Consider the following 72,089-nt stretch of genomic DNA (forward strand, 5'->3'; position numbering starts at 1 on the left):
GAGAAAATGAGCACCACCAGAGGGGCTGACACGTGGCATACACAGGCTTTTCATTTGATTTTCCTAAATTCAGTTTTTGAACCCTACGCAGTGTACTCTGGCCTGATTGTGCCCATTCAGTCACTCCTTACCTGCGTTGGCACTGTGGGGGTGGGGGAATGAGCTGGGAGGATGTTCTGGGGAGCAATCACTGCACAACAGACCAGCCCAAAGCTTAGTGGTTTGAAACAGCATCATTTATTTTTCTCATGAATCTACAAACTGCATGGGACAAGGTGGGGATGGCCCATATTTGCTGTCTGCAGCTTCCCCTGAGGTGCCTCTGCTGGCAGCTGGAGAGCCCACTGCCCTGTGGCCACACCTGCATGGCTGGCAGCTGGTTGTGCTGGCAGATGGAAGAGCAGGCAGGGGACGGGGCCAGGATTCCAGTCCTCTTCCTGGGGCCTCTCGATGGGCAATGTGGACTTCCTCACAGCATGGGGGCCACCTTCTGAGGGTGTGTACCCCTGAGAGCAAGGTGGCACTGTCCCTGTCTAACTTCAGAAGTCAGACCACCCACTACCCATCAAAGCAGTCACAGAGTCCATGGAATTTCAAGGGGAGGACACAGTTCCCATAACTCAACAGAAGGAGCAACGGTGCAGAGTACAAGAAGCAGAGCTGGGGTAGTGGATATCATTACAGCCTTCTTTGGAATATACAATCTATCACATTAACAAATCACAGTAATTAAGAAGAAAAAATAAAATTTGCATCAGTCACAGAACCTATTTCATATATCTGAAAGCATACCCAAAATCCATTTGAAAATATCTTTAGGTATATTTTCTTCACCTTCTTCCCTTAGTTTTCATTCTTAATATATTTTATTGATTATGCTATTACAGTTGTCCCATTACCTCCCTTCATTCCCCTCCACCCTGCACACCCCCTCCCACCCACATTCCCCTCTTTAGTTCATGTCCATGTGTCATAGTTCTTTGGCTTCTACATTTCCCATGCTATTTTTGCCCTCCCCCTGTCTATTTTCTAACTACCTATGCTACTTATTCTCTGTACCTTTCCCCCCTCTCTCCTTCTCCCACTCCCCTGTTGTTAACCCTCCATGTGATCTCCATTTCTGTGGTTCTATTCCTGTTCTAGTTGTTTGCTTAGTTTCTTTTTGTTTTTGTTTTAGGTGTGGTTGTTAATAATTGTGAGTTTGCTGTCATTTTACTGTGCATGTTTTTTTAATCTTCTTTTCTTAGATAAGTCCCTTTAATATTTCATAAAATAAGGGCTTAGTGATGAGGAACTCCTTTAACTTGACCTTATCTGAGAAGCAGTTTATCTGCCCTCCCATTCTAAATGAAATCTTGGCAGGATAGAGCAATCTGGGATGCAAGTCCTTGCATTTCATGACTTGGAATACTTCTTCTTTCCCGGCTTTTCTTGTCTGTAAGGTCTCTTTTGAGAAATCAGCTGATAGTCTGATGGGAACTCCTTTGTAGGTTACTGTCTCCTTATCTCTTGCTGCTTCTAGGATTCTCTCCTTCATTATTACCTTGGCTAATATAATTATGATGTGCCTTGGTGTGTTTCTTCTTGGGTCCAACTTCTTTGGGACTCTCTGAGCTTCCTGGACTTCCTGGAAGTCTATTTCCTTTGCCAGAATGGGGAAATTCTCCTTTATTATTTGTTCAAATAAGTTTTCCACTTGTTGTTCTTCCTCCTATCCTTCTGGTACCCCTATAATTAGGATGTTGGAATGTTTAAAGATGTCCTGGAGGTTCCTAAGCCTCTCCTCATTTTTTTTGAATCCTTATTTCTCCATTCTTTTTTGTTTGGTGTTTCTTCCTTCTGATCCACTGTATCGTTTTGAGTCCCAGCTTTTTCCCATCTCTATTGGTTCCCTGTGCATTTTTTTTCATTTCTCTTATTGTAGCCTGCATTTGTTCATCTAATTTGCAACTAAAATCAACCAATTTTGTGAGCATCTTGATCACCAGTGCTTTGAACTGTGTATCTGATAGGTTGGTTATCTCTCAGTCGCTTAAAAGTACTACATGTGGGGTTTTACTTCTGTGTCAGACATCTTTTCTTTTTTTCCCGTTGGTCAGGTCGCACCTGTTGACTTGACCAAAAGGTCAGGGTGGAGCCTTAGGTGTTTACCAGGGCGGGGCACCCCAGTCACTGGGTTGTGACATTGTATGTGTGGTGGGGTCCGAGAGGGAACAATGGCACTTGCTGCACTCTCCCTCAGACCTCAGTCCCTTCTGCTGCTTTCCCTGAGCAAACTGGGCCCCCCTGGTGCTGATTCCCATGTGGGTGGGCTTGTGTACCCCATGAGTCTTTCCAAGGGCCTCTCCTGTGAGGCTAGGAGTCTCTTGCTGTGCCTCAACCCCCACAGGTGTTTTCAATCAATGTCCCGAGGCTCTATTTCCTAGCACTGGAACCCTGGGTTACACGCAGTGCCTTGCTTCACAATTCCCACCTCACTGGGTCTGCTGTTTGCCACCCCTCAGCCACAACCTGCCAGCCATCGCCTGTGTGCCCAGGGTCCTCCCACTGTGGTCTTGTGCACTCCTGGATGCCTTATGCACCCCACCCCAATGGTCTCTGTTCTCCAAGCTGCAACCAGCACCCGACTGCTGAAGTCCTCCCCTCCTACCAGTCTGGATGAACAGATTTATTTTAACTTCTTGGTTGTCCAACTTCCATATAGTTGAATTTTCTATCAGTTCTGGTTCTTACTCTGTTTCTAAATTATTGTTGTCCCTATCTTGGTTGTGTGAGGAGGCACAGTGTGTCTACCTATGCCTCCATCTTGGCTGGAAGTCCTCATTTTGTTTTCATATTTCTCCTCTATGAATACCATTTGTTCCTCCATTTCTTGCTTTGATATTTCTTTTCCATCACATTTCTCCTTTACCTCTTCTTCCATAGCTGCTTGTTCAGCAGCAATTTTGTTCAGTGCCTCTTCCACACATTTCCGTTTCTTCACCAAGTACTTGTAGATGGAATCAGAAAAGTGAGCCCCTCCATTCTCCTGCACCACTGCCTGGATCAGCCCCACCAGCTCCTGCACTGAGCTTCCCTCTCAGCCTCGTCTGCACTTCTGTTGTTGAAGGCACAGCAGCGATTCCCACTCTCCCTCATAATGGTCTTTAGGCATTTGTCTGCATTTTCTAAAAAGCTACTGAGCTCCTGACCTTCCAATTCTTCTTTCCGAGTGAACAAGACGATCATGTGCTTCATGGCCGGCTTCCCAAAGATGGCCTTGACCAATTCTACCCTTCTTTGCTCCTCCTTTGTGAAGCAGCCCAGAGGTACAACCAGGATGATGGTGTGAGGCCCGGGGCTGAAGAAGCAGACACACTGGCTGACTTCCTCACAGGTGGTCTTCAGTTTCTCCTCAGTGTCAAAGAGCCCTGGGATGTCCAACATGAGAAGGTTCCTCCCCTCCCAGGCCCTCTCTTCTTTCTGACAGCTCTCTGTAACAAACCTGGAAGCAATTCTAGAATCAAATGCTCTTTTCCCAAGGATGGTGTTTGCTGTCACACTTTTCCCATTTCCAGTTTTTCCCACCAGAACAATCACAGAGTATTGTCCTGAAGGCCAGCCATGCTGGTTCAAGAGAATCTGGGTGCAGGTTCCTGCAAGAAACCTGAGGAAGGAAGGAGAAGGGGAGGGGTCAACTTAGGCAAGTGGAGACCACTCCAACTCTCTGCCCCTCATTGAAAATTTGTACTAGTTTATTATTCATATTGATCCCAGGGACAACAGAGAGATGGCAGGGGTCAATTTCTACAGAGGAGAAAAGAGTTTCCCCACAAAGGAGTGCCAGATCCAGGTCCAGGTCTCTCCCAGGGGAGCACACCTACACCTTATAGCTCTGCTCTCTCAGTGCTCCCTGAGCTGTCCCTGATCACACACAAAAGAAGGAAAAGTTTCAGTCCTTTCTGTGAATGAAGTATAATATTGATCCCAAGGGATAACCAAGATTTCACCAATAAATAAAGCTACAAATGTCTCTCATTTGGAAATAGTAATACAAAGTCTTAAATATCTTATTACATACTTAAAAAAGTACACACCATAGTTAAGAGGGATTTACTTCAGGAATACTAGGATGGTTCAACATGAGAAAATTCTTACAACACATCCCATTAATAGATGAAGAAAACTACCCGGATGCTGAAAAAACATTTGATCAGATTCAACACTGACTCATGGTTAAAATATTTCATAAAAATGCAATTAATAAATATTTCTCTAAAGTTAAAATAATGGATTATAAAGGTGATTTGGACAAAGAAAGAAGGAAATTATTCAGTGCTGCCAAGAAGAGGAATAAGGAGAGAGGACCAGCTCTACCAGGAGTCAAACACGAAGTTTCTGTAATTACAGCCGAACAGGGCTGGTGCACGAACAGAGAGAACGGGGAAACACAAACAAAAAATTCAGAAATAGACCAAATTATTCATATTGTATCCATTTACATTCCATTTAATTGCAGTGCTACCATAGATTAAATGAGGCTGCATCTCACATCGACAGGGAGAGAGGTGGACAATACAGTGAATCTGGGCTCATGGTGACCACACAGGAGCCAGGGACTGCCTCCACTGCCTCACGCCACTCAGGTTCAGTTATGTTCCAGGTTCACACAGAAAAGCAAACCTGTGAAAATAATAGAAACAACATGGACAGATTCTTTGTATCCTAGGGATATGGAAAATATTTCTAAGGTTTGACACAGAGTAAGGAAAAGGACTAAGTTTGATAACAAAAACTCACACAGATAATGTGAGACAAGAAACACCAGAGAAAAATTAAAGCAAAAAATGTCAAACTAAGGAAAGAACAGTTTCCAACTTACATCAAAGGGGTGAATTTCCCTATTACACAAAGAACATCGAAAAACACAGAAAGTAAATTTCAACAACTTGACAGAAAATGGAGTAAGAAATGGGAATAAACATTCAGAGAAAATTTAAATGTGCCTTGGCTCTATCAAAGGACAGTAGCAGGGGATCTAAGATGGCGTCAGAGTAGGAAGGAGCAGATTTGGCTTTCCTCTGCTCAGGGGAGAGAGTCCTGACCGATCTTTGGAGTGGAAAGGCAAGCAACCAACATATTTCAGCATTTTTGAGAACGGAGGACCAAGGATTGTGGCAGAACCCAAAGAACAAAGAACAGATCGCTGCATCAAGGTAGGTTCCCGGGACAGGCGTGTGGTACCGGGGCTGCAGCCCCAGGCCCGGGGGCCGTGGCTGGGTTTGCCGTAGGGTTAGTGGGAGAGAGCCAGGTCGTCTGCTCCCTCCCCAGCCGAGCAAGGTCTGGGCGGCTCTGGGAGGAGTCCAGGTGCTGGCGGGCACACCGGGTGGCGAGCAGCTTTGGAGGCGGTGAACGCCAGAGCCGAGTCACGCTGCGGACCCGGACTCCCAGGGTCACCGTTCTGGCTGGAGCTTTGGCGGTGAGAGAAACCGGGCCATTGGAGAGCGGCGGGCTCGATCGGGAGGAATTTCCCAAGAGGAAGGAGTGAATGGACACAGACACTGTTTGGGGAATTCTCCTGAAGTGATCAGTGGCTCTGGCCTGTTTGCTCCCCAGCTGTGAGCGTGCAGGCTGCGGACAGGCCGCGCCCGCCCGCCCGCAGGGGCACCGGTGTGCGGCAGACGGCCGTGCAGGCGCAGACGGGCCGCGCCCGCTCACCGGAGCGCGGGGAGCGAGGGTCGCGCCGGGCGGCGGACGGGCCGCGGAGCCAGTGCGAACCCCACGGGCCTAGGAAGAAAAGCCAAACAAGTCATCCTTCAGACTGCCTCAGCCAGCAAGAGCAGAAAAAACCGGTTTGGCCACTTTGAAATCAACAGACTTTTTAATTTGATTCTATTTTTTAACAATTTTTAATTTTTTAAGTTTTATTGTTTTTATTCTCTTTTGATTTCTTTTTCCTCTCTTACCTGATTTCTTGTTTTATTCCTTCCTCCTTCCTGTCCTCCAATTTTATCTCTTCTTCCTGCCTTCATCTGCCTTTTCTATTTTTCTTTCTTTTTTAAATTTTTTCCTAAATACCTACAAGTGAGACAAAATCCTGGATCGGTGACAAGACCAAAGTTGAACCCAAAGAAGGGGCATCACAAAAGCTGGGACAGTGAGATAAATGTCACTCTGCTATTACAAAGAACCTGCAAGTTATTGCAAATTTGTATTATTATTATTTTTCCAGTGTTCCTACATCCTTTTTTTTTTAAACAATATTTTTATATCCCTCTTATTTTTGTATAGCCTGCTTTGCTAGGCTGGTTTTATTGTATGACCTGACAGCTTTCCCCTGATATCTCTTTCTATACCGTATTACTAATCTACTGTCCATTAACTCACCTGTGTCCTATAAGCATACTACTCAATGTTCGGTACTTCATATCCTTATTACCTAGATTTCATAGACTCTGCCATATGAATGTAGCCATAATATTATTGTAAATAACTGCTGTTCCATGCAAGTGTAATTACTTCACAACACCCCCCCACCCCAGATCGTAGCCCATTTCAAAGTTTCCTGAACTCTATTACTGTAGTGGTTAACTCTATTCTCTCACACACTACACCTATTTACAACCCTTTACTCTCACCTTACCGCAGAATCTGACCGCCCACAACCTCTCTGCTTTATAGATCCAACTCACAATCCTTCCTCCCCCAACAAGAGTCTTATCTTCTTTCCATCCTTTCTAAAAATCAGCTAGCTGGGTGGAAGACCACGGTTAACACTATACATAGTGAAAGGATCTCCTATATCTTCCCTACTTGCTACTACTGTAAATAGCATAGAATTCTCGGTTGCTGTCTTAAACCATTTTGCCCTCCCCTCCATCTGATGACAAAAAAGAATAGGTGGAGGAGGTGAACACCAGGATACCCACTGGAAGAGGAAACCCAACAACAAAGGAACCACTAACAGATAACAGCAGAAGAAGGTGAAGGAGGGAGTAGTAACCACACAAACCTCAATCCAGGGCTTATCTGGAAATACAACTAAACAGTAGAGACAGTACCCAATACAAACAACTGAACAAGATTTCTTTAAACCTTGTACACACAGAAGAACCAGCCTCAACACAACCTGCCCTCACCAGCACAACAAAATATAGAAGGTGGTGGACAGAGTGACCCACATTTAACCAGCTGGCGGGAAGGAACCATCAAAGAAAGACTCAACAACAATCAGAACCCAAAGGCAAACACAAAGCCAACTTAAACAACAGCCCAAGACCAGCAAGCTTGGGGGTCAAGGAAACAGTACCACTGAAACTCACTGCTACTCTACTAAAGAAGTTCACATCATAAACCGAGGGAGCCAGAACAGATCAATATAAGAAGCTGAGGTGAACAAGAAGAGTCTCACAAACAATGGGAAGACAAAGAAATACTCCCCAAATGAGAGGAAAGGAGGAAGCCTCAAAAAGAATGCTAAATGAAACAGAGGCAATTCAACTATCAGATATTGAATTCAAAGCAGTGATTGTCAGGAAGCTCAATGAGCTCACAATGAGCTACGAGAAACTACAGGGAAGCTACAATGAACTCAATGAAAACTACATCAGCATAAAAAAGGAAATAGAAACTCTCAACAAGGGTCAAGAGGAAATGAAGAATACAATCTCTGAAATGAAGAACACAGTAGAAGGAATGAAAAGCAGGATCGATGAAGCAGAAGATCGGACCAGCGAGCTAGAGGACAAAATAGAAGAAAACACCCAGAAAGAGCAAGAAAGGGAAAAGAGGCTCAGAAAGAATGAAGAGGGATTAAGAGAAATGCAAGACAATATGAAACGTAATAGTATCCGTATAATAGGGATACCAGAAGGAGAAGAAGAAGAACAAGGGATAGAAAACCTAGTTGAACAAGTGATGATGGAAAACTTCCCTAATTTGATGAGACAAAAAGTCACACAAATCCAGGAAACACAGAGAGTCCCAATCAAGAGGAACCCAAGAAGGCCCACCTCAAGACACATCATAATTAAAATGGCAAAATTTCAAGACAAAGAGAGAATCTTAAAGGCAGAAAGGGAGAAACAGTAAATAACATAAAAGAGAGCCCCAATAAGGCTAACAGCTGACTTCTCAATGGAAACACTCCAAGCCAGAAGAGAATGGCAAGAAATAATCCAAGTAATGAGAACCAGAGGCCTGCAACCACGACTACTTTACCCAGCAAGGCTCTCAATTAAGATAGAAGGCCAAATAAGAAGCTTCTCAGACAAAAGAAGTCTAAAAGAATACACCTCCACTAAACCAACTCTGCAAGAGATGCTGAAGGGACTGCTTTAAGGAAAGAAAGGAAAAGAGAGAGTGAGAGAGGATCACACGTACATAAAAGGCAATGAATAAGTACCTATCAATAATAACCTTAAACGTAAATGGACTAAATGCTCCAATCAAAAGACATAGAATAGCTGATTGGATAAGAAAACATGACCCACACATATGCTGTCTACAAGAGACCCACCTCAGGATAAAAGATCTGCACAGGTTGAAAGTGAAGGGCTGGAAACAAATTTTCCAAGCAAATGGACAGGAGAAAAAAGCCGGGGTAGCAATACTCATATCTGACAAAATAGACTTCCAAAGAAGATCCATAAAGAGAGACCCAGAAGGTCATTTCATAATACTCAAGGGAAGAATTCACCAAGAAGACATAAACATAGTAAATATATATGCACCCAACATAGGAGCACCTAAATACATAAAGAAAATCTTAGAGGACTTCAAGAAAGATATGGACAGCAACACAATTATTGTGGGGGATTTTAACACCCCTCTATCAAAAATGGACAGATCTTCCAAACAAAACATCAACAAAGATATTGTGGCATTGAACAATACCCTAGACGAGCTGGGCTTTACTGATATTTACAGAACCCTCCATCCCAAAGAAGCTAAATACACATTTTTTTCAAATGTACATGGAACATTTTCAAAGATTGACCACATGATAGGACACAAAACAAGCCTCAACAATTTCAAAAAAATTGAAATCATACCAAGCAATTTCTCGGATCACAAGGGACTGAAACTAGAAACCAACCACAAGGAAAAAAACCCAAAACACTCAAATTCGTGGAGATTAAACAGCATGCTATTAAACAATGAATGGGTCAAGAATGATATTAGGGAAGAAATCAAACGGGTTTTGGAAACAAATGAAAACGAACTCACAACAACCCAAAACTTATGGGACACAGCCAAGGCAGTCCTGAGAGGGAAGATCATAGCGATACAGGCCCACCTAAAAAAGTTAGAAACATTTCAAACAAACAACCTAACCCTACGTCTACAAGAACTCGAGGAACAACAACAAAGACAGCCCAGAGCAAGCAGAAGGAAGGAAATAACCAAGATCAGAGCAGAATTAAATGACATAGAGGCTAAAAGCACAATTCTAAAGATCAATGAATCCAAGAGTTGGTTCTTTGAAAAGATAAACAAAATCGACAAGCCTTTAAGCAGACTCATCAAGAAAAAAAGAGAGAAAACCCAAATAAACACAATCAGAAATGAAAGAGGAGAGATTACAACAGATACCACAGAAATACAAAGGATTGTAACAAATTACTACAAAGAGCTGTATGCCAAGAAATTTGAAAACCTAGATGAAATGGACAAATTTCTAGAAAAATATAACCTTCCAAAACTCAATAAAATGGAAGCAGAAAGCCTGAACAAACCAATAACAGCAAAAGAAATTGAAGCAGTAATCCAAAAACTCCCAACACACAAAAGCCCTGGACCAGATGGTTTCACAGGAGAATTCTACAAAGCATTTAAAGAAGAACTAACACCTATCCTTCACAGACTATTTCAAAAAATCCAAAAAGATGGAAGACTACCAAACTCTTTTTATGAGGCCAACATCATCTTAATCCCAAAACCAGATAAAGACACAACAAAGAAAGAAAACTACAGGCCAATATCGCTGATGAACATTGACGCTAAAATCCTCAACAAGATACTGGCAAACCGCATCCAACAGTACATTAAGAAGATCATACACCATGACCAAGTTGGATTCATTCCAGGTATGCAAGGATGGTACAATATACGCAAATCAGTAAATGTAATACATCACATAAACAAAAGCAAAGACAAAAACCACATGATCATATCAATAGATGCAGAAAAAGCATTTGATAAGGTACAGCACCCATTTATGATAAAAACACTCAGTAAAGTGGGAATAGAGGGAGCATTCCTCAACATAATAAAGGCCATATATGAGAAACCTACAGCCAACATTATACTCAATGGGCAAAAATTAAAATCTTTTCCACTAAGAACAGGAACAAGACAAGGATGTCCACTTTCACCACTTCTATTCAATATAGTACTGGAGGTTCTAGCCACAGCAATCAGACAAGAAAAAGAAATAAAAGGAATCCAAATCGGAAAGGAGGAAACAAAACTGTCACTGTTTGCAGATGACATGAGAGTGTACATAGAAAATCCTATAGACTCCACCAAAAAACTGCTTGACCTAATAAATGAATTTGGTAAAACAGCGGGATACAAAGTCAATATCCAGAAATCAAAGGCATTTCTGTACACCAACAATGAAACAGCAGAAGCAGAAATCAAGAAAAAAATCCCATTTGAAATAGCAAAAAGGAAAATAAAATACCTAGGAATAAACCTAACCAAAGAGGTAAAAGACCTGTATTCAGAAAACTACATAACACTGAGGAGAGAAATCAAGGAGGACACAAACAAATGGAAACATATACCGTGTTCATGGATTGGAAGAATTAATATCATTAAAATGTCCATACTACCAAAAGCAATCTACACATTCAATGCAATACCGATTAAAGTACCAATGGCATATTTCACAGACATAGAACAAACACTTCAACAATTTATATGGAACCATAAACGACCCCGAATAGCAGCTGCAATTTTGAGAAAGAAGAGTAAAGTAGGAGGAATCACAATACCTGACATTAAACTATACTACAAGGCCACTGTAATCAAAACAGCCTGATACTGGCATAAAAACAGGCACATGGACCAATGGAACAGAACAGAGAGCCCAGAAATAAACCCAAGCCTCTACGGTCAATTAATATTTGACAAAGGAAGCAGCAACATAAAATGGAATAAAAATAGCCTCTTCAACAAATGGTGTTGGGAGAACTGGACAGCTACGTGCAAAAAAATGAAACTCGAGCACCAACTTACACCTTATACAAAAATAGATTCAAGGTGGATAAAAGACTTAAATATAAAGCGTGACACCATTAAAGTCCTAGAAGGGAACGTAGGTAGGAAAATCTCAGATATTTCACGCAGAAACTTTTTACTGACTTGTCTCCTAGAGCAAGGGACATAAAGGAAAGAATAAACAAATGGGACCTCATCAAAATTAAAGCTTTTGCACAGCTAAGGAAAACAGTATCAAAATAAAAAGAGAACCAACTGTATGGGAAAACATATTTGCTAATGATACCTCAGACAAGGGTTTAATCTCCAAAATATATAAAGAACTTACGCGACTCCACTCTAAGAAGACAAGTAACCCAATTAAAAGATGGGCAAAGGACTTGAACAGACAATTCTCCAAGGAGGACCTACAGAAAATCCAAAGACACATGAAGCGATGTTCAATATCGCTAGCCATCAGAGAGATGCAGATTAAAACCACAATGAGATACCACTTCACACCAGTCAGAATGGCCATCATAGACAAAGCAACAAACAACAAGTGTTGGAGAGGATGTGGAGAAACGGGATCCCTAGTGCACTGTTGGTGGGACTGCAGACTGGCACAACCACTATGGAAAGCAGTTTGGAACTTCCTCAGAAAACTAAAAATGGATCTGCCTTTTGACCCAGCAATTCCATTGCTGGGATTATATCCTAAGAACACTAAAACACCAATACAAAAGAACCTTTGCACCCCGATGTTCATAGCAGCACAATTTACAATAGCTAGATGCTGGAAGCAACCTAGATGCCCATCAGTAAATGAATGGATCAAAAAACTATGGTACATTTACACATTGGAATTCTATACAGCAGAAAGAAAGGAGCTCATACCCTTTGCAACAGCATGGATGGAGCTGGAAAGCATTATGCTAAGTGAAACAAGCCAAGCAGTGAAAGACAAATACCACATGATATCACCTTTAACAGGAATCTAAACAACAAAACAAAACAAAACAAAACAAAAAACTAGCAAAATATAACCAAAGACACTGAAATAGGGGATAGTCTGACAGTGGCCAGAGGGGAGAGAAGAGGGAATTTCAGGGGGGAATGGGTAGGGATTACAGGAACAAATTTGGAGGACACATGGACAAAAACTAAGGGTGGGGGGCAATGGGGGAAGGGGGGAGGGTTGGGTGGAGGGGCTGGAACGGGAGTAGGGGGCAGAAAACTGTACTTGAACAATGATTGAAAAAAAAAAGACAGTAGCATACACTCAGAGAAAAATAAATCAAAACTAAAAATAATATAACTTAATAAAATAATTTTGACTCACACCTCTATTTCCAAGGTGAGATGCTATTTGTCCCCTCGAGGTCTGGCAGAACTGCAGACTGTGCTGAGAGTCAGCTGGAGGGGGTGGGGGCAGCAGGTCCTCCCCTGCACGGCTGGGGAGGAGGGAAACACAGTCCAACCCCCGAAGAGCAGAAGCTAGCAATACCTTGTAGAGTCCACGGGCACCTTCCCTTCTGCTACCAATCCCCCATTTCAGCTTTTATCCCTGAACTACACTGACCAAAATTATGGCAAAAATCATGCATAAAGCTATTTATTGCATCATTATTTGTAACTGCAAAAACCAAAAACCTATCCAATGGTTCACCAGTAGACGACAGGTTGAATGAACTAAGGTGTGTTCAGTCCGGAAAGGCCTGGCCAGCTGTGAAAAGGACTGAGAAGTGTCTCCCTGCACCAGAGCGGGGAGACCGCCAGGGTGTCTACCACCAGGGGAGGGAAGTAATGTGGAGTTCACCTACCATCTCTCCAGTAAGGGGGGTGTGAACATCATCTATAAACTATAACAGGTACACTATTCACATACATGAAAAGGCAACAGCAGGATAATCTGAAAACTAAACCGACACAGAAGTTCCCTGTGTGGGGATGGGAGAGACAGGGTGGCGGGGACAGGAGGGGCTCAAAGTTGGGTATCCTGGGTGCACGTAGATTTCATAGGTTTGATCTTGAAACCAGGTAGGGAGTTTACCTACTTACACACCAAAAATTATACTTTAAAATACTAATATCAAAAGCAAATGAAACAAACAAATCTAATGGTATTTTGTGAGGCGGATGAACTGCGCCGTAAGGAACTGGTCTGAGAAACTTTGAAATGCAGTCATTTCATTGTTCATCTCCAGTAAGTTCTATGTACAAAAAAAAACCAAACAAACAAACAAAAAAACCCCAAATCACCAAAAATGCAAAACCTGAAAAAAAGATCTCCAATTGTTCTAAAAAATCATCTTAATTGGTTGTGTGTGTGTAGTGTGAAGCCCATTGGAAAGGCACAGGGACAGGAATGACCCTGGTGACAATGAGCCCCCTCAGCACCCAGTTCTGGCCTTCAGAGGCCACTTCCCACCAAAGGTCAGGGCTCTGAGGAGAAAGCACCAATTCCAGGGCCAGGCCGGACACGTATGCGTGGGGCCCACATACCCTTGTCAGCCAGAGAGCCCGGGTGTGCTCATCACTCACTCACTAGCATCTCGTCACGTGGACTGAGGGCCACTGCAGCAGAATCCAAAAGAACTCAGATGGGACAATCTGAGCATCGATAATAATTCCAGTGAATGGAAATGTATCAGGAGTGTTGAAACCCATGGGGTCATAGCAATGCCTTCTTCAAAGTGGCCCATCGCTCCCTCGGGCATCTGCTAGAAAGCATCTCCCTGCTCTACACGTTGACACACAAAGGGGAAGAGTCAGGCGTTCATCTGTGTCTCTCACACACCTGCTCCTTGTGGAGATGAGAGAGAGCTTGAGGGGAGCATTCTTTTCACAGAATTATTCCACCCAATGCAAGAGGAAGGAGTGACAGCATTTGAGTGTCATCACTTGTGACCCTTAATGAGACTAAGGCAGCCATTAGTGTCAGTTAATGTCACAGACAGGCTGACAACCAGATGTCATGGGCCTTCTGACGGGAGTTCACTGCTGCACCTGTGAAGTGTTCCCCCCAAAATCAGTCCACCCTGAACCTGACCAAGCCTCTCCTTAGACAGAAATTCACACGGACGCTGGAACGGGAGGAGCCGGTGAGCTGACACCTTTGATGGAACACACAGAACACACACTGTCCGATTCTTCTGAACAAGAGATCCTTGTTTCTTACCCAGAGAAATCTCTCAGAAAGCAATAAGGAAGGTGGAAACTGACATATTAAATTACATTTAAGATATATGGAACAATTGTGATTTATGGACCTTATTTGGATCCTACTTCAAACAACTTTTCAAATTATTGGAAAGTCAGCAAAATCTGGATGCAGGTGGTAACTGTTTTTTAAAAATTCTAGTTTCTGCCCTGGCTGATGTGGCTCAGTGGATTTAGCACCAGCCTGTGAACCAAAGGGTCACTGGTTCAATTCCCAGTCAAGGTACATGCCTAAGTGGTAGGCCAGGTCCCCAGTAGGGTGTGTGAGAGGCAACCACACATTGATGATCCTCTCCTTTTCTCTCCCTCCCTTCCCCTCTTTAAAAATAAATACAATATTTTAAAAATGTACTTTCTTTTAAAAAATTGTAGTTGCTTTCTGAAGTCTGAGGATGGCAATATTTTTCAATGGTTTCAAATATTTACTGGCAAACAGAAGCAACGTCTGACACCTGCTTCCAAACACTGTGGGGCAGGGAGTGACTGGCGAGTCTACAGGTGAAACCAGACGGGCATCAGAGGGTGACTGTTGAAGCTTGGTCCAGGTCGAAGTTCCCTTTACTCTTCCCTTTATCAGGAAACAGTCAAAATTTCCACAACTAAAAATTTCATCCAGGTGTAGGATCACCACTACTGAACACTCTGTAGCAAGCACCCAGATAAATATTTTTGCATTATCTCATTTACTCCCCAAAAAGAGCTGGCAAGGAAACTCGTTTTATTATTCTGACTTTTTATCTTCACCCAAGGATATGGTCATTGATTTTAGAGAGAAAACAGAGGAGAGAGAAATGTCCATATGAGAGAGAAACTGATTGGTTGCATCCTGCCCACGCCCCACTTGGGGACTGAATCCACAACCTATGTATATGCCCTGACGGGGATCGAACCCATAACCTTCTGGAGTACAGGAAGACACTTCAAACAACTGAGCAACCTGGCTGGGGCTGTTATGCTCACTTTTAAAATAAGGACATGATGTGGCTCAAAAATGCTGAGACACTTGCTCAAGGTCACGGTGCTCACGGGCACTGGGCAGTGCACGGATTCCATTGAAAGTCCCCCTGACTCCCGCCTTTCCCCTGACCAGGGCCCACAATGCGGAGTGAGCCCTGACTCCCTCTTGGCCCCAGCTCTAAAATCTCACCAGTCAAGCTGGACAGGGAGCGGGCAGGGACAGGCATCCCCTCTCTCCCAGAACCCAGAACTGAATGAATGCCGGCCTGTGGGGGGAGTCGGTTCTCTGCACTGCTCGCTCACAAGAGCCCTGTGCTCCCCCGGGATTCTCCTCACTGCCCATGACACTCGGTGGGGCCCCAGCTTCTCTCTGCTGAGTGATAGACCCTGCATCTTAGATTCCTCTGCCACCAGGGATGAGGGCCACCCCTGGAGGGCCACCACATGGCCTGGGATCTTGATCTTGGCAGTGAATAGAGGCATTGGGACAGCCTGGTCTCTAAATGGCCGTCAGCCCTGACCACCTGCCCTGGGGACACTCAAGTTTCCCATTAAGGGACGAGGAAGGCTCAGCAGCAGCACCAGTGTCCTGTAACAGGGAGCAACCAAAATTGGAGCCCCAAAGAGGGATTTATAATAAGGTCCAGAAGAGCTTGGAGATAATTGGCTCCACACCATAGGGCACACCTGCCCAGAATGCGGGCAGCTGTGGCCAATTGTGAGAGGAGCCAGAAATGGATCTGCAGAGGAAGATTAGTGCTGGGATTTAAACGGAGGCACAGCAACCATTGGGCGTCTCTCTTTTGGGGACCACGTGTCTGTTTAGGACCACGTGGCTTTGGTGTCTTGGTTGGGACCATCAGGCTTGGGTGAGAGTCAGGACCACGAGGCTTTGGAAGTGCTCCCTTTTGCCATGTGGAGGGTGCTGGGAGGACAGTGTGCATTTGTGGGGAACTTTAGTTTGTGTTATTTCAAATGAATAATAAATTCCTTTCCTTTTCACAAATCTCAGGCATTGAGATATGTCTTTCCTCTGGCAGCGGACATAACGAACCTGGGGGGTTCCTTTCAGGTAATAGTATATTGCCTTGGCTGCCTTTGGGCCCCTCTTTTCTACTGTAACAGTCCGTCACACCAGTAAACACATGAAGGCACCCCTGTCAAAACACACATGGTCTGTCCATATGACACTCAGGACATTATGCCAATAACACAGCCCCTTACTCTCCTCCCTGCCCCCCACCACTACCCTCTGAAAACACACTTGTCCCACTGTGCAGCTGGCACAGTGCCTGGTGCCTCCTCAGACCAGAACCACCCCCTGCACCTGCCCTGGCCCCACTGCCCTCCCAGCCCTATGGCTCAGCTGGGTCTCAGCCAGGCTCACCTTCCCTTCAACCCACTGAGGAGTTCCCGGGTCTCCTCCAACGAAGCTCTTTCAGCTGCTGCTTGTGCTTTAACTGTGAGGAGAGAGTTCGCACCCCTTGAAAGTCCTGAGCTAGGAAGCTGAGGTTGGGTGGGGCCAGCAGAGGACCTGTTTTTCTTTAAAGAGACAGAAACAGTGTCCTGTAATTTGGTGGTGCTGCAGTTTTGCCAAATTCCAAACTTGGGTTGATGTGCCCACTCCCACACCAGAATTTCCAAAGCTATGCTCAGGATTTTGGATGATGGCAGTAGGTCCCAAAAGCCCTTATTAAATGACCCAAGTCTTGCCCAGAGAGCCCAGTCCAGCATCTGGTCATCTTCGCTGCACAGTGGGCAACGGCAAGGTGATTCTGGAAGGAGGAAGTCGGGCAGGTGACTTGGGGTGTCCTTGGGTGCTGGTGCTGACTGTGTGACGTGGGCCTTGAGTCCAGTCTTTCAGGAGGGCCTCAGTTCCTCATCCAGAGATTACAGGACTCAGGTGCAGAGCCAAAGGGGTCTACACCACTGGGAGCCATGGGGAAGAGAGGAAGGGGGGTTTGGGAAAAAGTCTCTGTGACCACACAGCCCCTCTGGCTTTTCATATGGTCCTTGCCAGCTTGAATGTGCCCAGGGTCTGACAGGTACAGATGTTCCCAGGGAGCAGACACAATTCCCCTCCCACCCTTTCTGCCCTCCCCCACCCCAGGCCAGAAGGAGGCACCTGTGTGAGATTCAGCCAGTGGACAGATGCCACAGGCTCTAGGACTGCTATCCAGTGAGAGGCGGACTGTCAAAGCTCTCATGATGGACATGATGTTCCAGTTATCTGCCGCATCACCATTAAATATTGATTTGTATTATATATTTTGGTTCAACAGATAGAGAAATTTGATCAGTCAATTCTTAAGCTTTTGGGTAGGTACTAAGAGGACCATTTGTGGCAGGAAGTAAGGGACAATAGGGAGGCTGCTGATGCAGGGAAGCAGCAAGATTTGGAAAGAGGGTGTTCAGGACCTGTCCTTGGTCTGGAGCATTGGACCAATTATTGGTGCTAATGACTCGGTCACCATGAAGGGCCAGGTAAGTTTCCTGATTCCAAGAATGACACAGAACAGGACCAGCTATGAAATTGACAGGGTCTGACTCACACACAGCAAATGCCACACCCACTGTTTAAACATCAGAAGATTTCAGGATGCCATTGACAGAGCCCTGACCCACCTGAGGGGCCCCTCTCAGCACAGGGCCATGTGCAGCCCCACAGGTCACTCCCCAGGGGGCTGACCCTGACCCTGCTGCACGGGTGTGACTCAGCAGCACAGCCAGGACCTCCTCTCCTGCTCAAACTGTCCCCCCATGGCCCAGTCTCAGGTCACTCTGCACAGTCCTTGAGTGGACCCTGTCCTACCAGAAGCTGCCTTGTGTGTTTTCCTGGTGAACTCCTTGTTCTGCAGGTACGACACTCAGGTGCACTGTTCAGTTCCCCAAAGGGAAGAGGGAAGAGGCTGAGAGAATCCACAGATGCTGCAGGGATGGGACATGGGTCTCGGATGAGAACAGCCTTGAGACCATTGGTCACAGAGGAGCCCCTGGAACTCGGCAGCCCCACCTTGACCCCAACACAGGGGGGTCCCCTTCTAGGAGACTGACAGATGGAGGGTCCTTGCACCTCTCTCCTGACTGTTCATGTAGCCATACTCCTCATCGTGAGGGGCTCCTGTCCACTTCCAGCTCTGCCCTGAGCCACCTGTCCCCCCACTGCTGGTCCCCACCTGTGACTCCTGAAGCTGCTCCTCCCACTCCCCAGATGCTGCTCCTTACACACTGTCAGAAGCAAGGACATGAATGTGGGGAAAGCCACAGCTTCCTTCTGCACAGTCACCTTTATTCTTTTTCTGTTTATTCTTTACATCATGTGCACACACAAGTGGAAATATATGCATTTTTCAAAGTTTGGGGTTATTAAGAACCATTTCTTCACATTTTATCAGGGTCCACCTTGTGGAGCTCAGGACATTTTCTGCTGCTGTGATCTAGATGAATTCAAAGATCAAACCTACTACAGCATTACAGAAATAACAACAGGAGGTGAAAGGAATGGCTGCTCACACTGTCCTGACTCCCCCACGAATGAACAGTCAGCCTTGGTGTGTGGGTGCCCTGTTGCTGCATCACAAAGTACTGACAACCCAGTCGCCCAGGAGAAAATGAATTTATTCTCTTGGATCCCTGGAGTCCAGGAGCCTCAAATTAGTCTCACAGAGACAAAATGAAGGTATCATCGGGGCTGGTCTCTCTGGAGGCTCCAGGGGACAATCCCTCTCACCTCTCCCCCTTCTAGAAGCTGCCAGAGTTCCTTGGCTTCTGACCACGTCACTGCAGTCTGGGCTGTCGTCACCACATGGCTTCTTCCTCCTTAGATCGTCCTGCCTCCTCCTCTCAGGGCCTTTGTGGTTCCATGTGGGACCCACTCAGAGAGCCTGGGACAATCTCCCCATTGCCCCATCATGAATGAACTTCATCTGCAAAGACCCTTTAGCAATGAGGTGACATTCACAGGCTCTGGGGATCAGGCAGGGTTTTCACAGGGGTGGGTAAGTGAACCTCTCTGCAGCTCCCACTGCTGATGGGAAAATGAGGTACTTACTAGAGAGCACACTGACAGAGGTGGGAGGTCATGGGAGAGCTGGGTGGGGGTTTGGGTGGAGGGATTGAAGGAAAAAGAAAACAAAAACTCATGAACACAGATAACAGCATGGTGATTGCCCAGGGGAGGTCGGGGGTGGTGGAGAAGAGCACAGGGGGTTAAATGGTGATGGGCGGACACCTCACGTGGGTGGTGAATACTCAATACAAGGTACAGATTGTGAGTTGTAGAATTATACATCTGATGATACCTGCATTGTTGTGGTTCCCAAAATCACCTCCAGTAAATTCAATAAAGGGGGCAGGGATAGAAATAAAATAAATAAAATGTAATATTTCCTTCATTGTTTTGGGGTCAGAACCAGGAAGTGGGCACTGGTGTAAAAACCTACTTTCCCTGTGGCTGTAGCTGTGAACCTGGGGATGGATAGGTGTGGGAAGAACACAGAAGCACAAGGGAGCAAAAGTGGAGGTGGCCTTGGAGGGACTGTGCTAGGCATTTGAATGTTAAACACCAGATCTCAGATCAAAATGAGGACCCTGTCATTGGACCCCAGGAGGAAAGGGGGTGGTGTTCCAGAGCAGGGAGAGTCGGGGAGTCAAATCTGCTGCTGGGTGGAAGGAAAAGCTTGTAAGCAATGAACTGGAGTGTTCAGTTGAGGGGTGTCCAATCTCAGTGTGGGGGTACTGCCTGGTTTCTCCTTATCATGTGCAGAAGGCAAGAGGTCCAATTCTTGCAGCCTCCAGCCAAGGACCTCTAAGGACTTTCAGCTGCCCTGAGAAGCTGGGCACAAGCCAGGAAGGACCCTCTGAGGAGCCTTCAGAGCGAGCAGGATTTGGCCGACCTTTACCTGCAAACACTCCTAGGCCTGTGGTACCAGAAGTTTCTGCAGCTTTCAGGGACACAGGGTTTGGGACAGTGTTTCAGCTGCCCTCAGAATCTCATATAACACCTTCCTCCTTTCCTCCCCATTTCTCCTGCCTCCTCCTGTTTCATCCTCGGCACAACCAGGGGCCCCCTCTCTGTGTGAGTGCACAGTGACTGGAGAGTGTCCCTCCCAGTGGCACCCACACACCTGGACCAGGAGGACCTGGGGGCCTGCCAACCAAGAACTGCTGGCTTTCTCAGAAAGACCTTGAACTCTGCCTGACCCTGTGCTCACTGCCCAAGCTTCTCCCACCACATCCTCTTTGCTGTTTCCCTCTTTGACCTCAGGCCCCTTACACAAGAAGTTCATGGTTGTCCTCACTTTACACAATATGAAAACAAAACCAAAACTTTTTGTTTTGAGAGACATAGAAGAAGTGAGTTGTTCCTGAACTCTTACCAGTACGGGCCACCAGCCAGGCTGCTGTGGGCTCAGCAGGTCCTGAGACCTACTCTGAGTGACAGCAGCTCCAGGCCCACCAGCTGGAAGGAGGAGTCGGACAAAATCCCACAGACATGGACCACAGTGGGGTGCTCACCAGGGGGAAGAAAAAGGGGAATGGTAAAGGGTACAGGGGTCAAATGTGTGGTGACAGAAGGAGAGCTGACTGTGGGTGGTGGGCACACAGTGCAATACACAGATGATGTGTCAGAATCCTACACTTGAAATCTGTACAATGTTATTAACCAATGTCACCCCAATGAATTTAATTTTATAAAAAGAATAAAGAGTTTTATCTAAAACATAGAGGAAGCACTATCCCTTACAAAACAAGACAACACGAGCTTTCATGCATTGAAACACTCAGGAGACACCAGCCCTGGCTGACAGCACAGGATGACCAAAGTGTCTGACAATGTGTCCCCTTCCCTTAGCCCAGTGACACTGCTTTGTTCCCTGGGCTTCAGAGTCACCTGTCCTATGAGCACATCGGTGCAGGTGTCTGCCATTAACCCGTGAACTGCAGTCAGGAGAGGTGAGTGGCTCTGACCAGCCACTCTCAGGATCTGAGGCTTTGGGCACAGCCACTCCCCTCTGAGCCCAGGTGTCTTTACAGAAGGAAGACAGGGGGTGTCAGATCACTAAGTCCCATGCCTCCCAGGGAGTGACATCACATGACAATGTGTGGGCCCTGCCTCATGAGACAAGGTCCCAGACCCTCCCAGGGGTAGGAATCCTGAGCCCTGGCCCCCAACCCTCACTTCTTCTCAGATGTCAGTTGGTTGTAGTGATAAACCTGAGACAACAAACAGGGTCCTCCAAGGATCCCACATGGAGGGACCCATCCTGGGACTCTTGGTCTCAGGGGTCTGGTGTGAGGGAGCAATATCACAAGGGGCCCTGTTCTTCCATGCTTTGAGTCCTCAGGGTCATCAGAGGGAGGGAGAGTTACAGTGACAGGTGTCAGTCACTGTCCATTCACTTCTTGGCACAAGCTGCCAACAAAGCAAGAAGGAGGGATGCAGGTGACTTTCCCCTGGTTCCTGCCACTTTCACCCCAGCCTCAGGCCCCTTCCACTCTCATGAGCCAAGGCTGGTCCAACCCCTCCCACCAGAACCCACACGTCTGTGAGCACCCGCCCTGAATCTTCACCATCCCAACATACCAGAGCAGAGGGAGAGGCTGCTTAGAACAGGCAGGGGGCGGGGGGGAGAATTCAGAGGCGGCCCGATCCAGCTGGTAGCATCAGATGCTTGCTCTCTTTTGGAGATTTTCGGTTTGGTTTGCACAATTTCTGATGTTATCTACATTTCTTTCCATTTATTTTGACACCTTTTTTGCTTCAATCCCAGCCTACCATAAACAGATGTTATTTTCCTGTATTTTTATGTATTGATTTGAGAGGGGGAGAAACATCGTCCTGTTGTTCCACTTCCTGGTGCATCACTGGTTGAGTCCTGCATGTGCTCTGACCTGGGATCTCACCCCCAACCTCGGTGTATCTTGGTGATGCTCTGAACAGCTGAGCTACCCAGCCAGGCCCAAAGAGAATTTCTTAAGTGCTTTATTACTAATGATAAATGCTATAAATACAGGTGTATCAAGGAACAAAGGGACAATTTTAATGTATATTTCAGCACATAGCACAAAAAGTTCTTTTTCCTTTCTCATAACCCCCTCTATTTCAGAGAAACAAGCTACAGGGTGGTTTCTTGTGAATTCACTTGTGCACAGGAAAGCGTCTGTCCTGCCTCAGCCGCAGCCCTTTCCTGCCTCACCTCCTCCTGATGCTGTTTGACTTGTCACTTAGAACTGTGGTCACAGCACAGGCTAGAGAGCTAGGTGACAGAGCCCATATCCCTTATTTGTACCTGTGCTGTGTGTTCAGACAAGTGAGAGGAGACAGAGTGGGACAAAAAGAGCCCTCCCTGTGGACACCACACTGACCTGTACTCAGAACCCACCTGGAGCCTCCCAGACTGCAGTTGCCTGAAGATGGTCCATGGAAGTTTTCCCCAGAGTCTCCCACCCACACCAGGTCCTCATTCAAAGTGGGCATGACCTCAGGCATGACCCTGAGCACTTGGACTCTGATGGGAGCCCAACAGTATACCCTCTCCCCACATTGGAGTAGGTGCTCCCAGATGTGGCTGACCTTCAACCTCCAACAATGAAGCTCTCAGAGCTAAGTGGTGAATGAGCACCTGAGCAGCCTCACAGTTTTCTAATGTTGACAGTCATGAAGCAGCATCACTTGAAAATTAGAACAGAGGACTCATGACTGAGCTGTGCACGACCACAAAAGACTCTGTGGAAACACAAGGAGACACCAGCATGTCTCCGATCCTCTGCAGGTCCAACATCTGCATCGGGTGGAAAACCAAGGGCTCCAGATGAGGATGGCAACCTGGAGGACAATGGCAGCTGTCCCCAAGGTCCCCACTTCCCAATATTTCATTCAATGCCAAGACAGCACAACTAGAAAGGGAAGCCGTGCAACACCAAATCCCTGCAGTCAGCGGGAAGGACAAGCAGGGAGCCTGCTCGCTGCCACATTTAGTCTGAAACCACTGACCGGGCTTCCTCTGCCAGACAGCACATGAGGCACCCTGCAGACTGCCTACCGGTGGGACAACCACAGATGGTGAAGTTTTTCAGCTAAAGTCTCTAAAAGTTACCCCAAATTTACACAGTTAATGAAAAATTGTTATTTTTTAAAATCTACTGAACCTTAGTGAGAGGAGTGGGAGTCCGTGTGGTACCTGAGCCATGACTTCCTTCCCCTTCCCCAGAGCACCTTCAGCTCCACAGGAGGGAAACCCCATTCTGGGCAGATGTGGCCGAGAGCACAGGGCCCTCTTCCCTGAGTTCCTATAGAGCACGTCCCTCACCAACGGGGACAGAGACGGCATGTCTCACCCCTCCCGATCTGAGCTGCAGGACGAGTCCAGTGAGTGCAGCCAGCAGCTCTCTGCTGCTCTACTCATAGCTCACAGGCTCCAGCCCAGGCCTAGCAGGCTAAGAATGAGGGGGACCCTGGCTGCTCACACTCCATGTAGGATGCAAGGTCCATGCTGGGATGGGGCGAGGTGAGAGACCAGAGGCTTCTGTCCTCTGCACCGGGCCCTGAGCTGTGCCTCAGAGAGCAACATAGCAAACCCTATGAGGGGAAGCTAAAACAACACTCAGAGGAAAATTTGTAGATGGAAATTCACATGGAGCTACACTGAATAGAGAACAATGACCTCAAACCAATAACCTACTATTCCACATTAAAGAGTGATTGAGGCAGCAGTCTATACCTAAAACAGTCACAAGAACAATATAGTAAAGAGTAGCATGGAAATTAATGAACTAGAGAATAGAAAAACACTACAGAAAACCAGCAGAACCAAAGCTAGGTCCTTTGGAAATATCAACAAATTGACAGATCTTCAGCTACTATGACTAAAAACAGATAGAGAATTACTAAATCAGGAATAAAAAGGGGGATATCATTACTGAGTTTATCAAAATATAACAATTATAAAGAAATATCATAAACAGTTTTATGCCCCTCGAATTAGGTATCACAGATGAAATGGAAAGATTCATAAACTACCAAAATTGACTCAAGGAAAAAATAGAACATTTAAATAGACCTATAATACATATAAAAAGATTAAATTACTAATAAAAATATTACCTACCAAGAAAAGCCCAGATGGTTTCCCTGATGATATATAAGTACAGAGAATATATCTCCTATGATTGTGGATGGAAAAATCGTTCACAAAATACCAAAAAAGAATCCAGCAATATGTAAAAGGGCATATACATCGTGACCAAGTAGATTCTATCCCAAGAATGCAATACGGGGTTCACATTCAGAAATCAATCAGGGTAGTAAACCATACCAACAGAATAGAGAAGAAAAATGCATAATGATCTTTCTAGATTTAGAAAAGCACTTGACAAAACTGAACACCCTTTCAAAATAAAAACACGCAATAATCTAGGAAGAGAGAGAAACATCCACAACCTGCTAAAAGGCATCTGTAAGAATCCCACAGCTGGTAGCTACTCAGTGATGACGGAGGGAAAGCTCTCCCGGAAGGTCAGATATAAGACAGAGAGGCCTGCTCCTGCCACTTCATTCCCACTCTGCACAGGAGGGTCTGACCAGGGCCATCAGGCAGAAAAGACACTGTTCCAGACGAGAAGGGGTCGGCATCGCTCAGTCAGTCCACGGAATGTATCACATTCACAATGTGAAAGATCAAAGTTATTTCATCACCTCAATAAATAAAGAAAAAGCATTGCACAAAATCCAACATCCTTTCATAATAGAAACACTTAACACACTGGGCACAAAGGAAATGTACCTCCACATAACAAAGCCCACATGTGAGAAGCCCACAGCTAAGATCATTGAAAGTAAAAAGCTGAAAGCTTTTCCTCCAAGTTCAGGAACAACACAAGGATGCCCACTCTCACCACTTTTCTTCCACATCCTGCTGGAAGTCCTGGTCAGAGCAATTAGGCATGAGGAAAATAAAGGGCATCCAAACCAAAGACAGAAAAGTAAAATGGTCTCTATTTGCAAATGACATAATGTTGTATAGAGAAAATCCTAATGAATCCACCAAAAAGTCCCCTGTGAGAAATAATAAGCACATTCAGTAAATTTGCAGGACACAAAATCAATATACAAATACAAAAATTCAGTTGCATTTTCATACACTAATGATTTATCAGAGAGAGAAATTAAGAAAATAATCCCACATACAATAACATTGTAAAGAATAAAATACCAAGAAGTAAATTTTGCTAAAATTTACACAATAAATTTAAGACACAATAAAAAGACACAATAAGACACAATAAGACATAATAAAATTTAAGACACAATAAATGGAAAGCAATTTTGTGCTTATGGATTGGGAGAATTAATATTTTTCAATGTCCACACGACTCAGAGCAATCTACAGATTCAACACAATTTCTGTCAAAATTCCAATGGCATTTTCCACAGAAATAGAAAAAAAATCCTAAAATTTTTCTAAAAACTCAGAAGATGCTGAATAGCCCAAGCAGTCTTAAGACAGAATAAGAAAGCTGGAGGTATCACGTATCCTGGTTTCAAACTATATTACAAACTTATACTAATGAAAAAGTATGGTATTGTCACAAAAACAGACACCTAGAAATCAATGGTCAATTAATTTACAACAAATGAGTCGAGAACATACAATGGGAAAAGGAGAGTCTGTTCGATGAACGATGCTGTGAAACGGGACAACCACGTGAAAAAGAAGGAAGCTGGACTCCAGTATGACACCATACACAAAAATCACCTCCAAGGGACGAAGATCTGAACATATCACCTGAAACTATAAACCTCCTAAGAGAAAACAAAGGGTGTAAGCTCCTTGACATCAGTCTTGGTCATCATTGTTCAAATCTGACCCGAAAAGCAAGGAAACAGAAGCAAAAATAAGTAAGTGGGACAACATCAAATTAATAAGCTTCTGCAGAGCAAAGGAAGCCACCCACACAATGAAAAGGCAATCTACAGAACGGCAGAAAACATTGGCCAGTCATGTATCTGATCCGGGATTAACATGCAAAATATATGGGGAACCCCTATACCTCAGTAGCAGAAACCAAACAATCCCTTTTTTAAAAATGGGCAGACAGACTGAATAGACATCTTTTCAAAAAAGACATGTAAATGGCCAACAGAAAGGGCTGCCCGACATCACTGATTATCAGGGAAATGCAAATCAAAACCACAAGGAGACAGCACCTCACTCCTGTTAGAATGCCTATTGTGAAAAACACAAGAAACAACAAGTGCTGGTGAGGACGTGGGGGGAAGGGAACCCTTGTGCACTGTTGGTGGGAATGGAAAGTGGGGCAGCCACTCTCGAAAACAGCACGGAGAGTCACCAAACAACTAAGAAAATCACCACCACCTGCTCCACAAGGATGCCATCCACAGGGAACGAGCACAGGACCCCACAGAGGCCTCGGCACCTCCCTGCTCACTGCAGCGTTACTCACAGCAGCCGAGTGTGGGAGCCACCTAAGGTCCTGTGTAGGGTCCCATGGACAAAGGTCATGTGAGAGGTACGAGGGACAGAGTGTGCAGGAGGGGGCAGAAGTGGGTTTAGGGTGATGAGTAAAAAACAGTATTTAATGAATAATGACACAGGATTAACCTGTACTTTGTGTACTCACAAAAAAGTAAACCTACTTTTTCCCACCCGTGTACGCCTGTGTGTTCAGCTATGAGAATCAGAAGGACATCCTTCCACTTGCAGATGGACCTGGAGGGCATTTGCTAAGTGAAGTTACTCAGACACGGTAATAAACACTGTTTGGTGTCACTATCAATGTGGGATTTAAAAACCCAAACTCTCAGAGACGAGAGCAGTCTGGCCATTAGCAGGGACGTGCAGGTGGGGAATGGGGGACGGTGGTCAGACTGCACAACGGTCACTTAGCGATGAGTTAGTTCTGGGGATGAAATGCACCGCACGGTGGCTGGAGTTAATGACACTGTGTTCTGTCCCTGGAAGTTGCTAAGAGAGCAGATCTTCAGTGTTGTCGCCACAGAACAGACACAGGAGTCATGGGGAGTGGTGCAGATGGTAGCACCCCAATGAATGCTACGGTGGTGATTGTCTTTGCCAACAGGTAAATGCTCAACCAGCACACTCTGTACTTTAAACTTCCACAACGTTACATGTCAATCACATCTCAGTAGAGCTGGGGGGAGTGAGGGGGACAGTAGGAGGGTTCAGTGGGTGTTGGGTTCTTCATTATCAATGATGAGCTGGCAATAATGGGCCGAAATCAGACCCCAGTGCATGAGCTTCAGGTGAAGTTAAACCCCTCACCATCTATGGGCAATGTCACCTCCAGGGAGTCTCAGTGAGTCGGGCCCTGTCACGTGTTGTCCCTGAGCTGCCCAGACCCAGGCCCCAAACCCCCATAACCCCGGGGCAGCCTCCTCCCTCTACACCAAACCTGTCTGCTTCCTCACCTTCCTCAGGTCTCCTGGCCCCCAGGTGGGACACACCAGCAGAGGGGCTGGGGCGGCTCTGGGTGGGAGTGCTCCTCCCCTCCCTGCGGCCCTGTGCTGGACGTTCGGAAAAGCCTTTCTTTCTACTGAGAATCCAGAGACCCTGCCCAGGGCGTTCCTGGCAGACAGGGTCGCCTTTGTGGCACTGGCCCAAGGAAGGAGGCTCTGGAGAGGGCATTTTATAGGAAAATGCCTAGCGAGCAGAAGCAGTTAAGACTCGTGGTCAAGGCTAGAAGTGAATACAGGTCTCAGAACCTTACATGCTCTTGTCCCCTGAGGTTACTGCCCCTGGGGGGACAAGCTGTTGGTGTCACAGGGACCTTCAGAGAACACCACCATGGACCACAGCGTAATTTCCCAGTGGAAACTCAGCATCCCCACTCTCTCAGTTAGGAGTGTTCCTGTCTCTTTAAGTTGTCACCCCGGGCCCCACCCCCACCCCACCCCTGGGCTTCCTGCTCTCTGAGATCTGAGAGGCAGGACACTTCCCCTGGTACCAGGAGGAACAGCCTGCTGCGCTCAAACCAGAGGACAGCTATTGGTCTGGGGCTTCTTGGACTGTTGCCTCCCTGCAGGAAAGGTGAGCCCCCAGGGGGATGGTGCCCCAGGGGAGGAGGGCTATGAGGATGGGGAGGAATGCAGTGTGGGCAGGAGGCTCCCTGAGTGAGTGGCTCTGGGCCAGAGGGCAGTGGGAAGGAGCTCGGGACCTAGAAGGAGACATTCAGGACACCCTGAGTCCCACACAGAGCAGGTTATGACCCAGATCCCCCAGCCCAGATGCCCACAGGACCAACCCTCTCCCAAGGGCTCCCTCCTCCAAAGGAGGGAGGAGTAGGCTCGCTCTCCTGCGGGGACCAAACCTCCCTTTAGATGGCAGCACACTCTCCCCACAGGCGTATTCGCACAGGCAAGAGATTTCTGAGGACAAGGCAGCAAGTCTGTCCTGAGAACAGGAGACAAAGGGACAGTGGTGTGGGCCCCAGGCTGAACCACCCAAAACACTGCACTCTGCTCCCAGTTGTCCACACAGGGTCTTGCTGGAGGAGGTGGCCAAGGTCGTGAACTTGGTCTTCACACCTTTGCCCTAACTCTGCCCTTAGACACTGCTCCCAACCCCAGCTGCCAGGGTGTGTGGGCAGCTGAGCCCCTGACCTCCCCCCGCTCCCAGCAGGATGAGGGGCTGGACTGGGGAGACCAACCCAGAGACCCCGGTCCAGACTGAGAGCCTCAGAATCACTGGCGGGCGGGGGCGCGGGGCTGCTTATGTTCTGACAGTACAGACACGTGAACCAAACCCGCTGAGAAATGCACCTTTCCCAGAGTCCCCTGGATAATGCCCAAACACGGGGGGGTCAGAAGCCCTGGACAAGGTGAGCACACCTGCCCAAGGAGGTCTGACACACAGGGCCCTGCGTGCTTTCCGTTCTCCAGGGACCCCGTGTGTCCTGCAGCCCAGAGGCCGGGTGTCTGGAACTGCAGAGAACTTTCCAAATCCCACCCCAGACTCTGGGAAGTTCTGAAGGGCCCACCCTCGGGTCCTGGGCCCCTGTACCTTCTCTTCTCCTTCTTGGACCAGGACCCTTTGCTTTCACTAAATTCCTGGTCTTTGCTCTGAATCTGTGGCTCTTTCTCCAGTTCTGCTCTGCTGCCATCCATGGGAGTGTGTTGATTCATAAGGTGAGGCTGGGGGTGGGGGGTGTGAACAGTAGTGTCGGCTTGGAGGGGGTGGGGGAGCCATGTACCGGCAGAAATGCCAGCGCCTTTGGACTCAGGACCAGGCTATTGGTCATCAAAGTCCTTTCCCCAGAGACAAGCCTGCCTTCTCTTGGCTTTTCCTGATGTGATGCCACCAGGAGTGAACACAGTCACCTGCAGTCACCAGGTGGAATTAGACATGGACCATGCAGCGAGGACAGGGCTCAGATAGGGTGTGGGGGCAGCTGAAAGACAGCTGGGAAAGGCCTGACATCTGCTCTCTTGGGGAGCAGCCCACTGAGGGGGTCACCGTCCTGAGGCTGGACAGGACATTGAGGACAGAGGGGGTGCTGTGCTCGGGGACTCGGTGATCCCAGAAGGTTCCGTCGAGTTAATGATGCCTGAGTGGCTGGAACCACCTGACTTGGAGAAGCCACGTCTGTGGGGGCAGGATGTCAGGAGTCAGAGGCCAGTGGCCCAGGCTCTCAGGGACACCGATCCCATCAGACACACTGAGGCAGGACAAAGATTTGACTCCCCAGAGTCACAGGCTCTCCAGGTCACCTGGGACATACAATTCTTTTCCAGTTTCCAAAACCCCAATTCCAACTCCCATCCTGTGTGTCTTCCAGCCAACCCCACTAAGTGGTTCCTGCAGTCACTGAGCCTCTTGTCTGGTCTCCCGGTTTCCCAAAGACTCCTGGGAGAATGTAGCATCCACAACTTTGGTCCCCAACACAGAGCTACCTGGGAGAAATTAGCATCTGAAGCCTGGTCACTGACCTGAGTCACTGTCACAACCTCCCCTCAGCCTTTCGCCCTTGTTGGCCCTGAACAGACAGACCGAGTCAGCAAACCCCTCCCAGCGTCAGCCCCGCTGCCCAGCCCTTCCAGTGTTGCTCCCTCAGGTCCCATGTTCGGGGGGGGGGGGGGGGGGGCGGGGACCACAACTGTGTCACTGTGCTGTCAGCAGCTCTCGGAGGTAGTTGTACCACTTCAATGAACCAATTGTGTTTGGGACTCTTCCAGCTAAGCATGGGAGGACGGAGGATGGCAAGAGATGAGGAAAACGCCTGGGGTAAGAGCACGTCTTGCACTGGGAACTTGCCCCCAGGTGTGAGCTCTGGGTCATGGTGGAACCAGGCGACCTCAGGACTGAACAGACAGGCCCTGAAGGGCACCCTGAGGTGTCAGGGGTGACACAGCAAGAGTCCTGAGACGTTCATTGTAGCTGCTTCCCTGCCCCTGCCCCTGCCCAGCTGGCAGATATCAACGTCTTTCACTGGCCTGCGCCTCCCCCCCCAGTGCCAAAGTGTAAACTGCGGACACTAACCCCACCTGACCCCACAGAGGAGGGTGAAAGGTCATCAGCTCCTGCACTGGACGGGGTCATGCACCAGGTAGAGGGTTAGAGAGCCAGGGTGGAGGGGCAGACAGGTGTCTTATTAGTAGGCAGCAGGGTTAAGAGAGAGGGATGGGGAGAGGGGGAGAGGAGGGAGAGAGGGAGAGGAGGAGGAAGGAAAGAAGTGATGTCATCTAACCCCCAACACCACCAGGAGGAAACAACACCACACTATTATTCCCAATTTTGCACAAAGGTTTAACACTTAGATGAAGCAACTTCCAAGGTGGCACAGCCGGCCATGGCGGGGCTGTGAGGCAAGCCCGGGGTGTCTGGGACTCCACACAGCCCTTCATGTCCAGGCCCACTGCCCGCTGCTGCCCTCTTCCCTGGGCTGGACCCTGGGGGTTGTGGCAGAGGCCACTGATGCTGCCCGCAGGGACAGCTCTGCACCATGGGGATGACCAGGGATGATGCAGGGGAGGCTGCGCCTGGGACTAGAGAGGGACGCCCTCTAGAGGAATACCCACCAGGTGGTGAGCATCTACAGGTGCTCGTGGTGAAGCTGAGTGGACAGGGGTGGATGGTGAAGGTCCCCTGGGGCAGGGACAGCTCTGACCAATGACCACAGTAAGGGTTTGTTTGGAAAGCAGAGCTGAAACCCTGTTGTTCTCCTTTGTTACAATGGCTCTGGGGGTTGGGGGTGGGGGAACCAGGTAACCAGGATACCTAGTTGCTTTAGGGTTTGGAAGCTCACAGACCACCTGTCCTCCAGGTTACAAAGACAGCACGCGGGACTGGCAGGAGCGCAAGCTGAGGCTCATCCTGGCAGGGAGGACAGGGGCGGGGAAGAGTGCCACTGGGAACAGCATCCTGGGCCAGAGGTACTTCCATTCAAGGCTCGGGGCCACCTCGGTGACCAGAACCTGCAAGGTGGGGAGCTGCAGGTGGCGTCAGTGGCAGGTGGAAGTCATGGACACCCCAGACCTTTTCAGCTCCCAAGTCCCCAAGACAGATCCGGGATTCCAGGAGCGGACTCGCTGCTACCTGCTGTCGGCACCAGGACCCCACGCTGTGATCCTGGTGACTCAGCTGGGCCACTTCACGAAGCAGGACCAGCAGGCCCTGAGCGCACTCAAGCACCTGTTCGGGGACCACGTGACAACCTGCACCATTGTGCTGTTCACCCACAAGGAGGACCTGGCTGGGGGCTCAGTGCAGGAGTTCGTGCGTGACACGGACAACTGCGCACTTCGGAGGATGGTCACCGAGTGCGGGGGCCGAGTGTGCGCCTTCAACAATCGGGCAGTGGGCCCGGAGCAGGAAGCCCAGGTGCAGGAGCTGCTGGGGCTGGTGAAGCGCCTGGTGGGGAACCACTCCAGTGCCCCCTTCACCAACAACGTGTACCACCTTGCACAGGCACTGGCCAATGCGGACCCAGAGGAGCAGAGGCACAGGGTGGCGGAGAAACTTGCCAGCCTCACTCATGGCTGGCAGGGAAGCCAGCTACTGGGCCAGCTGAGGGCTTGGGTGCCGCCTGGGAAGATGTGCGCGGCCCTGGTGCTAGGTGCTGTGTTCTTCTTGCTCTGCCGGCTGCTCACCTGACAAGGGCCTGAGCCCCTAGTTGGTCTGGAGTGACAGGCTGTAAACAGGACTGTGACTGGTCAGCTGACCATCACACTCACCCCTGGTGTCTGTGCCTCCAGGGTCTACAGGCTTTGCTTGTGTCCCTCACTTGGCAGTAATCTACCAACGACAAAGTCCTACCAGGGCCCATTGCCAGCCTCCCCGCAAACCCTGCCCCTGTGACCTGGCCTCTCTGGGCTCCTTTCCTACTTAAGCCAAATAACTGTTGTTGCTTTTCCTGGTTTCCACTGACCTCAGGCTGCCATTATGTGTTATTGAATCAGCCCCCATCTCCTCACAGGACCAAGGTTTAGAACCCACACAAACCCTCAGTCCATTCCCATTTGTTTCAGTTGACCATGAATTGAGTGAATAAATGCACTGGACGTTCACCTCATGTTGTCCGACATTAGTATTTGTAGGTGTCAGTTCATCTGCCTGACACTCACATTGAACAAAGGCACTGCTCTGTCATCCCGACCCCTCCTGCAAAACCACACTCACTCCCAAGTGCAGAAAGACACAAACACGCACTAGGGTGTGTGCCCACAGGAAGAGAAGACCCTGAAGAACTGCCTCTCTGTCACTGCAGGGGACATTTCCCTGGGGAGTCTGTGTCACTATCAGACCCCTTAGCAGCTGGAATGCAGAGGCTGCTGAAGCCCAAGGAAACTTGAACTAGACACTCAAGTCCCTGGGAGCCACAGAGACCCTGAGGAGAGTCTGCTTCCCCAGAGGACTTTTATCACTGCCTGGCACACTCATAGGGTGGGGGTGTGCTTTTCCACTCCAGGGTGAAGCTGAAAGTATTAAGAGGGTTGGAGATTTTTATTTCAACCTCCTAATAAAGGGCAGACAGGCCTAGGTGGGCTGAGCATTGGTGACACCATGGTGGGCAAAGTGTCAGCCCCCTGTGCCATGCAGATCCGGGAGGGTCAGCTCCAGGCCCAGGTAAAATGACGCAGGTTAGCCAGCTCATCTATGCACCCACGCTTGCTCTGTCCCTGGGGTCTCCACCCTCACACACAAACTGAAGCTCACCCTGGATCCCGCTGGGTCCTATGGCGTCCTCTGCTCAGTGCTTCACAGGCAGGGAGTCCCAGGTCACTGATGCCCTCACGTCACTGAAGAGATAGGCCAAAGGGGAAAAAAAATCTGCAACCGTTGAGCATGCAGTGGAGTGAGAGCCCCACCAGCCCTGCCAGGAACCACTGGAAACACGAACTCGAACCCAACGCCAAGGCCAAGACTCAGCACTTCCTCTGCTGCCAAAGTCATGCACAGATCCCAGCAAGAATCCTGATGGGGAATCTGGATTCTGGTCTTGTTCACTCTTCAATATCCTTTTGCAAGGAACAAACAGGAAAAGGCTACCGTTGTCCCTTTGCTGAGGTGGGAGATGGTCAGTGGTAAACAAATGAGAAAGAAAGAAAAGCAAAGAGTCCAGTGTGAGCAATGAAACATGAGATTCTTGTCCTTTGGTTGGGGAGGGATGGAGCCCAGTGGTCCCCCAGGGACAGTGATGGAGCTGCTGGGCCAGGGGTTTCCTTACACACCGTACAGTTGGGTCTTGCCTTAAACCAAAACTGACTGTCTTATAACTGGAGCATTTCATGATTTCCACCTAACACAACTACTGATATGGTTGGGTTTCAATTCTTCATTTTGCTACTTGTTTCTATTTTCCCATCTGTCCTTTTCCCCCCTTTTTTCAGTCTTTTTAGTGAATTTTAAAATTTTGCTTTATTTCATCTACTGCTTTATTAGCCGCGCCTCATGTCATTTTCCCAGTGGTTGCTCCGTGATTGACAATATGCACCTTTAACCTACATTCTACCTCCAGTGAACAGTCCATCACAGCACAAGTCCTGTGAGATCTCTGCAACATTCTACCATTGCTTCCTCCCTCCCCATTTATGCACTATTGTTGTCGTACCTTTACACATAAAATATAACCTCAACCAGCCCTTGAGTGTTGAATAGGGAAGCAAAGGGTCGCTGGCTTAGTTCTCAGTCAGGGCACATGCCTGGGTTTCTGGTCAGGTCCCCAGTTGGAGCATGTGGGAGGCAGCCACACATTCATGTTTCTCTCCCGCTCCTAACTGTCCCTTCCCTCTCTCTAAAAATAAATAAATAAAATCTTTTTAAAAACACTTTTAAGCCCTGGCTGGCATAGCTCAGTGGATTGAGCACAGACTGTGAACCAAAATGTCGCAGGTTCAATTCCCAGTCAGGGTACATGCCTGGGTTGCAGGCCATGGCCCCCAGCAACCACACACTGACATTTCTCTCTCTCTCTATCTCCCTCCCTTCCCTCTCTAAAAATAAATAAATAAAATCTTTAGAAAAACAACAACATGGAAGTTTATTAAAAAACACTTTTAAATGGAGAGATGGTAAAAGAAATGATTACTTTGGTCATGGAAGGTTTTGTTGGAAATTTTTAATAAAAGAACAAAACACTTTTACAGCACACTGAACATGAAAGATCTCACATGAAGGCATCAAACAGTTGCCCACGGAAGAAAGACAGTTTTAATAATATGAAACAATAACTGATGTAAAATTTGCAAATTGCAAGTTTTTTTAATTGACAATATGTGTTTGAATGCTACATATAAAGTTTCAACCATAAACACTGAAAGGCCCAACAAAGAGGGAGGACCCACTGACCAGCGTCCACTGGCAATGTCCAGCGGAACATCGGCTTCCCAACGACACTGACCCCAGAGCACCGGGTTCTCTCCAATGACAGAGGAAAAATAAACAAAATCTCTGGATCTGCCTGGTGGCTTCATGGGTTGGAGCATTGTCCTGTACACCAGAAGGTTTTGGATTTGGTCCTCAGTGGGCACATAGGGGAGGCAACAGATGGATGCTTTCTCTCTTTCTCTCTCTCTCTCTCTCTTCCCCATAACCTCCACTCTCTCTAAAATCAATAAACACATCATCAGATGAGGAGTTTTTTAAAAAATGCTCTGAATCCTAAGTCACAGAGAGGTAATGGCTGAAACATGCATATAGATTTCCCCTCCCTGCTGAGAACCCAACATTGCCGCCTTGGGTCAGGAGGGAAAAAACCCAGAAGGAAGAAGTAAACAATGTCCCTTCATTCACTGAAATGAGGGACACAGTCAAAGCAAACAACAGCACTGAGGAAATTACATTTTCCCTCTCAGTGCTCTAAGGAGCCAAAATGCCCCAGGATGCAGCTGGACAGGGTGCGTGTCCTGGGGACCCTATGGGGGTCGCATCTTGATTGACCTTCTCTTCCTTTGCCCTCCCAAACAGATTCCAGCAGCGATGTGTTTAATTTCAGCTTCCTCTATCTCCCAATGTTGTCACTTTTCACCTCTTCCCTCTGATGCTGTCCCCTCCGGACTCCCACAAGCAGTGACACCACTCCCAGGGAGGACTTGGAGTGAATCTGGTGGTCCAGCCCTGCCCCAGCAAGTCTCCATCACATTCCTCCTCTTCCTCCTCTTTCCTCAGGGCAACCCTCTCCCTCCCCGCCTGCCACCTGCCAGCCCTTCCCAAGTGTTCTTCTTTAGAGCTGTAGAGGAACTTAGATATCACATCTGCCCTATAAATATTATTTATATTGTAGGTCTTAAAGAATTCTCAAATCCATGAAAAATGTGGTAACTCAAGGAGGAAAATTCAATTGGTTCTATAGGTTTGTTCAAATATTTTGAACCTGTTAGATGAGAAATTGAATCACCCTTTGGCACCAGCCCCTCATGGTGGGAGCATCTGCTTCAGACTGCAGGGGCAGACCCTGATTGGGGCCGGTCACCATTGGGCCGATGAAGAACATTCCCTGGCCCCTTCCCTGTGATGCAAAGAACACAGAAGGACCAACTGTGGTGCCACGTGTAGGACAGAGGAGTCAGCACAGCTGGATAGTCCACGTGAGAATTCACTTTCTAGCTGACCTTCCTATGGAAACGTCTCCATCTCATCCAAGACACCAACAGGACTCGCCTGTCAGATGCTGGTGTGCTTGGAACAAAGTATTAATTTTCTTTACTCCATGCTTTGTACCAACTCCCTGGTGTCCACAAGACCCTCACAAAATATTTCTCCCCTCACCCTTTGGAGAGTTGGTGAACCAATTTGGCTCAAGGAATACTTCCCCAGCACCAAGTCCTTGCTGCTCTTAGAAGAACTTTCTGAGCTCCTCCCCCTGGTGCTTCCCTCTGGGTTCTCAGTCATGTGCCACTGTCCTCTGTCCGTCATGTCCAGGTCACCCAGAACTGCAATTCAGTTCTGTGTCTGATCCCACAGTAACAGCATGTATGGAACTTTCTGTAGCCTTTAGCCTCTTCGTCACTGAGATTTTGGAAGTCACAGGGAGGGGTCCCCCAGGCAGCAGCAGGCATTACTGTACCAAGCTGATGGCTTTCCATCTGGAAGGAGGAAGGGCTTATCCCACCACCCAACAGGGAGAGACACTTCATAAATTATCCCCTTCTGCCAAAGCCAAAGAAGTTGGTGTCTTTCAGGATATGAAATCATTTCTTTCTATTATGTTTACTTTTCATAAAAAAGAATGAGACCATCCTCTCTCCATTTTGGCCAGTGGTGACTGGACCTGGCCTGCACTGTGGTCCCTTGGTTCATTCTCTGGGCAGACCACCAAAGTTCCCTTTGGGCGTGTGACCACCAGGACATGAAAGTTGAACATGGAAATGCGCCTTGTGGAATCCCAGAAATTATTCAGATAAGAGTTGCCAGAAGAAAGGGGATAGGTTTCAACTAATGTTATCCATATATTAAGGGGACCTCATTTGTAACCAGGAATTCCGCACAGGTCTCAGAAACCTTGGTTACACGTAATTTCTCTGGGCACCTTATGAGCAAATCCAAGAAGAATGTGGTTGTTGATGGGCAGGGGGGTTAAGAACAAGGAGAGATCTCTTAGGGGGTACACAAGTCAAACTCCAAAGTCATCCTGAGCTTTTAGCAAAAAGTGAAACTCATCCCTGTGCTCTTAGAAGTTTTGGTGGTGTTTCCTAAGGTAAAAGATTTCCCATTTGCACAAATATGAGAGAAGAGAAAAGTCTTATTATAGTAACAGCAAGCAAACAATTCAGGGGGTGGGGCAGCAGTGTGCAGACCACCCTCCCAGCAGGGAGCCATCGGGGTGCAGGGAGATGGAGGTGCAGTGGCAACAGTTGGCTTCCCAAGAAAAGGAGAGGACTAGTCATTCAGCAACATGCTCTCGTTGAGGCTGGTCACAGAGTTTCTACATGAACATCTGAGTACTCCAAATGATGCTCTCTAGCCTGTTGAATTTGTGTCATTTGTCCTTTCTGGCATTTCACTTCACTGAGTTCTCAGGGATCTGTCTTCAGACAGGTCTTGGTTCTTCAGTGGGCCATGCATAAGGAAGAATTTGAGTCCCTTTGTAAAACTGTAATTCAACAAATTTATGTTTATCAAGAAAGGATTCTGTAAGCTTCTCTATCTATAGATTACTTAACAGAAAGAGTTGATTTCACTAACCACATAAGTAAAACAGCTTTTGAAGTCATAGAGGCAAAAATAAGGAATAGATGCCACAGGTGGAAATTATCTGCCAATCTAGAATCTGGTGGAGAAAGTTGCTCTACTGAGCAAGCTTGATGTCACCAACGTTTGGTCTCCTGCATTCCTTTCTGTGTGACTGAGAAAGAGTTCAGGTCACAGCAGGCATCCGTACACTCTGCTGTGGAGTTTTACAGAGTGGGCACGTGTCCCTCCCCTGTGAAGTCAATCAAATGTCCACCAATGGCCAACAGTGAACTTTCCTGCCCTCCCTAGTCCTGAGAGCCTTAAGAGACACAAACAGGGAGGTCTGACTTTGGGGAATGAGTTCTGTGGGGAAGGGGCCCCTGAAAATATGCAGGAAATATAGACAGATTTTACTTTTTTTTTCCAAGGAGCTTGAACACATATTCAAGAATCAAGCCAGCAACCCTCAATGCTCCCATGATGATGTCAATGATCTCATGCTAATGCTCCACTTCACCCCTGGCATTTTCCTGCCTGGAAACATAGTACTTTTCCTTTTCTGCCAACTCTCTCTCCATTTCTGCCTTCCTCTTTTCCCGCTCCAGGCTATCCTCCAGGTTTCCGATTTTCTCCTCACACTCCTTTCTTACCTGCCTATTCTCTTGCTCCAGCTCAGCTCTGCATTGCTCTTGTATCACTCGGATCTGTTTCAGCATCTTCTGCTCAGCCCTTTGGTACATTTTGTTAGTGTAGAATCCTCACTTGTTCTCCATTACCATGTGCTGGACCAGGCCCAGCAGCTGTGCCCTCTGGGCCTCCTACTCAGCCCCTTTGGCCTTTTTGTTAAATATACAGTGATGATCCCTGAACTCCTTCATCAGATCCTAATTGAATTTTGGAGCTTCTTCTAATTAATCACAGAACTCCACATCATCCAAGTCATCCTTCTGGGTAAATATGAGAATCATGTAACTCCTAGCTCTGGGACCTAACATCATCAGCACCTCTCCACAGCCTGTTGCTCCTCTCTTGTGTACTGGCCCAGTAGGACCACCTGGAGCCATGTATGAGGCCCTGGGAATGTCAGGAGGATGCAAGGAGCAATCTCCTGTGTCAGTGTCTAGCACCTTAGTGTGGAAAAGTCCAGGTGTGTCCACGACCACAATTTTTCTCCCAGTCCAGGTGTTACTCCCTTTCTCACAGACCTTGGTGACAGATTTTGCTGCAACGCTGGAATAAAACTCTTTCTTCCCAAGGATGTTGTTCCCTGTGGCACTTTTTCTGGCTCCAGTCTTACCCACTAAGACTAGTCTCAGTTGTGACTCTCTGGGGTATTGGTTTCCAAGCCCTGGGACATCAGGAAATAAAGTCACAGTGTTAGGATTGACTTCTAGCATTTCTCCTGCAGGACCCACACCCACCTGTGCCTGCCTCTGTTGCCTGATCAGGTTCTATTCCATGAGTGACCCCTGCACTCACAGGAGCTCTGAGGAAGCTCTTCTGCGGGAGTAGGAGAACTCCAGGCCCATCTTAGGAGTCCCTTGGGCTGCTCACTCTGAGCTTTGGCAGCTGAGAGCCCATAGAGGAAGGTGCCCAAGGGTGTAAGTGAGAACTCTGAGCCACTCTAGATCCTGTCCCTCCTAAGCCAAGGCAGGAAATGACACAAAAGCTGACTGTGGGACATCACAGCAGAAGATCCTCTCACCCCCACATCATATTCAAGAGGAAACTTTTCTTCTACCCATGAATAAGCCAGGGAGGGGTGCCATTCAGGCTTTCCCTCCTTGCAGGGTGAGCAGGGCACCTGGGCAGAAAGGAATGTCCCCTTATATGTCACACATGCAGCCCTCCTGTCAGAGACTGTGACCCATAGAAGCACAAAACACCTTACTTAAAATTACAGCTTTGTGTAGAAATCTAATGAAGTTTTCTTATTTTAAATCAATACGTTGAAGACTTACAACTAGAAAGTATTGACAATTCCCTGGAGTTACTATAAATAAAATCCCTTGATAGCTAAATAATAATAATAATAATAATAATAATAACAACAACAACTCATACAGATTAGCATCAGTAGAATTACACTTTCTTAGTCTCACTAGGTTAGGTGCACCTACCTCCTAGGAAACTTAGAGGTTAACAACAGAACACCATAGCCTACCAACTGAACAATGTTTTCAAAATAACTCTGTCAGGTTAAACACCAGACCATCTGTCTAGCACTTTCCCTACTTCTCTTTAGTAGATCTCTGCTTCTCTCGTTAATGGGTCTCACAGTGGAAGCTTCCAGATTTGATGGGCACAGCCCGGGACCAGGCAAGACCAGTGACCACCACAGCTGAGGGCCTGTTTTCCCGAGAAAGAACACCCTCCAGTGCAGCCCTTGTGTGAGACAGAGGCTGTGGAGGGACCCTGTACCACAGCCACTATCTCTGCTCAGAGTGCAAGCCCACGTGGTCACACCAATGACATTAGAGACATGAGTGATAACTGCATTTCCCTTTCACAGAAATCATCACCATCACCCAGGCCCTCATACCAAAAGTCCAGGAATCTCCCTTGATTCCTCTCTTCCGTTTGCTTTCCAGATCCAACCCACAGGCATGTTCTCTTGCCTCCATCCACAATCTGACCGCTTCTCTCCATGTAGAAGACCATCATACCAGCCCAACCTACATCACCATCTATGCCACAGCTGTCCCCTGGGTGGCCTCTTTATTTCTAGTATGCCCCCTTCTGTCTATTCTGTAATGAGAATGATTTTTTTAAATATCCATCAAACAGAGGAGAGATTTGGGAGAACCCCCATCTCTGGCTTCCATGAGATCAGTAGTGATTCCCCATTTTCCACACACTCTGTGGGGAAGCTGTAGCTAATCCAGGGAGTAGCCAAACCACCCCTGGGAGCGAGTTTCCCACATTTGATAACCATAATCCTGGGATGAGAGGGTAAGTTTCCAGAGGCTGAAAACACAGGACACAGGATGGCTACCAACAAGGGGAATGTGGGTGGGGGTTCAGATCACTGTGCCATTAGCATCACAGTGGAAGACTCCACCTGGGGACACCCTGAGGGCATCAGCTGTCACCACACAGGGAGTGGGAAAATCCTGGGGGGTGAGACAAAAGGCCAGCGCAGGCCAGCTCCACCCTGGAGCAGTTTGCCAATGCTGAGGGCACATGGCGATCTACGTGAGAGTGCTGCTGTGGCCATACGTGTTCTCTTCTGGGATATGTGCCTCTTTGGGATGTGCATCTGTAGCTCCATCCATGAATGCTGAGTCCATTTCCAAGCCCTTGAATCTGGGTGGGCTGCATGACTGGTTCTGGACAAGAGGGCAGCAGAAGCATGATGCCAGTGTAGGTCCTAAAAGTGTGGATGTGCAGGGCTGGCTGTCTCCTTCTGCCCTGCAGATCCCTGCAGCTGCCTTGGGAAGAGGTTAGACGTGCCTGCTCGGTGATAAGGGACACAGGCCCACTCATGCCAGTCACCCTGGACTACCCAAGAGCTTGCTGACTACCAGACACATCCATGGAGCTAACTAATCCCAAATTATCCAGTTACTGGATCTTAAGAGCATCATGCTAGATTAAATAAGTCACATGAAAAAAGGACAAGAACCATATGATTTCATTCCTGTGTGGGATATAAAATAGGAAGCCTCAAGTGAAGAAACAAAACAAACTCATGGACACAGACAACAATGTGGTGTTTACCAGGAGGAAAGGGAGGAGGAGCAAAATGGAACAGGGTAAACAGGGTGAAATGTGTGGTGATAGGAGGAGACAAGGTTTTGGGTTGTGAATACATGATGTAATACACGGATGATGAATGATAGGATTGTACACCTGAACCTTATATAGTGTTATTAACTTTCTCACCCCAACACATTTCATCTAAAAAAAAAGATTATCAAGTTATACACTGAACTACCACTTACCACCAGGTACATGAGGGAGTCCAGGTGTGATGAGTTCAGCTGGCCCAGAACCAAGAACTGCCAACAAAATTACTGATATTTCCAGGCCACTACATTGTGGTGTGGTTTGCAAACCACCGTGAAATCAACTGATGCAGTTACTTTCTGTACACAAGGGAGTAAAAGGGGGTTTATGTGAGAAATGGAGTGAGCCAGCCTATGGAATTTGTTGGTTACAGTGAGGCCACCTGGAGCTGGGACAATAGGGACTTTAAAAACTCATTTACTCTCACATTTCTCCTTCCCAACTTTCTCTAAGACTGAAGAGAGGGGCAGAGAAACACACAGAAAGGCTATGGCTGACCCTCCTGATGTGTGCACATGTTTGGAAGTAGGAGACAAGCACCCTCATCAAGCCTGGATCACTCAGGACACTGTAACCTCTCTTGCTCTGAGCAGTGATGCCACATCAGGAGGGGCCAGGGTGGAGGGTTGAGGGGAAAGAAAGAGCAGAGTTGATGAAGACAAAATGAGAAATGGGGTTGGGGGTATTTGGGTCTTGCTCAGTTGGGGACTAGGAGACAGGACAGGAGAGCTCCTGCCAGGTCCCCTCCTTCAGCCTGGCCTGGGGAGCCCGAGTCCTCTCCCACCATGGCTGGTCCCGGGTTCTCTGATGCTGAAACTCGAGCTGTGCAATGGAGCTGCCATTGTCGTGTGAGTTCCTGTGGGTAAGAAACACAACTCATTTCAGGGAAATGGAGAGTAACTGCAAACCGAACCTCCTGTAGCCAGCAGCCCTTTCCTCCCCTAGACTGGCTACTTGATTTCTCCCCTTCCCAGCACTTCTGCTCCACTCCCCTGGTCAGTCTCCTTTCTGCTTCCTGCTCTTCCTCTGCACAAACATACAGGCTTCAGGTGCTTCCTCAGCTCGGCTTCTGGGCACTGGACACCCTTCCCCTGTCCCTTCAGTAACTTCTTCCTCTGAACTACACTGGACCGTACTCTGTAGTCTGGACCTCCCCCCAGCTCTGAACTTTTATATCCCTCTCAGCCTCTCCACTGGACAAGTTCATGGGCATCTCACATAGAACTGTCGACAGGAAACCTTTGACCTCCCTGTTCTGCAGCAGATCTTGCCGTCAGGTCATGGGGATGATCCCATTCCCCCCCACTCCCCTTTAGTGAATGGCCTCAGCCCTCAGCCCAGGGCTCCTAGGGAGTCATGGGGTCGCCTACCATGCATCACTCCTCAGTTTTGCTCATCCATCCCATTGACTCAACCTCCAAAACATGCAGAAGTGTCCCTGCTCCCACCTTCAGGCTGATCCAGGCCCCTGGGACTGGTTTCCCTGTCACAGCCCCTAACTGATCCTCTCATCCTCAGTCCCGCTTCACCTCTACAATCAGACAGTTTGTTAACATTCAAATTTCATTATTTTCTCCAAAGCCTCTCCCTGCAACCCCATCACCACTCACAGTACAGCTGTACTGAGGTCCACTCGCTATTGGCTCTCCCAGTGTCCTCAGGGGTTCCCATGGAGCACAGATCTCAGTCGGGAGTTCTGCATCTGCTCTCTCTACTCTGCCCTGGTCAGTTGGAAGCTTCATGACAATGGACCCTCCAGGGAGTGTCCAGTCTTGTATTCCCTTATGACCTGGGACAAGCACATTACTGGACACAGAGTTCTTCACAACACATATTGTTAAATAAATGAGTTGATCAAAAATCCCTCTGCTTGTTGATTCCCTCTGACCTTGATGTTCAGCCTACATCTGAGAATAAGGTGACCCTTTCCTTATTCATCCATGCTCAATGTCACAGGAGCATGGTATTTCACTGTAAATATTTTGTCTCCTTTCTGCCTACACACGTTTGGCAGTGGAAAGAGCCATTTCAAGAACTGGGAGTGGAGAGGACCTTGCCTGGGACAGGCTGAAAATGCGAGTTGGGAAGGGCAGGCTCCTGTGATAGAAGTCGTCAAATACACACTTGAAACACTGTCAGAAAGACAGACGCTCCTTTGGAAAGAAGACTTATGTCTTCATGCCTTAAAGATAGGGAGTAGAAAACCCCTTCTCATAAACTGAGAAGAGAAATCCAGGAATTCTGCAGATCAGCTTTGGCCACAATGCATGGCAGTCAGAGCCCTGCTTCTGACCCTTCCTAGTGCTCCCCACCCACCAGCTGCCCTCAGAGCCAATTCTGCCAGCTCACCCAGCTCTGCCCCAGAAAGCTTCAAGATTATTTATAGTGTCTATTAAGTGGTGAAAGGAATCATTTATTTGTACAAATGCCCTGTGAGCAGCAAATCTGTACAAGGTGTGAATTTGTAGGGCTCAGACTTTAGAGCAGATTGCAGCCCAAAGTCAGTCAGAGGCAGGAAACAGGAAGCAGGGAGAAATCTACACTGAGAGCAAGTTTGCAGGGAGGTTTCACAGGGATCCCGGGTGAGGGGACTCTGATGCTCCACATCCCACATTTCCCTGACGCTCCCCACAGCACACACAGGATCACCCATGTTCCTCTCCCTGGAAAATCTGCATCCTGCTCTGGTCTCTGACTTTGAAGCAGTGCTAAGTGAGGACACTGAGGACCAAGAGGAGGAGAGAGCCTGTGAGGGGAGGAGCTGTCCACACTGGCTGAGTTAAGAGGCCTCTGCCCAGACAGACTGTCATATTGGGTTTCTGGCCAGGTCTTCAGTGGGGGTCATGGGAGAGGCAACCACTCACTGATGTTTCTCTCCCTCTCTTTCTCCCTCCCTTTCCCTCTAAAAAATGAATGAATGTAATCTTTTTAAAAAATTAAAAAGAAAAATTGGAGTAGTGCGCTGGCCAGTGTGGCTCGGTCAGTTAGTTGGAACATTGCACCATCACCAAAAGTCTGCAGGGTCAGTTCCCAGTCGGGACACCTTCTTAGATTGCCGGTTCCATTCCTGGTCAGGGAAGCAACCAATCGATGTTTCTCACATGGATTTTCCCTCTATCTCACTTTCTCTCTCTCTTCCTCTCCCTCTACAAAAATCAATAAAAATGTAACTTTGGGTGAGGATTTAATAAATAAGTAAGTAAGTAAATAAGTAAATAAAAACAAGGACTGATAAAGAGTTTACCAGACAAGAAAAAGCTAAAGGAGTTCCTTGCCACAAAACCAGAGTTATAAGATATCTTAAAGGTACTTATTGAAGAAAAAACAATCAAAGGAAAGAAGAGTTACAAGTATTGAAATGACAATAAAAAAGTAATCATCGATAACCAATTTAAATGTAAATTGATTAAATGCTTCAATCTAAAGACATGGGGCAGCTGAATGGACAAGAAAACCTGACCCATGTACACTCTGTCTACAGGAGACCCACCTCAGGATGGAAGGCACACAGAGATTGAAAGTGAGGGGATGAAAGAAGATATTTCAGGCAAATAAAAGAAACCAATAGAACCATCAAAGAATGCAAAGGCCATATGATCTCACCTTTAACAGGAACCTAAATAACAAAACAAGGAAACAAGCAAAATATAACCAAAGACACTGAAATAAAGGACAGGCTGACGGTGACCGGAGGGGAGAGAAGAGGGAATTTAAGGGGACAGTGGGAAGGGTTCACAGGAACAAACTTAAAGGACACATGGTCATAAACTAAGGGGAGGGTGGTAATGGGAGGGAAGTGGGGAGGGTGGGAGGGGGGACTGGATTGGGAGTAAAAAGGAGAAAACTGTATTTGAACAATGATTAAAATAAAAAAATTTAAAAAATGCAAAGGCATCCATCTGAATTCAAAAACATTTACAAATCACAGAGCTGAAAGATCCAAATATCCAAAGTATATAAAGCATTCATACAACTCAACTGCAAAAAATCAAGCAATTCAATCTGAATGAATTTGTCAAAGTTTTCAAGAGATGGTAAAGAAAAAAAGACATAGAAACAACTAAGAGGTACAGGAAAAGATGCTCAACTTCACTACCCATCAGGGAAATGGAAATCAACACCACAGAGAGATGTCACCTCACACCTGTTAGAATGGCTGTTATCAAAAAGACAGAAATAACAAACCTTGGTGAGGATGTGGAGAAAAGAAAACCCTCATGCACTGTTAGTGGGAATGTAAACTGGGGAGCTGCTGTGGAAAAGAGTGTGGAGGTGCCTCAAACATTACAAACAGCTGTCCTGGCCAGCGAGGCTGGTTTGGATGGAGCGACATCCTGCAGAGGAAGGACTGTGGGTTCCACCCGTACTCGGGGCACCTGTGGTAGGCGGGTGATCAATGCTTCTCTCTTTTATTCATGTTTCTCTCTCTCCCTTGTTCTAACAGCAATGAAAACAAACGTCTACAGGTGAGGATCAAAAAAAAATTTAGAGATAGAACTACCACGTGATGCAGCATTTCTACTACTGGATCTTAGCTACATAAAGCAAAAAACACTTTGCAGCATTATTCACAATAGATAAGAGGGGGAGCAATCAAAGAGTCCGTATATGGACGAACGAATAGGGAAATGGTGATGTATGCGGAACAGGGTTCAGCCATAAAACACCCCAAATCTTGCCATTTGCAATGACACACATGGATGCAAGGGCATTTGCTAAGTGACACTAAATCAGACAGAGAAACACAAATATTGTATGATCTCCTGTGTGGGATCGAAAACAAATGAACAAACGAAAAAACCAAACTCAAGACCCAGAGAGTGGACCGGTGGTTCCCAGAGGTGAGGGGTGAGAGGCGTGGTTGCAGGGGATCAAAGGTAAAAGTAAAAATGAATTACAAATAAAACAAACTGAGTGCACCCTGTCACATGATAGCATGTATACAAGGTAATGGGAAGTACTAGAACTTGTTAGAAAGGAGTTTACAGAATTGGTTATTAAACCTGCTATAAAGAAGTAATGAATTTTATTTTATGTAAACTAAAATGTAATAAAGCTGGGAATGGAAGGTATTTAGGGACCACTGGGTGTGACCAGGAGACTCAGTGGTGGGAGACCGATGGTAAAACAGGCTGCAGGTTGTCACATGGGCTCGTGTCAGTGCCTTTCACATGTGAGTTTGTACCTGTTCCTGTCTAGAGACAGAGTCTATGTATGCACTACTGTTCATAATTCCCACCCAAGGACATTTCATTGACTTTAGAGAGAGAGGAAAGGGTGTGGTAAGGAGAGAGAGAGAGAGAGACAGAGAGAGAGAGACAGAAGAGACAGAGAGAGAGAGAGAGAGAAATCACTGTGAGACAGAGACTCTGCTGGTCACCTCCCACACACTGCAGAACCAGAAATGGACCCACAACCCTCTGGGGCACGGGATGGCCCTCCAACCAACTGAGCTACCCAACCTAGGTTGTTGTTCTTTTGTCTCAATTTATTGACTGAGGGGGAGAGGGGCAGAGACAAAGAGAAACATCGATTGGGTGTTCCATGTACTTATACATCTCCTATGTTACCCGACCAGAAGTAGAAACTACAACTCAGTGCACAGGGAACATGCTCCAGCCAGCTGAGCTCCAGGGGCTATTTCTGCACCTCTCCAAGCTCAAAGCCTCAAAGGCTTTGCAGTTGCGGTCTCAACAAGTTTAGATCTTGTAAACATTTCCTGTTTTTTTCACAGTTTGACATCTTTTCCCACACAAGTCTCACGTTTTCGTGCACATAAACAGGTCTGCACCACTACAGTGGAAATTACATGGTGAAGAGACCACACAACTATCTTCACACCCATCACACCCCAGTCCCAGGAAGCCTGGGGTCGACCACCGCTGTCAACCCATCTCTCAGGGTCTTCTCCCAGACTTAGGAGTCTGAGCCTTGAGGATGAGAGGTCTCAGCCCATCTCTGGAAGGCAGACAGAGATGAGGATGAACTGGGGTGATTGTCCTGACACCTCATCCCAGAGAGGCTGAGGTGGCCATGGGGGCTGACCTGAGAGCCCCAGGTGAAGTCAGGGACAGCCTACAGGACAACCCCCACTCCTGACACTCACTAAGCTGCTCTAAGGATTTGTTCTCAAACAGGAAAAACAATCAAGGAAAGCACACAACTGAAAGAGACACGGAAGGGACACAGATAACAGAACAATTAACCCTAAGAGAGCCATGAACTCAGGAAACCTATGGGAAGACACCTAACCAAACAAATGAAAAATAAACTTTCCCTCAGGTATCGAGGTTATTAACCATTCCTCTGAAGACAACTAAAAATATTGGGAAATATCACCTATATTTTCTTAAAAGGATGGAAGAACTGTCAAGAAAAGGAGATTGCTCAGACATGGAGCCCCACAAAGGGGGAAACCCAGACCTGTAAGTGAAGAACGGCAGCCCGCTGCCACTCTGAGGTGATTCACCAACTGGGAAAACTTCGACTGTGCATCTCCAGCCCCACTGACCTGGGAGCCAAAGGCAAGGGCAGATTCCACAGGGTCTCACAGGGAACTCTGACCATAACCCCCAAAGGGCTAACCCCTCAAAAATGTCAGTGAGCTCTACCTGGTGAGTGCAGGGAGGGTTGAGAAAGAAAAGGCCAGGATGCACTGCAAACAAGCAGAAGATGCTTGTGGAGAGAAAACAGAAGGGAAGACCACAGAGGAAATCTTTAAAGCTGAGAAAACACACCAACCCAAAATTCAGACAATTCAGCAAATCCCAAAGATGATCATGAAGAAGGAATTCACACTTTGATACATAAGAACAAAGTGGTAGGGCCTCAAAGCAAAGAGGATTCCTCAAAGGAGCCAGAAGCACAGACCCATGACCTTCCAGGAGGAGATGCTGGAACTGCACTGACTCCTGCCCGGTAACAGAGCAGCCGGAAACAGTGTCAGCACACCTGCAATGAGCTCAGAGAAGATGACAGCTGACTCAGAACTGCACACTCAGGGGACAGCTGTCAGGAGTCAGGGCAACACACGTGCATTTCAGACAAGGAAGGGGAGCGCTCCTGCCCCCAGCACTTCCTCACTGGAGGGATTTCTACAGAGTGTGCTGGGCACGAGTGGAAAGCAATCCCATCAGTGACTCAGAGGGGAAAACAAAAACTAAGTTAAGCTAACGGGAACAGTACAAAATAATAGAAACAGCCTCTCAATTCTGAAAGGAAAGAAATTAAAATAAAATACACAGTAATATTTAGGTTGGGATGGAGGTGGGAATGGAATTAAAATGTCCAAGATAATTTGTTGTATAAAATGAAGATGAAAGGATAGATTAACTTCAGACTTTGATCCGTTAGCAGTATGTATTATATTCACTGGGTAGGTACTAAAAAGTGAGGAAAAGTGTGTATAACTTCCAACCTAGTAGAGAAAAACACAGACTGTGAAAAAATTCCCAAATAATTAAATTCAACAAGAGCGAATAAAAATGAATCATGGAACAGGTTGGACAGGTAAAAGGCAAGAAATAAAAATTTTGTATGTGGCATAATAGTTTGGAAATCATAATTATGAGACATGATCTAAAGGTTTCAGTTAAAAACACACACAGACACACATTTTTTGAGTGGATTGCAAAAGTAATTTGAATCGAAAGCATATAACCAGACAAAGGTTGAGAAAAGAAGTTTAGGCAAATACAACAATCAAATTCTAAACCAACAAGAACAAACTACCCAACAAAACTGGCTTCCCATTCAATTTGTATGACAACATGTTATGTGCCAGACACTGTTTTAGGCTTGGATATATCAACAAATAATTGCAGGTAAAGATTCTTGGTTTGGATCTTCCAGTGTCCTCGAAGGGACAGAAAATAAACAATAAGGAATAAATGTGTAGAGTATAAAATATATAACACATTCATCTGTGTTAGAAGAACAACAGCGAGTATAGTAAGATGGGTGAGGAGTGCAGGAGGCAGGTGGGACCTCAGCAGTGTGGTGGGGGCACAGCCAGAGCCCTGCACACCAGCTCAGACACGGCTTTGCATTTCCACGTGCCACACATGGAGTCCTCGCTTTGTAAGGGGAGTGATTCAGTCAGAGAAAATGTGCTAACCTGCACTTAGGGTGACAGGTGCCACACACATTTCTTAGTCCTCACCAGAGCAGGCAAGAAAAGATGCAAAAGGACACAGAAGATTGAAGCAACCAGTTTCATGGCCGTGACCTCATGCACATGTGTAGACACTTCATCAAATTCAGTCCCTTGTTTTCAAATAGATAGAGACACTTGCCAATGTTGTTCTCAAGAAATGCTTTCAAATTGTATTGGATTGAAATAACATAGAGCCTATTTCCAAACCACAATGTAATTAAAAGGTAAATAAATAAAATACCATATGTTCATCAGTTGGTGGACATAGTTTTATTTATTATTTATTTATTTACTTACTTACTTATTGCTTATGCCATCACTGGTGTCCCAGTTTTGCCCTCCACCCAGCTCCCACACTCCTTCAGGCAATGCCTGGATCAAATAACCCATGGATCAAATCAGATGAAGGAATTAAAATTGATAAACATTTAAAGCAAGAGCATGAGTGAATGCTGTATTTTAAAGCTTATGAGATAAAGCTGAAACAGTACTTATACATCAAATTTTAGCCGTTAGTGTATTTTTCAGAAACAAGTAAATTTGCAGTATACAAAATCAGTGTACAAAAATTTATTGTGTTCCAAAAACCAACAATGAAATTTCAGAAAAAAATATTTTAAAACACCAATTCCTTTTGCTACTGCAGAAACAGTATAGAACACCTAGGAATAAACATCAAAAGCATGTGAGGGACTTGTACACTGAAAACTACAAGTCATTACTAAGTGAAATTGAAGAGGACACAAAGAAATTAAAGAATTTAAGAAGAATTTTGGAACATAAAGATACTTCTAACAGGAAGAAAGGACCTGAGAACGGTTGCTTTAGGCACCCCATCTTTCATCTTTGTCTCTAACCACAGACAAGACTGCTCCTTTATCAGCACACGTTGGCAATTCACCTCCTGGGAGTCAGTCTGACACCAGCCCTCATATGGAGCCTGGAGAGACAGCAGCAGATCACTGCCCACGGGGAGGTGGCAGTTTAATGAGCCTGAGAACTTACTTACAAGGCTGGTCGTGGGTGGTCCCCAAACAAATATTTGGTGCGCCTGCCTGCCAGGTCTGAAAAGTGTATACAGACCCCTCAGCTGCTGTGACAACATGTCACTCTCTCCAGGCCAGGTCCCTGAGGCAGCTCCTGGGAAGGGACCCAGTCAGCTGAACACACATTCCAAGGATGGGTTGGCATGGGTGGGGAAGCCTGGGTCCAGCTTTTAGGCCAAGTAGAGGTCACATCCTCCCTATGACGTCCCCAGAGAAACAGACACAGTAGGGTTCACAGCTCCCAGTGTGGAGTGTCGGGGCCAGAGGAACACGAGAATGGAAGAAAAAGTTTGCTATAAGAGGTGGGCACAGGGTATTCAAGAGACAAGAGACACTGTTAGTAAAAGTAAGAAAATAACACCCTAACCCTAAGGGGGTGAAGGAGAGCTGGAATCCAGAAAGGGGGGTTGGTACAGGAGGTGTGACATTCAGCTTCAGGTTGCAGCAGGTCAGAAATGACCTTGCAGGGAGGGAGGGAGGAGAACAAATATCCTGACCTGATTTTTCTACCTGGAAGAGGCCTCCTGCTCAGACTTCCCACTGGCAGGAGCCCAGCAAGACTCAGGGACCCAGGGACCCCACTGATGTGGACAGGCAGGACAGGGGCCTCCAGGTCGGGGCCCCTCTCACTCAGCTCTGTTCTTGCCACAGGTTCACAGCAGCACAGTGTCTGCAGTCCAGCTGTAAGCAAGACGCACTTGGCAGGAGCCCCCCCAGGTAAGTGCAGCCAGATGCAAAGAGGAAGCCGATGTGCCACTGACCAGTGAGCGCACACAAGCACTGGCTCTGCCTCCATCCCAAAGAGTGAACTTTGGATATGAATCCCTGTATGTTCTTCACTGGCTGCAAGTAAATAAATCTACCTTGTGAGAACCATGTCTCGCCCTTGAACAAAGCACCCCAAGGGTGAACCCCTTGAGTTCAGTAACAATGTGACCCATGTAGGTCAGCCTCCTGGGGCACAGAGCTAGGGTGAGGGGGGCAAAGTGTGGATTTGCAGGGGCAAAGGAAAACTATTTGCCCCAGAAGATGTATTTAAGGTATAGTGAGGAACATTCTACATGTGGATGGTACTTGAAGAAGAAAAGAAAGAAAAACAATAAGAACTTAGCACCTCCTGGACCTCCGGGCACCACAGACCATCTTGCTGGAGAGGCCTGCTGCTTCACTGACCACCAGGTCGTAGACGTGGATGGAAAAACTGTACATCACTAGAGGGGTAACACGTGGCATGTGCAGAATTTTTTATTTGATTTTCCTAAATAGAGTTTATCACCCAACAGAAGGAGCAACAGCACAGAGCACAGGAAGCAGAGCTGGGGTAGCAGATATCGTTATAGCCATCTTTGGAAAATACAATCTACCACATTGACAAATCATAGTAAATTAACAAAAAAATCAAAATGAATTTACATTATTTTTAAAACTTATGCCACACATTTGAAAGCGCACTCCAAATCCGATTGAAAACAGCTGCAAATATGTTTTTTTTTTTCAGCTTCTTTCTTGGCATTTTCAATTTGTTGAACATGTTGCTCATTTAGGACTTCCATTTCTTCCTCCTTTGCTTGCTTTGTTTATAATTCTTAGCATGTTTCTCTTCTAGTAGTTTTTTGTTTTCTGAATAAGTAGCAGAGATTTTCTTCAAGGCCTCTTCCAGACATCTCTGCTTTTCTGCTGTGTCCTCGTACATGGAATCAGAAAAGTGAGCCCCTCCATTCTCCTGCACCATTGCCTCGATCAGCCCCACCAGCTCCTGCACTTGATCGTCCTTCTCAGCCTTGTCTGCACTGTTGTTGTTGAAGGCACAGCAGTGTAACTCACACTCCTTGATGACAGTTTTTAGGGGCTTGTCTGCAGTTTCTAAAAAGCTACTCAGCTCCTGACCTTCCAATTGGTCTTTGCGAGTGAACGAGACGATCATGTGCTTCATGGCTGGCTTCCCAAAGACGGCCTTCATCAATTCAACTGTATTCTGCTCTCCTGTGTGAAGCGGCCCAGAGGTAGCACCAGGATGATGGCATGAGGCCCAGGGCTGGAGAGGATGACACATCTAGCGATTTCCTCACAGATGGTCTTCAGTTTCTCCTTGGTGTCAAAGAGCCCTGGGGTGTCCACCACGAGAAGCTTCCTCCCCTTCCAGGCCCTCTCTTCTCTCTGACAGCTCTTGGTAACAGACACGGCAGCAATTCTAGAATCAAATGCTCTTTTCCCAAGAATGGTGTTTGCTGTTGCACTTTTCCCATTTCCGGTTTTTCCCAACAGAACGATCCTCAGAGTGTTGTCCTGAAGGCCGGCCATGCTGGCTCAAGAGGCTCTGGGTGCAGGTTCCTGCAAGACCCTGAGAAGGGGAAGGAGAGGGGGAGGGGTCAGCTTAGGCAAGTGTGCACCATTCCCAGCCCTCGTTTCCTCCCTGAAACTTTGTACTAGTCTATTATTCACATTGAACCCAGTACCAACAGAGAGATGATACAGTTCAACTACTACAGAAGAAATAACAGTTTCCCCACAGAAGAGCACCAGGGCCAGGCCCCTGCCAGGGGAGTGCACCTGCACCTCACAGCTCTGCTCTCTCAGTGCTCCCTGAGCTGTCCCTGACCACACACAAAAGAAGGGAAAGTTTCAGTCCTTCCTGAGAATCAAGTATAATATTGATCCTAAAGGCTAACCAAGATTTCACCAATAAATAAAGCCACAGATGTGTCTCATTTGGAAATACTAATATAAAAATCCTAAAAAAATTATTGGACACTGAAAAGAGTGATACACCATGTTTAAATATGACTGATTTCAGAAAAGCTGGGGTGGTTCAATATAAGAAAATTGGTTATTTCAAGGCATCCCATTAATAGATGAAGAAGAAACTAACTAGATGCAAAAAACAATTGACTCAATTCAATACTGACTCATGTTTAAGACTTATTATGAAATTGAAACTAATAGGTACTCCTCTAAAGTTAAAATAATGGATTATAAAGTTCATTTGTACACAAAGGAAATTATTCAGCACCGACAAGAAAAAGAATAAGGAGGGAGGACCAGCTCTACCAGGAGTCAAACACGCAGTTTCTGTCATTACAGCCTCATGGGCTTGGTGCACGAACAGAGGGAACAGGGACACTGAAATAGAATATTCAGAAACAGACCAAATTAATCGTACAATATTCATTTATAATACAGTTAATTAGATGTTACCATAGAGTCAATAAGGCTGCATCTCACATCACTGAGGAGAAAGGTGGACGAATAAAGTGACTTGGGGGCGACTGTGAAACTGAATAGAAAACGAGAAAACTGCTTCCACTGCCTCATGCCACTAGAGTTCAAACACCTCCCAGGTTTAAATAGAAAACTAACCCATAGAAATAACAGAAAAAGCCTCGGCAAATTCTTTTTAACCTGGGGGTAGGGGAAATATTTCTAAAGTTTGACACAGAGTAAGAAAAAGAACTAATAAGTTTGATTACATAAAACTCTCACAGATGATGTGAGACAAGAAACACCACACACAAATTAAAGCAAAAATGTCAAATTATGGAAAAAGCATTTTCCAACGTACATCAAGGGGGTGAATCTCCCTATTACACAAACAAAATTAAAAGCTACAGAAACAAATAACCAACAACTTGGTGGAAAATGGATCAAAAGATAGAAGTAAACATTCAGAGGAAAAACAGTTTCAATGTGTCTTGAATATATCAAAAGACAGTAACATACACTCATAATAGACAAAAATAAATCAAAACACAAAAATAATATGTTAATAAAATAATTTTAAATCACACCTCTATTTCCAAGGTGAGATGCTGTCTGTCCCCTCCAGGTCTGGCAGAACTGCAGACTGTGCTGAGAGTCAGCCAGAGGGGGTGGGGGCAGCAGGTCCTCCCCTGCACGGCTGGGGAGGAGGGAACCACAGTCCAACCCCACAGAGCAGAAGCCACAATACCTTGTAGAGTCCAGGGGCACCTTCCCTCCTGTTACCAATCCCCAATTTCAGCTTTTATCCCTGAACTACACTGACCAAAATTATGGCAAAAATCATGCATAAAGCTATTTATTGCATCATTATTTGTAACTGCAAAAAACAAAAACCTATCCAATGGTTCACCAGTAGACGATGGGTTGAATGAACTAAGGTGTGTTCAGTCCAGAAAGGCCTGGCCAGCTGTGAAAAGGACTGAGAAGTGTCTCCCTGCACCAGAGCGGGGAGACTGCCAGGGTGTCTACCACCAGGGGAAGGAAATAATGTGGAGTTCACCTACCATCTCTCCAGTAAGGGGGATGTGAACATCATCTATAAACTATAACAGGTACACTATTCACATACATGAAAAGGCAACAGAAGGATAATCTGAAAACTAAGCCGACACAGAAGCTCCCTGTGTGGGGATGGGAGAGACGGGCGCCGGGGGGGGACAGGGGCAGGGGCTGGAAGTCGGGTATCCTGGGTGCACATAGATTTCATAGGCTTGATCTTGAAACCGGGAAGGCAGTTTACATAATTACACACCAAGAATTATGCTTTAAACTATTAAAATCAAAAGGACATGAGACAAATAATTCAATAATATTTTTGTGAGGTGGATGAACCCCATAGGAAACTGGTCCAGGAGACTTGGAAATGCAGTTATTTCATTGTCCATCTCCAGTGAGATGTGTCTACACATCAACAACAAAAACATCCAAAACCTGAAAAAATGTCTCTAATTGTTTTCACAAATCCTCACTTTGGTTGTGGATGTGTGTGGTTTGAAGCCCACTGGAAAGGCACAGAGACAGGAATGACCCTGGTGACAGTGGGCCCCGTCAGCACCCAGCTCTGGCCTTCAGAGGCCATCTCTCACCACAGGTCAGGGCTCTGAGGAGAAAGCACCGATTCCAGGGCCGGGCCGGACACGTGTGCATGGGGCCCACACACCCTTGTCCACCAGAGAGCCCGGGTGTGCCCACTACTCACTAGCATCTCGTCACAGGGACTGAGGGCCACTGCAGCAGAATCCTGATGAGACACAGATGGGACAGTTTGAGCATGCATAATAATTCCAGTGAATTGAAATGTATCAGGAATGTTGAAACCCATGGGGTCATAGCAATGCCTTCTTCAAAGTGGCCCATCGCTCCCTCGGGCATCTGCTGGAAAGCATCTCCCTGCTCTGCACGTGGACACACAAAGGGGAAGAGTCAGGTGTTCATCTGTGTCTCTCACACACCTGCTCCTCGTGGAGATGAGAGAGAGCTTGAGGGGAGCGTTCTTTTCACAGGATTATTCCACCCAATACATGAGGAAGGAGTGACAGCATTTGAGTGTCATCACTTGTGACCCTTAACGAGACTAAGGCAGCCATTAGTGTCAGTTAATGTCACAGACAGACTGACAACCAGATGTCATGTGCCTTCTGACGGGAGTTCACTGCTGCACCTGTGAAGTGTTCCCACAGAAATCAGTCCATCTTGAACCTGACCAAGCCTCTCCTTAGACAGAAATTCAAACAGACGCTGGAATGGGAGGAGCAGGTGAGCTGACACCTTTGATGGAACCCACAGAATACACACTGTCTGATTCTTCTGGACAAGAGACCCCCCTTTCTTGCCCAGAGAAATCTCCCAGAAATCAACAGAGAAGGTGGAAACCGACATATTAAATTACATTTAAGAGACAACAATGTGATTTATGGATCTTATTTGGATCCAACTTCAATTTTTAAAATTATGAGAAAACCAGAAAAATCTGAATGCTACTGGTAACTTTTATAAAAACAATTCTACTTGCTTTTTAAAATCTAATGATGACAATAATTTTCAATGATTTCAAATATTTATTGATAAATTGAAATAATGTCCAATATGTGCCTCCAAATAATTCCAGGTGGGGAGGGAGTACTGATTTACGAATGAAGCAGATTGGCATCCATTGATAATCGGTGAAGGCTGGTCTAGGTCCATGGACGTTCCCTGTATTACTCTCTTTACCTTGGGATACATTAAAATTTTTCCACAATAAAAAATTTAACCTGGGTGTAGTATAACCACTACTGAATACTCTGTACCAAGCATTCTGATAAATATTTTTACATCATCTCATTTACTCAAAAATAGCCTGTGAGGAAGCTCATTTTATTATTGTCACATTTTTAATCTTCATCCAAGGATATGTTTATTGATTTTAGAGAGAAAAAAAGGAAGAGAGAGAAACAACCACGTGCAAGAGAAACATCAATTGCTTGCCTCCCATACACACCCCAACTGCAGATTGAACCCACAACCTAATTGTGCACCCTGGCCAGGATGGAACCCACAAATATTTGTGTATGGGACAACATTCCAAGCGACTGAGCCACCCAGCCAGGGTTATTGTGCTAACGTTTAAGAAAAGGGCATTGATGTGGCTGAAAATGCTGAGATACTTGCCCAGGGCCACCGAGCTCACAGCTACTGGGCAGAGCAGGGACCCAACTGAAAGTCCATTCTACTCCCACCCTCCCTCCTGACAACGGCCCACAGTCCTCTGCCCAGCTCCTCCTCAGCCCCTGACTCTGAAACCTCACCAGTCAGAGCTGGACAAGGAGCGGGTGGAACAGGTTGTCTCCCAGAGGGAGAACTGCACTGCCTGGGATCCTGATCATGGTAGTGGACAGAGGCACTTGGACGGCCTGGACTCTGTCGCCATCAGCCCTGAACACCAGCCCTGGGGACGCCAGTTTCCCATCAAGGGAGGAGGAAGGCTCAGCAGCAGCATCAGTGTCTGCTGCACCAGCAAACTCGGGGGGGAAGGCACCCCCATCAGCACACGCGAGTCCTGTCAGTGTGAGACGCAAGACATTGTGCCCATAATGCAGCCCCTTCCTCCCCTTGCTACCCCCCACCACTACCCTGTGACAGCACCCTCCTCTCGCTGTGGGGTTGGCAGTGTCCCTGGTTCCTCCTTGGGCCAATAGCACCTCCTGCACCTGCCCTGGCCCCACTGTTCTCCCAGCCCTATGGCTCAGTTGGGTGTCAGCCAGGCTCACCTTCCCTTCAACCCACTGAGGAGTTCCCGGGTCTTCTCCAATGAAGCTCTTTCAGCTGCTGCTTGTGCTTTAACTGTGAGGAGAGAGTTTGCACCCCTAAAAGCGCTGAGCCAGGAAGCTGAGATTGGGTGGGGCCAGTGGAGGACCTGTTTGCCTTTAAAGAGACGGAAACAGTGTCCTATCAGTTGGTGGTGCTTCTGTTTAGTGAAGTTCAAACCTTGGGCACCATGTTCCTGCTCTCACACTGAAATTTCCAAAGCTATGTTCAGTATTTGGGTGATGGTGGTGGATGGAAAAGGCCCTTATCAAATGACACAAGCCTTGCCCAGAAAGCCAGGCACGTTGTCTGATCATCGTCCTTGTGCAGTGGGCAACAGTGGGGTGATTCTGAAAGGAGGAGGTCAAGCAGGTGACTTGGGGTGACCATAGGTGCTGTTAGTGACTGTCTGCTGTGGGCTTTGAGTCCAGTCTTTCAGGAGGGTCTCAGTTCCTTATTCAGAAACTGCAGGGCTCAGGTGCAGAGCCAAAGGGGTCTACACCATTGAGAGCCACTGGGCACAGAGGAGAGGGGGTTCAGGGGAAAGTCCCTGTGACCACACAGCCTCTGTGGATTTTTCATGTGGTCCTTGCCAGCTTGAACATGCCCAGGGTCTGGCAGGTGAAGAAGCTCCCAAAGAGCAGACCCAATTCCCCTCCCACCCTTTCTGCCTCCCCCACCCCAGGCCCAGATGGAAGCAGCCTCTCTGAGATCCACCCAGCACACGGGTGCCACAGGCTGTGGAACCAGTTTTCAGGTGACAGGGAGGCTGCCAAAGCTCTCACGGTGGATGTGATGCTCTAGTTGTCTGCTGCATCACCATTAAAGCATTGAGTTTTTATTACATATTTCGTTCACTAGATTGATAAATTTGATTGGTCAATGCTTAAGCTTTGGGGGAAGCAATAAGAAGACCAGATGTGGCAGGAAGTTGGGGACAATAGGGTGGCAACCCATGGAGGGAAGCAACAAGATTTGGAAATGATGGTGTTCAGGACCATATCATTGTTCAGTAGCATCAAACCAATTATTGTTGCTAATGACTAGGGTCACCATGAAGGGCCAGGTAACAGTCCTGACTTCCAGTACAAACAATGGTCATGACCAGCTATGAAATTCACAAGGCCTGGTAAGAAAACAAACATGCCAAGCCCATTGTCCTAACATCTAAAGATTGCAAGAAGCCATTGACAGCCCACCATCACATGTGAGAGGCCCCTCTCAGCACAAGGCCATGTGCAGCACCACAGGTCACTCCCCAGGGGGCTGACCCTGACCCTGCTGCACGGGTGGGACTCAGCAGCACAGCCAGGACCTCATCTCCTGCTCAAACTGTCCCCCCATGGCCCAGTCTCAGGTCACTCTGCACAGTCCTTGAGTGAACCCTGTCCTGCCAGAAGCTGCCTTCCATGTTTTCCTGGTGAGCTCCTTGTTCTGCAGGAATGATGCTCAGGTGCACAGTTCAGTTCCCCAAAGGGAAGAGGGAAGAGGTTGAGAGAATCCACAGATGCTGCAGGGGAAGGACATGGGTCTTGGATGAGAACAGCCTTGAGGCCATTGGCCAGAGAGGAGCCCTTAGAACTCGGCAGCCCCACCCTGACCCTGACACAGGGGGGTCCCCCTTCTAGGAGACTGTGACAGATGGAGGGTCCTCGAACCTCTCTCCTAACTGTTCACATGGCCACGTTCCTCATCACGAGGGGCTCCTGTCCACTTCCAGCTCTGAGGTGAGCCACCTGTCCCCCTGCTGCTGGTCCCCACCTGCGACTCCTGAAGTTGCTCCTCCCACTCCTTCTATGCTGCTCCTTCCACACCGTCAGAAGCAAGGACATGAATTTTGTAGAAAGTCACAGCTTCCTTCCGTACAGTTGCCTTTATTCTTTTCCCTTTTTTATTATTTACATCATATGCACACACAGTGGGTGTATATGAATTTTTTAAAGGTTGGGTTATGAAAAAACATTTCTTCACGTTTTATCAGGGTCTGCCTTGTGGAACTCAGGACTTTTTCTGCTGCTGTGATCTAGATAAATTCAAAGCTCAGACCTACTACAGCATCACAGAAATAACAACAGGAGGTGAAAGGACCAGTCCCTCACACTGCCCTGACTCCTCCACGATGAACAGTCAGCCTTGGTTTGTGGGTTCCATATTGCTGCCACAACAAAGTACTGATAACCTAGTGGCCTAGGACAAAGTGAATACATTCTCTTACAGTTTTGGAGGGCGGGAGCCTCAAATCAGTCTCACAGAGATAAAGTGAAGGTGTCATCAGGGCTGGTCTCTCTGGAGGCTCCAGGGGAGAATCCCTCTCACCTCTCCCCCTTCTAGAAGTTGCCAGAGTTCCTTGGCTTGTGACCACATCACTCCAGTCTGGGCTGTCGTCACCACATGGCTTCTTCCTCCTTAGATCGTCCTGCCTCCTCCTCTCAGGGCCTTTGTGGTTCCATGAGGGACCGACTCAGAGAGCTGGGACAATCTCCCCATCGCCCCACCATGAATGATCCTCATCTGCAAAGACCCTTTAGCAATGAGGTGATATTCACAGGCTCTGGGGACTGGACACGGCTTCCCTCAGGGAGCATAAGCTAACCTCTCTTAGCTCCCATTCCCGATGGTACAATGAGGAATGTACGACAGAGCACACTGACAGCCATTTGAAGTAGGGGTAGAGCTGAGTGGATGTTGGGGTGGATGGATTGAACCAAAAATTAAAAATAAGGAAAAAACTCATGGGCACAGACAACAGGGGATTCCCAGGGGAGGGGGGAGGGGGACGTGGAGGCAGGTGTAGGGGGGATAAAGGGTGATGGATGGAGACCTGACTTGGGGTGGTGATCACTCAGTACAGGGTACAGATGATGTGTTGTAGAATTGTGCACCTGATCCCTGTATCATTGTGGTCCCCAGTGCCACACACAATAAAGTCAATAAAGGGGACCGAAAAAATAACAAAATATAGAACATGGAGCTTTTCCTTCATTGGGTGGCATTGGTTCCAGGAAGTGGGTGCTGCTGTAAACAATACCTCCCGTGTGGCAGTGGCTGTGGACTTGGGGGTGGACAGGCACTGGGGGAACTCTGGGGCACATGGGAGCAGAGGTGGAGGTGGCCTTGGAGGGACTTAGCTGGGAATTTGAATGCTAAAGGTGAGATCTCACATGAGAGTGAGGACCCTGTCGCTGGACCCCTGAAGAAAGGGGGAGGGGTTCCAGAGTCAGGGAGGGGGAGAGTCAGGGAGTCCTGTCTGCTGCTGGGTGGAAGGAAGGGCTTGTAAATGATGGACTGGAGTGTTCAGCTGAGGGCTGTTCAAGCTCAGCGTGGGGAGGGTGTTAGAGCCTGGTTTCTCCTTGTCAGAGGTGGAAGGCAAGAGGTCCAATCCTTGGAGCCTCCAGCCAAGGACTTCCAAAGGCTCCCAGCTGCCAAGAGAAACTCGGAACCAGCCAGGAAGGACCCTCCCCAGGAGGAGCCTTCAGAGTGAACACAGCTCAGCCAACCTTTTGATGCGGGACTCCTAGGACTATGGGACCAGAACTTTCTGTGGCTTCCAGCGACACAGTGTGTGGGACAGTGTTTCAGCCACCCTCGGAATCTTGGAAGGAGCCTTCCTCCTTTCCTCCCCATCTCTCCTGCTTCCTACTGTTTCTTCCTCAGCACAACTAAGGACCCTCTCTCTGTGGGAGTGCGCTGTGACTCAAGGGTGTCCCTGCCAGTGGCAACCACACACCTGGAAGACCAGGGGCCTGGGGACCAGGAAGTGCTGGTTTTCTCAGAAATGCCTTGACCTCTGCCTGACCTGTGCTTCCCCTACCACATCCTCTGTATTTTTACCCTTTCAGATCTCAGGCCCCCTACAAAGAAGTCTGTGGTTGTCCTCAAGTTATAAAACTTGAAAATAAAACCAAAAAATAGTTTTGTTTTGAGAGAGACAGAGGAAGTGAGGGGCTCCTAAACCCTTAAGTGCATGGGCTGTCAGCCAGGCTGCAGTGGGCTCAGCAGGTCCTGAGACCCCCTCTGTGTGACAGCAGCTCCAGGCCCACTGGCTACAAGGAGGAGTTGGACCAAATCCCACAGAAAGAGACCACAGTGAGGTGCTCACCAGGGGGAAGGAGAGGGGAACAGTAAAGGGTAAAGAGGGTCAAATGTGTGGTGACAGAAGGAGACCTGACTGTGGGTGGTGGGCACACAGTGCAATACACAGATGATGTGTCAGGGAGTCATACACTGGAAATCTGTACAATGTTATTAAACAATGTCACCCCAATAAGCTTAATTTTTATAAAAAGAATAAAACTTTTATCTAAAACACAGAGGAGGGCACTATCCCTTACAAAACAAGACAACACGAGCTTTCATGCATTGAAACACACAGGAGACACCAGCCTCAGCTGACAGCACAGGATGGCCAGTGTCTGACAATGTGTCCCCTTCCCTTAGCCCAGTGACACTGCTTTGTTCCCTGGGCTTCAGAGCCACCTGTCCTATGAGCACATCAGTGCAGGTGTCTGCCATTAACCCGTGAACTGCAGTCAGGAGGGGTGAGTGGCTCTGACCAGACACTCTCAGGATCTGAGGCTTTGGGCACAGCCACTCCCCTCTGAGCCCAGGTGTCTTTACAGATGGAAGACAGGGGATGTCAGATAACTAAATCCATGCCCCCCAGGGAGTGACATCATACAACAATGTCTGGGCCCTGCCCCGTGAGGACAAGGGCACAGACCCTCCCAGGAGTACGAATCCTGAGCCCTGGCTGCACACCCTCATTTCTTCTCAGATGATGGTTGGTTGTAGTGATAAACCTACGACAACAAACAAGGTCCTCCAGGATCCCACGTGGAGGGACCCATCCTGGGACTCTTGGCCTCAGGGCTCTGGTGTGAGGGAGCAGTATTACTATGGGGCTCCTTCTCCCATCTTAGAGTCTCCAGGGGTCATCAGAGGGAGGGAGAGTCACAGACAGTGACAGGTGTCAGTCACTGTCCATTCACCACTTGGCACCAGCTGCCAACAAAGCAGGAAGCAGGGATGCAGGTGAGCTTTCCCCAGTTGCTGCCACTCTCAGCCCAGACTCAGCTCCCTTCCTTACTCATAGGCCCGGGCTGGTGCATTCCCTCCCTCCAGAATCCACATGTCTGTGTGCACCTGAATCTTCACCATCCTGAGATCCCAGGGGCCAAGGGACAGGCTGCTTAGAACAGGCACCGGGGGGAGAATTCAGAGGCAGCTGGACCCATCTGGTAGCATCAGGCACTTGCCCTCTTTCTGGGATTTTCAGTGGTTTCCACAATTTCTGATATTATCTGAGATTCTTTTTTGGTCTATTATGACATCTTTGGTTGCTTTAGTCCAATAGTACCATAAACACATGTTATATCTCTAAATTTTTATTTATTGATTTCTAAATTTTTATTCATTGATTTGAGAGAGAGGGATAGAGAAATAAACATCCATTTGTTGCTCCACGTATCCAAGCATTCACTGGGTGACCTGTGTGCGCCTGGCTATCGGGTCGAACCCACGACCTTGGCACACAGGGCTGATGCTCCAAACAACTGAGCTACCTGGCCTGAGTGAAACGGATGTTCCAAAGTGCTTTATTACTAATGACAAATGCTATAAATACAACTGTAACAAAGAACAAAGGGACAGTTTTAATGTATACCTCAGCATATACAGCAGAAAAAGTTTTACTGTTTCTCATAATCTTTTCTTTTTCAAAGAAACGAGCTACTGGATGACTGGTTCTGAATTCACTTGTGCACAGGAAGGTGTCCGTGGTGCCTGAGCTATAGCCCTTTCCTGCCTCACGTCCTCCCGATGCTGCTTGACTTGTCACCTAAAGTTGTGCTCACAGCACAGGGGAGAGAGGCTCAGTGACAGAGCTCATGCCCTATACTTGTATTTCTGTGGTGTGTTCACAGGGGTGAGAGGAGACATGCTGGGCCAAGAAGAGCCCTCCCTGTGGACACCACACTGACCTGTGCTCGGGACCCACCTGGACCCTCCCATGCTGGAGCTGCCTGAGGCACAGGAGTTTTTCTGGGAGTCTCCCACCCGCACTGGGTCCTCCTGTGGAGCAGGCACAACCCCGAGCACTTGGACTCTGACCGGAGCCCGACAACGTGCCCCCTGCCCCACGTTGGAGCAGGTGCTCCCGGACGTTGCTGACGTTCATCCTCCAAGGACGCAGCTCTCTGAGCTGAGTGGTGAATGTGCAGCTGAGCAACCTCTCTGTTTTCTAATATTGATGGTCATGAAGCAGCATCCCCTGAAAATCAGAATAGAGGATGCATGTCCGAGCTGTGCATGACCAAAGTCCTCACTTCACAGCATTTCATTCAGCGGTACAACAGCATAACAAGAAGGGGAAGCCAAGCGACACCAAATCCCTGCAGTCAGCGGGAAGGATGGGGAGGGAGCCTGCTCGCTGCCACATTTAGTCTGAAACCGCTGACGGGGCTTCCTCCACCAGACGGCACATGAGGCACCCTGCACGCTCCTTACTGGTGGGACAACCACAGCTGGGGAAGTTTTCAGTTAAAGTCTCTAAATGTTGCCCTAAGGTCACGAAGCAAATGAAGAAACGTTAATTTTTAAAAATCTATTGAACCTTAGTGACAGACTGCATGGTACCTGAGCCATGACTTCCTTTCCCCCTCCCCAGTGCACCTTCAGCTCCACTCAAAGGAAACTCCACTCTGCACCGATGTGGCCAAGCACACAGGACCCCTCTCCTCTGAGTTCCTGTAGAGCTCGGTCCCTCACCAATGGCCCCAGGGTCATCATTTCTCACCCCTCCAACTTACTCCTCATTGCAGTCTCACTGGCTATTGTGTAAGATAAAGTCATAGCATATCATGAATAGAACTTAAATGAATAAACTTTGATGCCCTCTGACTTGTTACCATAACTGTGTTCCCTGCTGTTGTTTTGTTCCTGGGAGCTGGTCAGAGGCCTAAGAACCCACACAGCCCCTGGGTCCCCCTCAGGCCACCTGGCATTGAGGGCCCCCTCCCTGAACCTCGGCAAGGGCACACGGACCGGACGTTCCCTATTGGTGGGAGGTGAGTTTGCCATGCCCTGTGCTGATGGAGGTGGAGACTTTGCCCTCTTTACCTACACGAGGAGTGCTCCTGGGGGTGCTGCCCTCTCAGCCCACAGGCGCTAGAGCTCGCCATTTATAATAAAGTCAAATATAAACTATTTTCTTCTGAAATGCCTACATTTTTCTTTAAGTATTCTAACAAACAGGCATTAAAATAAGAGTATTTCCTGCTAAATGTAACCATACAAGATTATTCCACAAAATGTTATGTAAACAGACTTAAGAGGTTTTTTCTTATTGTTTCCACCCAATATTTAAAGACTTGAATTTTATTCAGACTGAACAACGACCCTGCCTGAACTTCTGCACAAGACAGAGGAGAGCTCCTGGAGACCGGCCCCCGGGTGTGCGTGATGGATGCCCTTGCTCAGCGCTGTGGGATATGCGGGTGCTAGTGAGGCTGAAGCTGCACACCAGAGTGCGAGATGAGCCGTGGGTGTGGTGCACCTTCAAGAGCTCACACAGTTGGTCTCCTCTCAGAGGGTTGGAAATCCCGTCAATGCCAATGGTGGACAGTGTACGAAACACGTACCCTGGGAGCAGGCACTCTGCTTGCATAGCTGAAAATAATCAGCACTGGGTAAAAAGGAGAGAAATCTGATAAAAATTACTGATACATTCTAAATGCTTCTACTGAGCTGGGTGTAGATAAGCTAGGTGTTGTGGTTGGATATTATTTTAATTTGTGAGGTTTTCTCCAGTCATAGCTGGTGGGCTGAGCTGATCCCACCTCATCACCACTGCAAAGGGCAGGAGACCATCTCATGCAAACCTTTGGCTGAGTCCAGGCCCCCCCGCCCCAAACTATGGGACGAAGTGCCATCACAGCTGGTGAGAAAGGGTTTTTCATTGTGAGGGAGAAGGCAGCAACCTGCAGCATCTTCGTGGGAGTGAAACATCATCCACTGAAAATCTCAAATAGCCCAGCAGAACCAGCCTTGCCAGAGGGGTCACCAGGGGCCACCAGGGACCAGCTCCCAGAACAGGAGTGTGACATGGGAGCTTTCTTGACGGATTTTGTTCTCCTTCTATTCTTTTCATTAACACTGGACTCAAGCTTCTGTGTGACTATTGGTAATGAAAGTTTCCTTTGTGTCATTCAGTGTAAGAGTGTTTAACATGAAAAAATATAGGTTATGAAAAATAAGGAGCTAGGTACTGTCCAAAAAACATTACACCAAAATGGATTGATGCCTAAATGGAACAGCTAACACAATTCTACTTCGAGAGGAGTATATATAAAAGAAAATCTTGGTGATATTGTGTTAAACAAACATTCCTTAAGTAAGACAAAAGAGTATATAATACATAAAGGAAAGGCTGAAAACATAGACATCAAAATTAACACTTTTTTAAAAAATATTTTATTTATTTATTTTTAGAGAGGGAAGGAAGGGAGGGAGGGAGAGAGAGAGAGAGAGAGAGAGAGAGAGAGAGAGAGAGGGAGAGAGGGAGAGAGGGAGAGAAACATCAATGTGCGGTTGCTGGGGGCTGTGGCCTGCAACCCAGGCATGTGCCCTGACTGGGAATCGAACCTGCGATGCCTGGTTCTCAGCCCATGCTCAATCCACTGAGCTATGCCAGCCAGGGAAAAATTAACACTTTTGTTCTGCTAAAGACACACTGAATAAAATGAAAAAGCAAATCACAGGCTGGGAGAAACTATTTGCCAAATATATCAGACACACACATGTATCTAGAACATAGAGATAATTCATACAAAATGATAATATAATGCCAATAATATTACAACAAATACAACCCAATAATAAAATGGGCAAAAGACGTTAATGAAAAGAAGAATCACAAGTGACCAACAAGCACACGAGTAAACACTCAATGGGACCAAACTTCAGGGACGTGCATGGTAAATCCCTAACAAGCTCCCGCTGCAGACCCATCAGCCAGACTGAAGGTGCAGACACTGCCTGTGTCCAGTACCTGGGGTGCATGTCCCAGACAGCCACCCCACAAGGAAACTGCTGCTGGGCTCGGGGGAATCAACAGGGTCTCTTCCAGGGAAGCAGACAAACCAGCTCTCCCACCACGAGGGCTTTTCTCAAGAGAAACAACAAACACAGATGTGTGTGAATGCCTCCTTATTAAAATATTTATAATGGCCCACACCAGAAACACCCAAATGTTCTTCATTGGTGAAGGAACAATCAAATTCCAGCATATCCAAACTGTTGTGGGTTAAACTCTTCCCCCAAAACGTCTGTTGAAGCTTTAACACCGGACCCTTCAGTATGTGTTCTCTCCCCCTTTTACTGAATGTACTGGGGGGTCAGATGTGCCCTCATTTGAAAACAGGCCCTTTGGAGAAGCCAGTAGTTAAGATGAGGTCGTACTGGAGCTGGCTGGTCCCTTATCTGATATGACCGGAGTCCCACAAGAAGAGGAGAATGCTATGTGACAATGGAGGCAGAGACCTGAGTGATGGGGGTGGAGCCAGTGAGCCCCGAGGGTTCCTGGCAACACCAGGAGTCACAACAAAAAAAGAAGCTGAGAACGGATTGTCTCCCAGAGCCACAGCAAGAGCGTGGGCCTGAGGACACCTCGGTTCAGGACTTGGTGCCTCCAGAACTGTGAGACAATAGGGTTCTGTCAGTTTAAGTCACCCAGCTCGTGGTCCTTTGTTACAGCAGCCCTAGGAATCTGATACCCACCGTGTGGAATCTAGTCAGCAATGACAAAGAACAAAACACTATACATGCCACAGCGTGGGAGAACCTTAAAAGAAATGCTAAGTGAAAGGCATCAACTATGAGTGACCATGTCTTCTAGATTACAATACTTAAAATTCTAGGAAAGGCCAAACTATAGACACAGAAAGTATTTTTCACAGACTAGGACAAAGAATCCTAACCCTAGTGTGGAGCCACCAAAGCCCCCGTGTAGCCAAAGCAATCTGGAGAAAGATCAGAGTTGGAGGTATCATGACCCCTGATTTCAAACTGTATTACAAAACTATGATAACTAAAGCAGTGTGGCATTGGCATAGAAACAGATACATAGATCATTGGAAGAAAAGAGCCCAGGAAAAAAAACCACTCATATATGGTTGATTCATTTACAACAAAAAAGCCAAGAATAAACCATGGGAAAAGAATAGTCCCTTCAATAAAAGGTGTTGGGAGAACTGGACAGTCACAGGCAAAAGAATAGAAGCCAATCACTGTCTTACACCACACATAAAAATTAACTCGAAGTGGACCTAAGACTTGAAGAACATAAGACCTGACCCTGAAACTCCTAGAAGGAAACATGGGCAGTCTGCCTCTAGACCCTGGTCTTGCTGATGACTTTTGGAAGCTGACACCAGGAACAAAGGCAAATAAACAAAGGGAACAACATCAAACTAAAAGGCTTCTAGACAGCTAAGGAAATTATCAACAAAATGAAAACTCTCACATTAATTGTCTCTCGCTCCCTTCTTCTATCACTAAAAGCAATGAAAAAATGTCCTTGGGTGCAATTTTAAAAAAATGAAAGGTAGAACTACAATACGATCCAGCAATTCCACTACTGGATATTTAGCTGAAGAAATATAAAACACTTCACAGCATTGCTTACAACAGCTGAGACATGGAAGCAATGGAAATGTCTGTGAAGGAGGAGTGGATAAAGGAACCATGGTCTATGCAGATACGGGATAGTGTTCATCCATAAAAATCCCACAGTGTCATCATTTGCAACAACATGGAAGGATCTTGAAGGCATTTGCTAAGTGAAGTTTCAGAGAAACGCAAATACTGTGTGAGCTCTCTGATGTGGAGAACCTACAACAAACAAACAAATAAACAAACACCAAGCTCATAGACCCAGAGAATGGGCTGGTGGTTCCCAGAGGAGACAGGGGAGAGAAATGGATAAAGGACATCAAAAAGTTAAAATTAAAATAAGATAAAATATCAAAGCAAATGAATACACATTGCATCATACATACACAGATGCAAGGCAATGCGGAAATATCAAAACTTGGTAGAAATATGCTTACAAAAGCAATTATTAAATCTACTAAAGAAAGTACTGAGTTTTATGTAAATTAACATATGAGAGGGCTGGGAAGTGGCAGGCATCCCAGCACCACTGGCTATACCTGAGAGACTCAGTTGTGGTGGACTGATTGTAAGAAAGGCAACAAGCTGTCATACAGGCTTGTGCTCGGTGCCCTTTTACAGTATGAATTTGTGTCTGTTCCTGTTTATAGATGGGGTCTTTCTTTTGCACATATTTTACTTAAGCCTCACCCAAGGATGTATTTATTGGTTTTAGAGAGAGAGGAAGTGGGGAAAGAGAGAGAGAAACCACAATGTGAGAGAGAAACATCCATCATTCACCACCCGTAACCCTCTGGTGGTCGAGCTGCCGCTCAGACCCACTGAGCTACTGGCCCGCCTATTTCTGCACCTCTTCCAGCTCAAAACCTCAAAGGCTTTGCAGTTGTGGTCTCAACAATTTTCAACATCATAAACATTTCCTGTTTTTTCACAATTTGACACTTCCAACACAGGTCTCACCTTCTTATGCACATAAACAGGGTCTGCACCACTGAAGTAGAAATTACATGGAGAGGTGACCACATGACTATCTTCATACATATCACACCCCAGTCCCAGGGTGTCTGGGGTTCACTGTCACTGTCAGTCCATTTCTCAGAGTCTTCTCCCAGAATTGAGAGTGTGAGCCTTGGTGACAAAAGGTCTCAACCATCCTGTCACCCCATCCCAGAGAGCCTGAGCTGAGGGGGCCACAGGGCCTGACCAGAGTACCATGGTGAGATCAGCTCCAGAAATGTCGGTGCAGAATCATTGGGACCCTGGGCTGACAGTAGGAGTGAGGTGAAGATGTTAAGTGAGACTGCGGGTCCGTGGTCCCCCCCTCATCCCCCTCAGTCAGATCCCCATCTGGGAAGAGGGTCCTCCGCAAAGCCGAGCCCAGCTCCAAAGGATCACCTCTGCTTTATGGCCTACCAGCCTGTCCAGCTAGGTCCCCTGTGAGCAGCCTGCACTTGCAAAGCCCACTCCTGATGTGCAGGTCGTCACTCTAAGGTTTTGTCATTAAACAGGAAAAGGCACTGCGGAGAGCTGACATCTGAAAGAGACAGGGAAGAGACACAGAAGACAGAACAAACAACCCTGAAGGGATCTGTTAACTCAGGAAACAAAACAAAATTGGGGGAAAACATTACACAAATAGGAACTAAACTTTCTTTCCAGGTATCAAGGTTATTAGAAGGCTCAGAGAAGTTGACTAAAAATATTGAAAAACATTATATACATTTTCTTAAAAGGATGCAAGAACTGTCAGAAAAAGGAGCTTGCCCATGTGCACAGCCCAGCGATAAGGGAAACCCAGACCTGTAAGCAAAGGACAACATCCCACTGCCACTCTGAGGATATTCATCAACTGGGAGAACATCAGCAGTGCTTCTCCAATACCACAGACATGGGAGCCAAAGGCAAGGGTGCATTCAACAGGGGTCTCATGGGGAGTTTTGACTGTAAACCCCAAAGGGCTCACCTCTCAAAAATCTCAGTGACTTCTAATGGGCGAGTGGAGGACAGATTTAGGAAAGGAAAGGCCAGAACACACTGTAAACAACAAAAAAGATGCTGTAGAGAGAAAATAGAATGGAAGACATAATGAATCCCAAAGACAGTCAGGAAGAAGGAATTCACACTTTGACACAGAAGACGAAGCTGTAGGACATCAAAGCAAAGAGAATTCCTCAAAGGAGCCAGAAACACAGACCCATGACCTTCCAGGAGGAGAGGCTGGAACTGCACTGACCCCTGCCCGGTAACAGAGCAGCCGGAAACAGTGCCAGCAGACCTGCAATGAGCTCAGAGAAGATGACAGCCGACTCAGAACTGCACACGCAGGGGACAGCTGTCAGGAGTCAGGGCAACACACGTGCATTTCAGACAAGGAAGGGGAGCGCTCCTGCCCCCAGCACGACCTCCCTGGAGGGATTTCTACAGAGTGTGCTGGACACGAGTGGAAAGCAATCCCATCAGCGACTCACAGGGGAAAATGGAGACTAAGTTAAACTAACAGGAACAGTGCAAAATAATAGAAAAGGCTTCTGGACTTAAAAAGGAAAAACTTAAAATAAAATACACAATAATATTTAGATTAGGGTGGAGGGTGGGAATGGAATAAAATGTCCAAGGTAATTTCTTCTATAAGAGAAGGATAAAAGGATAGATTACCTTTACACATTCATAAGTTAAGAATGTGTGTTATGATCACTGGGTATGCTGAGAAATTAGGAAAAGTGCATGTAATTTCTAAACTAGTAGACACATGTAGAATGTGAAATAATACACAGATGATTCAAATTCAACAACAATGAATTAAAGTATCAATTATGGAACAGGTTGGACAAGTAGAAGGAAAAATATAAAATTTTTATATGCATCTAAATAGATCAGAAATTATCATTATTGTAACTTGGTAGACGGGGGTGATCCGTGTGGCATTTTGGTGAATAACCAACATTAATACTAGAAGAAACAGGTCTTTATTTACAACATTCCAACCTCGGGGGCATTTAGAACACATCAGCCCAGAGCTGTCCTTTCCCACGAGACCCAGGACTTCCCATGATCCCCAAAAGGCTAAAGCCAAACACCCCCAAAGTTCCCCATGCTCTTATGTTAAGCCGGCTCCACAAACAGTTCTCCATCCGCTCTGCCTCTTAGTCACCATCCTTTCACAGCAGCTGCCCTTCAGGACCTGGGGTACATTGTCATCAGCCTCCTTGTAATGGTCCAGAAAAGCACATACCACCATGCACTGGATCGTGGTGGAGTCCAGGAAAGGCACAAGTCCCAAGAATCCCCATAGAGTCCAAGTGCAGCAAGGCAGCAGGTCAGCGACTGGCAAGGAGGAGTCTCTGGAGTCAGCTAGAGCAAACGACACAGCTGGTT

General features: G+C 47.1%; 1 protein-coding gene, 1 long non-coding RNA gene and 3 pseudogenes across 2 annotated transcripts; 1 reads left to right on the forward strand and 4 right to left on the reverse strand.

Annotated features, from left to right (window-relative positions):
* Positions 1–2,824: 2,824 nt before the first annotated feature.
* On the reverse strand, positions 2,825–3,605 carry LOC114507247 (annotated as a pseudogene).
* A 15-nt stretch (positions 3,606–3,620) lies between these two features.
* Positions 3,621–12,644, reverse strand: LOC118497227. Its single transcript, XR_004899759.1, has 3 exons — positions 12,527–12,644; positions 9,092–9,099; positions 3,621–3,635 (listed from the first exon to the last, which is right to left on the reverse strand). It is a non-coding gene; the product is annotated as an uncharacterized LOC118497227 (long non-coding RNA).
* Positions 12,645–30,485: 17,841 nt separating this feature from the next.
* Positions 30,486–32,908, forward strand: LOC114507474 (GTPase IMAP family member 1-like). The gene is made up of 2 exons (XM_028525273.2): positions 30,486–30,626; positions 31,666–32,908. The coding sequence occupies exons 1-2, from the start codon at positions 30,548–30,550 to the stop codon at positions 32,493–32,495; spliced, it is 909 nt and encodes a 302-aa protein (XP_028381074.1). The 5' UTR covers positions 30,486–30,547; the 3' UTR covers positions 32,496–32,908.
* Positions 32,909–38,422: 5,514 nt separating this feature from the next.
* Positions 38,423–42,869, reverse strand: LOC114507475 (annotated as a pseudogene).
* A 9,377-nt stretch (positions 42,870–52,246) lies between these two features.
* LOC114507476 lies at positions 52,247–58,337 on the reverse strand (annotated as a pseudogene).
* Between the last annotated feature and the right edge of the window lie 13,752 nt (positions 58,338–72,089).

Source organism: Phyllostomus discolor, chromosome 10 (assembly GCF_004126475.2).
Source record: "Phyllostomus discolor isolate MPI-MPIP mPhyDis1 chromosome 10, mPhyDis1.pri.v3, whole genome shotgun sequence".
NCBI classification, from domain to species: Eukaryota; Metazoa; Chordata; class Mammalia; order Chiroptera; family Phyllostomidae; genus Phyllostomus; species Phyllostomus discolor.

Coding starts and splice junctions, on each gene's coding strand:
- LOC114507474 (XM_028525273.2), top strand. CDS start 30,548: ATGAACCAATTGTGTTTGGGACTCTTCCAGCTAAGCATGGGAGGACGG. Junction 30,627..31,665: donor AGATGAGGAAAACGCCTGGG/GTAAGAGCACGT, acceptor CCTGTCCTCCAG/GTTACAAAGACAGCACGCGG.